The 56,634-nt window shown below is 24.3% G+C and overlaps 1 protein-coding gene across 4 annotated transcripts; it reads right to left on the bottom strand.

The window, feature by feature from the left end:
• Positions 1 to 22,351: 22,351 nt before the first annotated feature.
• On the bottom strand, positions 22,352 to 53,375 carry LOC132917480 (uncharacterized). Of its 4 annotated transcripts, none has more exons than XM_060978238.1 (9): positions 53,186 to 53,375; positions 40,581 to 40,683; positions 35,523 to 35,655; positions 35,272 to 35,402; positions 32,901 to 33,010; positions 31,946 to 32,091; positions 27,235 to 27,451; positions 22,639 to 22,755; positions 22,352 to 22,555 (listed from the first exon to the last, which is right to left on the bottom strand). In XM_060978238.1, exons 2-9 carry the CDS (start codon positions 40,644 to 40,646, stop codon positions 22,438 to 22,440), a joined length of 1,038 nt encoding a protein of 345 aa, XP_060834221.1. In that variant the 5' UTR covers positions 40,647 to 40,683; positions 53,186 to 53,375; the 3' UTR covers positions 22,352 to 22,437. The 4 variants fall into 4 exon arrangements, with proteins under 4 accessions (XP_060834221.1, XP_060834220.1, XP_060834219.1 ...); XM_060978237.1 differs by lacking the exon at positions 53,186 to 53,375 and adding an exon at positions 41,184 to 41,218; XM_060978236.1 differs by lacking the exon at positions 53,186 to 53,375 and adding an exon at positions 40,819 to 40,964.
• Between the last annotated feature and the right edge of the window lie 3,259 nt (positions 53,376 to 56,634).

Raw genomic sequence — 56,634 nt, forward strand, 5'->3', positions numbered from 1 at the left:
AGCCATGTAAAAAGCACTAATAAAATCCCAGAGGTAAATGCATTACGTTTGTGTACAAAACATTTTCCATCAAACAATGTAAATGATCAACGCTATTCACGAATGCTCATTTATTATTAATAATGCACGTATAAGAATTATATTGTAAATATTTTTCCATAATTCAAATTGACTACATAATGTTTTTTTTTTTATTGTTATTATATTGTATATATGAAATACAATTGTAAATTTATAAAGTTATTTACTCAAATACTTAAGTAAAATACGAAACGTTTACGAAAATATACGTTTTCTTGTTAGTTTAGTTAATCAGTTTATGCTTCTGTTGACTCATATTATAGTAATAAATAGCCAAATGTAGGTATGGTGTACAAATATAATTTTAATTGTGTAAACAATTAATCTACCAATGCAAAACATTCGTAATTAATACGCTTTTGGTCCAATCAACTTTTGAATTATACATGATTAATAAAGTTTATATTATATATCAATTTAATATTCAAGAGTCAATGTTTGTGTAATATATATTATTCTTTTTAGTACCCTAAAAAAGTTCTTTTATATTTTATAATTCCTACACATAAAAAAAAATTCTTCGCAGTAAAATAAAACTATAAAACTGCAAATGTAACAATTTAAGAAAAAAACAAATATTATATAATAAAAACTTTTTATTTTTAATAAAAGCTGTGTCTGTGTTGTAAAAAAAATTAAAAGTGTTATAAGATTTTACATTTTATTTATATTCAGATAAAATATGTATCATTTTATTAGTTATTATCTAAATAAATTGTATCGGAATAAACTTACACAAAATACCAAGGAAAATAAAATATTTTTCTTGTTCCCTGTTCGCGAAATACTCGCCTTTTATTATCTCACGTGATTACATCACTTGATATAATAATTATGATTATGGTCTAGACTCTAGGACTTTAAACCACGATTATTACTATTTGTATTGTTGTCGTTATGATTATTATTCTGTATTATCAATATTATAAATATTATTCTTACTCGTAGACTCATTATCTGGACATTTTTTTAATTTGCAAAAGTCTAATGATGACAAATAAATATTTTTCGGCCATAATTCCTTTCCCCGTATACCACTACGACTGTTGTGTCCGGTTAAATAATATAGTTTAAATATATAATAATATCTTAGAGTCTATCAACTGTTATATCGTCAAATCGCATCGTGGTATATATTTTGTTACCTTTATCATAAAGTTTATTTTATAATATACCTAAAAATGTCTTCTTCGTTATATTTGTTGTTATCATACACAATAATACTCATATTGATTATTCATACTAATTAATTGTTGTAATTATTCGTTTTTTTGTCATCGACATTTTATTAATCTAACTATACACCTTACCCACATATTGTTATTATTGTGTAATTTAAAGTCCCTCCTTCCCTAAAATCGATCTTTGATGTTCTTACCATCAACGAGCTCACTGAAATAAGTGTAACCTTTAAACTTAATTTTCTGTTTTCATTTTAGTAAACCTGAAATTTTGAACTTCTACTTTCTACTGAAAGACTTGTTTACTGTATTTAACTTTCGTTGTATGATTTTAATTTTGGTTTATATATTCTAACGGATCTTTACATGTAAACTTATATCATTGCACATCTGATCGAGTTGCATACCTAAGTATAAATAATATAAATTTATAAATTATCTATTTACTTAAATAGACTATCGCCGAAATCATATAATCCAGTTTTATTATTATTATTATTTTCAATTTATTTACTGTCACAACAGTTTCAAATTGTAATATTATTTTAATTTATGTATAATAATAGGATCACAATGATTTTCGTAAATGATCAATGGGTATACCTAATTTTTTGAATTAAATATACCAAAAACAATTAAATATGCATATAATTATATACCTATAGTGTGAAAGATTCACAGATGATGACAAAATATACACCAAAAATATTCTTTTATAGTTGATTTACTTAATTAGTAATCAAGTATATTATTTATATACCGCATAATATTAAATTTTCATTTTCAGTAATAAAACATTTGGATTAGTGTATAGAGCTTTGACAAGTTGAACTTTGAGAGGGTATAAGTCAAAATGGAAACACGGGGTACATAGTTTTAAGATTTCATTATTCTGATACCGGTGCTGTAAACATTATTCACTGGCCTGTTATTGTTCACAAAAAATAATATCCAAATGCTGAAACACGCATTTTACTGAAAACAAATTATTGAAAAACACTGATTGATTATTTACTTTAAAAAGTTTCTTCGACAGACGGTTTTACTTTATACTATTAGCGTTACTAATTCTTGTTAGATATTATTACATTTCTGCTGAGAGGTTCAATACCATACATACATATAGAAATGGCGCCGAATCCTATTACAGGATATTCATCCATGGTGGTTGTCATAGTATATTTTGTAAACTCCAATGTCACTTAGGATAAAGTAGTTAAGAATTGCAATTAATATGGACACATTTCAAGTATATCTCACTAAAGATATATTTTTATTTTTATCGAATAAACTATATAAGAAAATATATTACAAAAGTAATAATAAACGATTGCCCGGTCAATTTCATTATAAAATGTAAATTTTTTTTCAAATCAAATTTCCTGTTTCTATGAATATTATTGTTCTCTTCCATCATTCGGACTAAATAATATAGTATAGTATTATAAATTTACATTTCCCATTATATTATTATATTATATTTGAAAAACGAATATTAAATATTTTGATTTCAACTTTTATAACTCAGAAGATTACATTTTGTTTTTATTACTACGTGCGAATGAGATTATTATTATTATTTTTTTAATACTTTGGAGATTTAAAATATAATTTCAGTCATATTGAAAGTTAGATCTAAATTTTAAATATTACAATTGAAAATTATTAAGTTGTTCATAATTATTAATGTATTCATTTTATTTAAAAATAATCCAGAAAGCTGCATTGGAATTATTTATCGTCTATACTCTATAGGTACGAAATGCATCTGTAATATCTACAAAATATTAATTTTTAAATTACAAAAAAAAAAAAAATGAGAAAGATGTTATTATTTTATATCATGATATTTTTGAATTTTATTTAAGTATAGTTATATATTTTTTAAGTACCTACGTTTTATATTTCCTGTTTAACTACGAAAAACTACGTTATTTACATGAATAATGTATGTAATTATCACACATGGCGTTTGAACTAATTTATGACAATTTAATATAAATGGAAAGCCAGTAATATAATTGTATATTAAATATTTAACAGAACAATAATTACAATTAATTTAAAGTATGTATGTAAATTTTTGATAAATGTAAGATATCTCATTTTTATGTAGATATAAAAAATGTAAAAAAATATACTCATACCTACTCTTATTCATAATTATTAAGGTGCAGGTGACTGAATAAGTTAATATATTATGTAGTAAATAATGACACAACGGTTAAGAAGATTAAACTTTTCCGATATTAGACGAAGAAAGCCAATAATAAATGATGTTTTAATTCAACCTGTTTTGAATTTTAAAATTGATTTCATTTTATCATGATAATTATATTGTTATATAACATATTATAATTTATATATTTGCATGGTATTGTATATCGATCAATTAATAATTAACAGAAAAATTAAACAATATCCTAATTGAATTACAACATGAAGTAATAAATAAAAAAGAACAATAGATTCTATGGTAATGACACAAATACATAGTTGATTAATTATTTCGCTATCGCAATACCACGTCGATTAAAATAACCATAATATTATGATTATGAATAATAATTTAAAATTAAAATCACATTATTTTTCCTATAAAAGTTAAAATATAGTCAAGTATGTAAAGTAAAATTTTATTTTTCTTACATAATTTGAAGTTTTTAGAGGATGTTATATCATATTATTATATGACTATTCCATATTAAATGTATAGTATTGTATACATAAACAGACTCAAAGGATATAGCGGTGTCTACTATGGGCCACCTTAAAGCCTGAATACACAACACAATATTTTATTATTTTATATTACTATTATTAGTGGCCAATTGGCTATTATAATCGCACGCAGCGCATACAAAACACTCAGGAATATGTAGTCTATACCATACTATAACTATTGATTATTATAGCATAAACAATACAGCAGTCGGCAGTCACATAATATTGTAAAAAAATTACAATTTTATAAAAAAAAAAACCCAAGGAATTTACTATCCTTTATAATGGATTTTAAGTGTACTTTATCATTGAGTAGGTCACTGTAATAGTAGCATACACAATGATGAGCATTACGGACGTATTCGTTTTGAACTTAATGATAATTAATTGAATATGAAAAAAACAATTCTGAGTGGATTCACATCGCCAGGCTCTATTTCTAAGGATATTTTAATTAAAATATGATATATTAAATTGATATAACTTACTGTAATTTATTTTTCTAGAAGTAACCCTGTAGAATAATCTTGAATAAATTATTGCATATTCTATAATAATTATTATATAACATTAAATTTATGATATAATTTGAAAGCTTTCAAATCTCTGTTTAATATTATTTAAATTATAATACAAAAGAAAAAGATAAAATTGGTAAATATCCAATTCCTTCGAATTTTGAACATCAAACGCTTTTAAAAAAATTATGATTATGCATTTTCAATATTTTTAAATTTATAAAAAAAAGAGCTCACAAAGAACCTTTACATTTTCAATATGTTTTATGAAACCCTAAAATTGATAGATAAATACTTGTATTATTTTTAATTATTGTTTCAAGTTGAATACTTGAATCAAATTATATTTATTGAATATGACGTTGGATGATTATCTAAATCATTTTTTTTTTATGTGATAAGTTTTTATAAATTTAACTTAATAAATATATCAAACAGCCGATAGCTCAAATTTATCACACGTTATCAACAGTAGTTATATATATTACGTAGGTCTAGTAAATATTAAGAGTAAAAAACTACTATTAATATAGGTAATTGTATAAGATGGTACACGAAAAACGGTGCACTAGTATGGTACACTGCATGCAGAGTCAATACTGGAGTTAATACTTCCAGCTCATAAAGAGGGGTTGATCTTATGTGTGCAGTGAGCAATATAGTTTTTCGAGAAACGTAGGCCTAATAAAGTCCACCTACGATAAACCACCTATGTGTCCAAGCGTACATGACGTCAAAAATAAGAGTCATAATCGTTGTGGAAAGGATGAGGGAACGCTGAATTAGTTAGACACATGTCGTGTGTATTATATAAACGAATAAAAACTTCTGCTTGACGCGCTCAATCATAACGGACGTATAATACACTGCTTTATCGACTGTTGTGGAAATCAAGATCTCACTAGAACTGAAAGACGTGGCGAATCTACTAATACGTTCCTAAGTTTTAAAAAAATCTCGTCAAAGAAGCTCAATACCGTCAAACTCGGTTTGGTTACTTAAAATAAAAATAAAAAATGCATTATTTCGTGGACCACGCAAAGTTGATAATAATAGTCGTTAAACATTATAGACATTTTGAACATAATACGCGTATTTTATTTAAAAAAAAAAAATACTAAAGCAACTAGGCTTTTACCAAAAATATTTACTGGTACAATGCAACACCCTTGCGCGTATTACTCGTGATTATAATAAATAATAATGTTGGCTTTCCGCGAAGATCCAATCAATGTTTTCCCGAAATTTCTTTCTCGCGATGAAACGCTACAGACATTCGATCTGTGTACACACACGCACGTACTTAAATATTTAAACCTACACTGATTACTATATTATATTATGCACGCGCAGACTTCTCAAGGGAAGTGTCACTTTTTTTTCTACATTTTTCGAAATCGAATCGAAACGCGTATTTGCTTACCTAACGTGCGATACACACACATACACGAGTATACCGCGACCTGTATGACCGTATTATGACGTTTCCTTTTTCCGCCATCGCGGAGTTTCGCCAGCGCACCGTCGGACCGCTGGAAATTAAAAGATTAACATATAGTTTCGCCGTCTCATTTCATATGCTAAGATGGCGCATTGTTTAAAAACACACCGTTGACAATTGATTTGCACGCAAACCCCCGTGACACTTTACGGATCACCGTGATATCCAATTCAAACCGACCGATCGTTGCGACTACTGTTACCAATTGTTGTCAAACACACCAGCATGTGCGGCGTGTGTGACTTGCGAAACGGCTTCGTTACTACAGAGTCAATATTACTATGTTTATATAGATCAATAGATGTAATAGACAAACACTATATAGTAAGTAGGTACCCGCTGCTATATATATATATATATGTTGAAAATGTACGTCTTAAAAATTATAAAATTGCAGTTTTCCCCGTATAGGCATGAAAGGCATTTCTTCTTTACAGTGATTTCGTGTGATTGGTAATTCGACAACAAATGTTTTTACAAGCAAGCCGTCCAAAATGAACAAACAATTTTGTAATAAGAGTGTCACATAATAATAGTCATATTTAATACTGTGTGTGTGTGTGTGTGTGTGTGTGTATAATTACTCGAGTTATATTACACTATAATATGTGAAGTAATATTATAAAATGTTTACTAAAATGAATAATAAAATTGTTAACATAAAATATATTGTGTTAAATATTTGTACTTATTACTTTCGTATAATTTAAAATAATTATGTTCTGAATATTTTGTCAGTTGTTGTTTATTCAATAAGTGGTGTTTCTTTTTTATGTATAATGCTATTATACCAACGGAATTATGTTTGAATGAAATCATTCAGATTTTACGGAAGGAATTTCTTTGTTTGAAAAAATAACCATTGTTGTCGTAATATGTCGTATGCACGTGATGTATTCGCTAAATAAAAAAAAAAAATATATGATTATAAATATTGCAACGAAACGTTATTTTGCGTGCGTTAATTTAAAATTTAATACTAGACACTTGTAATAGACCGACTTTTTCCCCCATTTTTTATTCTCGTAATTCGTGATGGCTGAATTCATAAGAACACATCAAGTCTTCCCAGTACGCACATGGTTCGCATCATTAACAAGGTGTCTCCCCGAGCCTCGAGATGTGTGTTGACTGCCAATATTGTCGAGACGACGTTTGTCTGTTTGCTGTCTCACCGGAAGGCACTTAAAATAAAAATAAAACTATTTCAAAATTATTGATCTTCTGAGGTTGTACAGGTTAGATAAAAAAAAAAATAAATAAATTTATTAGACGCCATCAGACACTTAATTTATATAAAATCCAATGAGCGCCAAGCCGATGACAAATAAATCATTGATTAGGGTGTGTGTATGCATAATTTAACTTGCACTACAATAAAATATACATTCGAATCAGTAATATTATACAATAATATAAAATACATAAAATTATGTTTATTTACCGAAAGTATACTATCCGACTAGAAAATTGTTGGTGTTCTTACACAATGTATTGTTTTATATCTCCACTTAAAATTCTAAATCGTACATGGGCAATAATAGTATATTATGGTTTTAAAACTGACTACCATTGTACATTTTAAAATTAATAACCTTTGTCGTTGATGTTTTTTAAAGATAAATAAAAAATAATATTAATAATATAATAATATTTAGATTTGTAAGTACGTTATATTTTGTTGAATAGGCAATATTAAATAAGCACAACCGTTACAATATTGTTTTCCTTTTTTGTTTTATGTAACTTGAACTACATTATCAAAGTTGTATTTATTTTTTCCATTGAAAATAGTCGTAACTTGAATAACAGCTTTATGTATACACAAACGTAACTCAAAGAAAATCCATAGAAACCCTCTATAATAATATACTCTACATCGTTGTTTATTTTTAAGTTCAAGTAAATAATCTATTGCGAAATGTTTATTAACAATAATTAGAATTTGATGTCTTTTTTAATTGTTTTTCCTTAAAATTTGGGAAAAATTAGTTATTGACATTTTCGTTGCACATATTGATTTCTAATAATAATATAATAGATAGGTACTAGCTATCTCCGTGTATTTGGTTGCCTAATGCTAACATTTAGTGTAATGCGTGTGAATAAATAATACTTTTGGTTTTTTGATTTGATGTACAGATGATATTTCCGACATATCAACTTTACACAGCCAGCTGTCCCGCCCAGCGTTGCTTTTTTTTACCATTTAACAGAAATATTTTTTTTTTAAATCATTGTTATTTTATTTTTTATTTAATGATCCAAATTTGATTTCCTTTTCATTCTGAACCGAAAAAATAACATCTCAAGTTTCAATAATGTGAACCAAAAACATCAACTATTCACTAAAATACTAATTTCTAATATAATAAGTCTAATTATTGGTGACACAGATGAAAAATAATATATCTTTTAATGTACGTATTTTTCAATTATTTAAAAAATTATAACTTGATTTTTCATCAGCTTATAGAAACAGAAATATGATCTTATAAGTTGCTCCACGATATACTCTTTCATTTAATAAAAAACAAGATAATCAGATGAGTAATTTCAGAGAGCATGCGTGACTAATATTTACATTTTCACATCTATATATATATATATATATATAAATGGATATTTCCGTATAAAATCATATATAGGTTAAAGGTACAATTTCAATTCCGGAATAACTAATTAAAATAAATATTTTTTTAGCTAATTATTTTTATTTAATTAAATAAGTAAAATTTATATGGTGAATAACATAGTATCTAGGACTCTAGGTTATATATTTTATTATTCTTACTAATTTATTATATGTCTTTAAGGCACAATTAATTTCCAACTACGAATTACAGAATCACGAACAAATCACTAATGAAACACAAAATAAACATCTTGGAGAGAGATTTAAGTAATGTTTGAACAAAGTTGTAGTTTGTTTGAGTATGAACTGAAAACATACATTCTAAATCTCACGAACGATATACAAGTATTATTTGAAATGTATTTTTAGAGACAGTATTGTATATTTGCGTATGATATCTATAGTTTTTTCCTTAATGTTTTTTCTTATTATTGTATGTATTTATTTTAGTGCATAATAATATTCATACGAACAAAATAATTTAATAATTTAATAGGGAAAAATACTGGAAATAGAATTTTCGTATAATTATCCGTGATAAATATTATTTATACAATGTTCAAACAAAACTATTACAATTTTAGCTGTTGTAATTACTATAGAACTCACGGTAAATATTTTAGAACTTTTATAATGATTAAATATGGTTGAGTCTAATTTTCCTAGAAACAACATTATAATTTATTATTATTATTATTATTTTATAAAAATAAATTATTCAAGTATTAGAACTATTGAAGTGAAACATTTTATTCATACCAAGTTTTTAAATTGCTTTTCTTTGTTTACTTTAATTAAAATTAAACTGTACACATAATAATTGTCAATAACATTTTACTTTAAGTTTAGACGCAACTTTAAAACAACTTTTAAATTACTTAAAAAAACCTATTATTCTTTTATACGGAAATATTTCAAAGATTGTAAAACTTGAAATTATAATAAAAATATGTTTTGTAAAGTACCTACGGTGAGTTGTTTTCTTTTCTAAGCTCTGGTCAAAATAATAATATAATAATTTATTCTACTTGAGGCATTAATGAAATAAGTTGACAACTAGAAAAGATAAGTATATGCAATATTGCATGTACCTACAACGTACGGTTGAGGATTTATAGTTATTTCTGAAATTATAATTAGTCCGCAGGATGAAGGGATTAAAAATAAACGTAAAACGGTTGAATTGGCCCTCTGGTGTACGTATATTGGCGGTTTATCAAAACGAATGTGGGTAGGTACCTACGTATTTTTTCATAAAAGACATAACTGATTTATATTAAGATATAATGTGCAATTACCGTACAATATTTATAACTCCAAACGTATTTCTCATTCAAGGCTTTAATCGGATCGAAATAAGAACATTAATTTACAAACTGCAGCCTGTTACAGTTTGATCCATTGGTGGCCTTAATTACTATTGATGATATCCTTGAATTTAAATCTTCAGCACGATCAAATTCACCAAATCAAAAATAAATAGAAAATATTAATTTGAGTTTTATTTATATATGGATACAATTTATATTTATTTTAATTAGAATTATAATAATATAATAACTAATTGACGAGAAATGAGAACCAACAAAAAGTGTGTTGTTTTTAGCTCATATTATATAGAATTTGTAGACTTCGAGATATGCATAGAATGTATTAGATTTATAGAGGTAATATTATTATTTTTTTCTTTAAGCATTTTTCATGTAATAAAAAAACCCCAAAAGTTTGAAGTAATTCAATTTATAGATTGGAAATTGCATTTTGTTACTGTGTTCATTTTTCGAATTTCTCAGTAGTTTCCCGTATACCAAAAAATATTACAGCAAAGTAAGTATATTTTATACTCAATATATATATAATACTATTAATCTTAGTTTTGTTCAAAATCGTTTTTGACTGCAATGAGTTAACTTTGATTTCGAACTCAATACAACGATACAAATAAAAATAATAACCCACCTGACTCCTTTGTTACACATTTTTTCTGTTGTATATGATATCAAGTGATAAGCACATCGTTATATTATCATTATAATATATAATATTATATTATATAGTATGCATGAATTATACACTTATTTATTTAGTCAAATTTTTTAATTATTTATAATTAACTACAAAACAAAATCACAATTTTGCTCTAAATAATTTTTAAATTCACAAAATAATATTACGTTAATTATTATAAATTAAAATAAAATAAATGAAACACAATAAAAAATATATCAGATTTTTTTAGGATATCAAACTTTAGTGATTATTAATATTATGTAAAATCTAAAACGTCGGATTATGGCATTATGTTAATGTCATATGTATATAAACTTATTAATTTCACGCTGTTATACTAATATTAAATTGTACCCTGCGACGAAAAAATCCTTTCAGTATGATTATTATAAGTTTATTTAATGTACATATAATATTATATATTTATCAATACCAATTTATTTTTGATTATCCTTCTCATTATCCTGCTCAAACATTATTTATTTTATGGTTACCGAATACGTATATTTGCTTTGTACATGATTATTTAAATTCATCTTACATGAGTCAAACAAATACACTTCTTATGTTCTTGTATTTAATGAAGAATAATATGATAATGTTTATGTCAAAAACATAATTATTGTAATAACATTTAAGTTAAAAAACACATTTTGTAATCTTAAACTTTATATGGAAAAGGATAAAAATCAACTCTTATCTTTAGAATCATTTCAATAACATAATATAATTGTTAATTAAGGATTTCATTTTTATTTAAGTAAAAGCAATGATAACATATTATTTTTAAAATATTTTTCTCTTTGAATAATTGTATGTTCGTCAAGTGATTTATTTAACAATGTCAAGATAGACTATCCATGATAACACTACTTGTGATTAGTGTTTAATATGAAAATATGATTTATAGTACATAAGTATAACGAAATATACTTATTATTATCTTCTAAAACGTAGTTGACCTTTTTAGGTAGTTATCCCAACACCAAGACATAAATTTAAATAAATATATAGAAGCAAATTAACTAAATGTATGACATTTTAATAATATTTCATTGTCGGCGTTAGTGTACGTATATTACAATCATACGTCACAATTATACAAAATTATTTATAATTGCATAGAACATGAATATAATATATGTGTTATATTTTTTATTCTAACCAAAAAATAAAAATGTTTGTTTAGTTTTATCATACTTATATATTAATAATTTGTAAATCGTGTGATTTTTAATTTTCTTTTATGCGTAAATAGTTTCATTTTCATGTTTACACCTATACAGTATTAATTTAATTTAAGAAATTAAGAGATCACTTTGTTGCGTATTTTATATTTCTATAATTAAATAAAAATAAATATTTTCACCATTATTGAAAGCTTTTGTATGAATTGAACATGAATTGAATTTTTTAAAAATCATTAAAGAAAGCCAAAACAACATTTAAAATGTTATGAATGAATCTGTGATAGTGACAGTTTTCTACTTGAAATTTTTAACTATGGCAATTAATTATAAATAACTAATCATTTTTAACTCCAGTAATTATGAATAATGATAATTATTGTCAACTATAATAATATACAATTTAATTTAGTTAAAATATACTATATTACTATAACTGTGTATTTTTTAATATAGCGAAAGTTCAGATTTTAAGAGCCTTGATTTGCGCATATATCCGTATATCGTACATTTTTTTAGTTGTTTATATTTAAATAATCCTTATGTATAATTACATAATAATATCATTACTTCGGAAAGGAATTGACAATAATTAATATCTTGGTAAACATTTTGATAATACACTAAAATCTGTTGAACATAATATCATGTCATTAATATTGTAAATTATGTTACTGGTATATCTATGTGGAACTATACCTACATAATGTATGCAAATGTTTTATTTAAAACTATTAATATTTTAATTAAAATTATTCTCAATAAACCAAAATTGTATTCAATTTATTCAATTTATTCTAATTTAAATCAATATCAACTTTATTATAGTACAAGAATAAAAGATAATTGTATTTTAATTGTACCATTAAATCATACTAATTTTTAATTCAACGTCCAATAATTAGAGATATTTTTTTCATTACATAAATATAATATTAATTTAGTTAATTTAGATAATTTTAATAACTACAATATATAATACATTAAAAATATTTTCTCCTGTTTTTAATTTTTTATTATTTCTATAATATTTTATTCTAATGTTATAAAACATTTTCTTTATGATTTATGTTTTACTATGAACTCAGGTAATTCAAATGCAAGCACATCAGTTTATTTTATATGTTATTTCTTTATTGTGCTTACATTTTTTTGTCACAAAAATATTATTATTATAAATATGTTTAATTTGAAATTACATGAACATATTAAGTACATTTGTAAAGAGATATAAAATCCCACACAAAGGAGATAAAGAACATTAATCTCTTTACCTTGATTATTTACGAGAAATTATTTAATTATTTTTAATTCCATTTCACGTATTATTTTATTTCATCCCTATATTAGGTTTTTATTTAATAATCAAATTGCTGAGATGTAATAAAGGGTTTTTATTCTCTCGATTATTTAATATTACTTGCTAAACTTGATAAATACGTATTAGAAGCATTGCAAATTATCTAATACGTAATTTCATAGAAAATCCTAATCAACACGTATGAGTAAAAAGTACTTTGAGCAATAATCTTATTTCAAATCATAAAATATCGTATTGGGTCACCTTCTATGTATTATGTATATTAATGACTCATTTAAAATAAAGTATAGTAGATAAATAAATAAAATTTTCTGATGACACAACAAATTATTGTTGATGATATAAATAAATATAACATATAATATATCTACTTATGTATAAATTATTATCAAAATCTCGTTTAATGATTATCTTTTCAAAATTTTCATTATTAACTTTGTAATAAATGTGAAAATAAATTAATAAATAATGAAAATAACATTCTTAAAGTCTATCATATTGGTCTTAGATTGTAATAAGTACAATATAAGTATACTCAGTGATAATAAAATTAGTAACCTCAAGTGTACCTAATTATACTTAATTTTTTTAGTTGACAAGGTAAAATATCTAGGTGCACAATATAATATTAACCACGAATCGCAACAATATATAAAATATGAAAATATAAATATCGGATTATTATTTTATAAATTCAAAACGAAATATTATACTTTCACCTTAAAGTATGATATTGACTTTTATAGCTCAGTCTATATACTCATAAGGTTCGGTACTTACAATATAATCTTAATTTACTTGAAATCTCAATAATATTATTACGTTAAAATATAACTTAAAACACAAAATATACAATTAACAGTATTTTGTTGTATAGATATTGTAATAGGTATATTAAAACGACTTAATGCATAATGTATGTTTTTAGATATATGTACATACATTTAAATTTCAATATAACTACTATAACTACTCTTATGGTGAAACAAACTAATATATATTTAATTCCTAAATGTAAAACATAATTCGAAAAATTTAAACATCACAATGCTGGCACTAAGTTAGCAATGGTATTAAATATTGATGTTAATTCGTTCACAAACTTTGGATTTTATAAAATAAAAAATGTTCTTATTATTTTAAACAATTAAAATGTTGTGCTTTATTTATGAATGTTCCATTCATAATGCGTCACTAAAATATTTTATTATAATAATTGTGTAATTATCATAAAATCAATCATGTCAAATTAATTAATAATATGAGTACATATTGAGAAATCATGACAATCATTTTATATTAGTGATACATTTTTAAATTATATAATTAATATTAATTGTAATATTTGCAGATATCTGTATATGTATAATTTATGAAAATTCAATTTAATTTAATACATTTTTTAATAATTTCAGAGGATTTTTTTTTAGAAAAAGTATTAAATTAATGTTTGAAATGACATAGTTTTCTTATTTAATAAATTTATATTTATCTTAATAGGTAACGTAAATAGCCTTAGATATTTTATTTTTATTTTTACATAAAATTAACTTTTTGTATAAAAGCAATTAGTGTTAATTAACAAAATGTAAATTTAATTAAGTGTAACATTTCTGAAACAATTATCTATATAAGTATTATATAGTTTAATAGTTTTAAATATTTGTTAGATTCAATTGAATATTTTTTTTCAATTGTCATAGGAAGTTATGATATTTTAGTATCATCATTTTCCTCCCTTAATTATGATCAATACGTCTCATTCAACAAATCATAGTAAAATATCAAAAATTAATTACACTATTATTACTAATAATATTATTATTAAATATCTTCTAAATACATTGATTTTATACCATTTTTTAAAATATCTAATAATAAAATAATATCTTAAATCATATTGTATACAAATAAGTATATACTCGTGTGTATATTTATATTATTATACATGATCTACATATTCGTAATTCAATAATATATAACATACATTTTCCCTTCATATTATAAAAATGTTTAAAATTTTTCATTAATCGTTCTAACCTAACCTAATCATATAATTTAACAAAATACACCTCCGTAATTCAGAAAATATCGATTAAAAGTAATATATTGAACTATTATATAAAATAATGGAAGTTATTAGATTATTATTTCAAACTTATTAATACAAATATATTGGTATGATACATATTAATTATGTTAATATGGTATTTTTAGATTAGTATAATATACTGTAAGTATATAAATGTTTCAAGTTATTAATGTTAATCTTAAGTAACAGCTTCAAAATATATATATTTATTTACTAAAGATAAACTAAATAATAAACCATTATAAAATACCTAATCAATAAATTCTTTGATCCAAACACAATCTAAATTGTATTATTTATTTATTTCTAATTACATTTTGCATTTTTTATAACTTACTTCATCCATTAATTAGTAATCTATTCGTTTGACTTTGATTAAAATCTTTTCAGTTAATATTTAAAGATTCGTCAATTAATCACCATTTTCTTATCGTATACTAACCATAAACTATTAAAAAAGTAATATTAGAGCATTGTATTTTTCCATTGAACTAGAAAAAATCAGAACAAGTTTACGTGAACGAAAACCATCGCCTTCAACTATAAGAGGACAACATGGCTGGCCGACACATTACAGCCCATTTACAAATTAGAACAGTCTAATAAATTAATTAATTTCGCTAACGGCACTATAGGTGGATTCAAAAGTGGTGACTAAACCAGCCCGGCCATTAAAAAAGATTTATATTTTTAACATATTTTACAATGTTTGAGATAGAATTTTATTTTTTTATATTTCACGGAAATATAAAATCCAGATGGTGCAACAAATGTTTTGAATAATCGATTTACCAGGAGAATTTTGGTAAAATCCTTCTGCTTTTTGTCATCTATAGTTGTTTATAATAATAAATAATTATAACCTATATTATTATAGACATAATATTGTGTTCACGACATTTTTATATATTATTATTATATACATCTTTGACATAATTTGCGCCGTAAATATTTTTAATCAATGGTATGTATGAGGTTCGTTGTGTAAACAAATAAAGTAAAATTTAATTATTTTTAATGATTAGTAATTATAATTATTTCTGTATATAAAATTATAATAAAATTATAAATGAACAAACAAAATGTATTATTATTTATTAGTATAGTATAGTATGGAATATAATTTTATAAAAATAATAGCTTAATTCTGTTGTGTTTAAATCAATAAAACCCATTAGATTTTTTTATAAGCTAACAATTAACTGTACCTATGTATTATAATGACTATGTAAAAAATATTTTCATAATGAAGAATAATTTAATTTTCAAAGAATTAGTATTCGTAGTTTATCGTTGTTAAACAATAAAAACTAATGAAATAAACATTGTATTTTCTGTTAGAAATAAGAAGTTGCACATCAGTTAAAAAATAACATATATTTTACCATGTTCGACATAAAATAATTTAAATTTATTTTATAAGACCCGAGTTTATAAAGTTTAAAAGTATATTGTTCTCAAAATAGGTTATTTAATTGAACGTTACATTGTACTCTTTAAATTATTTTATTTGTTTTCTAAATTACATTTTACCCGTGTTATTTTATTCGCTTATATTACTTAATTAAAAATGTATTCAATTTTAAGAAATTTATGAGAATAAACAATGTATGTATATTTTTAACTATTTTATGTTGTGCAATTACTTTTAACATTTTTATTAAATAGTTTTCTCTTATAAAGTTGTACTAAATATTTTCCAAAAATCATTTTATTTATAAAAATAGTTTTATAATTTAATATCATCAAATAATATAAATCGTATTAATTGAATCAACATAAATAAAGAACATAATATTAATGTTATATTTGTGTCCTGTAAGCAATACTTGTATTAAAGACTGATAGTTATAAAAAATTAACAAATCTTTAAAATAAATTATTACATAAAAAATAACATATCTATATTATAAGAATATGTTAATTTATTAAAATAATAGTAATAATTTTATAGGAATAAATTATACACAGTGAGGAATAGAATATTTATATAATACACCAGTTATATTTAATAAATAGAAAAAAACAAAAGAAAGAAGGAAAACGAAAAATATAAAGGTTCAAAGTTAAAAAGCATAGATAAAAGTTATAAATTTATAATAATTTTACATAATTTTAAATTTTAAATTGTCTTCCTTTTATGTAATTGAAAATCAAATAATTTTATATTTTGATATTATATGCCGAGTCTTTCTTTTAGATTCCTTTAAAGTTATTTAAATTTTAATTCCCTGATCTTTATTTCAGAAATGAAACAAATATAAATATTTATATACATTATTATTTAAATAGGTATTAATATTATATCATTTATTTTCATCTCATTGATTTATTATATATTTAAACAGTTATGAGAATTAAACGACTTTATAGTTATGTTATAAAAATGTAAATATTTTTTTCCTCTAAAAATTTAAATAGTTCAACGTAAATGTGTACAGTGTACTTACATTTTATACCACCGTATTTCACAGATTAAAAAGGCTATTATACTTTTTATATTGTTGTACAACTAAAAATTATAAAATTAATAATACATTTAGCAATTGAAAGAAAAGTTAGTTAATATTTGCAGTTGACGTTTCATTGATTGATGATAACACCTAACGTATAATGGTAAACTTAATTAATGAAGTTGCCAGTTGGTATCCGAAAATAATGGTTTAAAGTTTAGCGAAGAAAATAAAGTACTTACATATAATAATTTAAATTTTGGTAGAAGAATTGAGAATTTTAAAAATTAATAAAATGTTGTATTATAAGTATAAATATAATTAACATTAAATAGTAACTAAAAATTATTGGATAAGTCTAATGTTATAATAATTTTTATTTCTCATAAACTTGTTTTAAATAATTTAAATAATCAGAAAATATAAAATGTTTAGTTATTTGCTATATTAGAATATTAGAATGTACAATTGTCTAAAAGTTTTGGAATATTAATTATCATATGTATTAAATAAACTAGTTAAATGTTTATATTTCATTAAAAAAAAAATATCAACAATATTTAATGAAAATAAATAATTTAATATTTGCAAGTATCAAAAGAGACTGAAAATTAATCCAAGAATAATAATTATAAAAAAAAAATATTAAAAAAAAAAAAAACCAGAGTAATAATATTAGTGACATTGATGGATGTGCATTAGGTAAACAAACATTAATTTCATTTATTATTTTTAAAAATATTATTAAAATAAATGTATGACACTTTGTCGGGACAACTCAACGAATTCAATGTTATTTATTAAGAAGTTGTATTATACAATTTATTATGCTCCTTAGGACGTCACTCATACCATAAATAATATAGACAGAAACTATTTTCAGTTTTAATTTTGCTAAAAGCTGTTTGCGATTTTCTCGTTAAAGTTATTGACATAACTAAAAGCATATAATAAACGAGTGCTAAATTGTGTACAACTCTAATCCAATTATACGTTATATCTATTCAAATTAACAATAAAGAACTTAAAAAAAGTAATAAAATAGTTTTATTATTAATACGATGTTAACAATATTTTATATTGAATCTTTTATTATTATAACAAATACAAAGTAATACTTCAATCAATACCCCTATGTAAACTATTTACATTTCATATTTTTCATTTTTATAAAATCTATTTTATAGTTATTGGGTTGGATAGTAAAATTTATTGCATGTATTTGTCAGATTATTTTTATTGAAGAAATATGATTAGATTCATACTGTGTTAGCAAACTAGTAAATCATTTGATTAATGAAATAAATTCTTATCCCATTATAATCTTGATTTATATCAACTTAATATAATCATTTTTAAAATATTTCTTAACCTGTTCTTTTAATTAAACTATTTATACCGATATAATAATATTAAAGTTAACCGTAACAAAATGTTAACCACAAATTAAAATATAAAAATTTAAATATTATCTGACCTTAAAATAGTTATCAAAAACAAATTTTTATTTCACATAATTATTTTTACAACTTTTACTGCTGTGTACAATAAGTAATAACGATAAGAGAAATAATGTACCCATTATACACGTGAATGTAGAAAAATAAAAATAATAACTCTATGGTATCATTTCATATTTTATATGATTATTTAAATGAATACTCCTCTTAAAGCTTTTTAATAGTTTGTATATGTATTAAAAGAAAATGGCAACAACTATAGTCTAAAATTATGAGCTTTATTCTGGGGATTTAAATCCATTTAAAAAAATTCTTAAAAGATACAGTCATCATGGTTAATAAACTGTGCAGAAAAAAAAAAACCATTTTCGCTAGACGGTTGTAAATCTACAAATTATAAAACTTAATTTGCTATATAATCTAAAAATTTTAAACACCAGTGTGGTCTTGTCAGAGCTATAACTTCACTATCGTGATTAAGTCACAATATATTATTATTTAAGTTGTAACTAACTATGAGTTATGGCTAATTATATGTTTAAATACAAATATCTTAAAAAATGTTCACAACAACTCATAAACGAAACAATTACTGTTTGTACACACTGAATTCATCTACATACTGTATTGATGTAATTTTATTCTACAAACGGGTTTTATTATAACAGCTTATAGCATAATAAATGAATGCATAATATTATAACAATATACACACAAAAATATATGAAATGAAAACTATTTTGTTTCATACAATTTCATTATAGTATACAAACAGTAAATATATAGCTACGCTGCACTGTAAAGTTTTATATTCATTATAATAAAAAAAAAAGTAATATCATAAAATGCGTAAATAACAGAACAACATAATAGATCAATAAAAAAAAAACAAAACATCAACTTGGGTTTTAGTTTTTAGATTCACTTATTTTTTACTATTAAAATGGATCAAGTAAGTAATACTTTTTGAGAAATTGTTTTTAAATAAAAAAATTATCAAGAATTAATTAACTAAACAATAAATAATAATTGATAAGTATTTTATACCGTTTTGATCACGTTTACATCCATTCTATTATTCTTGCAACCCATATCAAATCAATATTATTAACAATAATGTTAAAACAATTCTAAGAAATGAAAATTAATTAAATCCGAAAATGGTAAGCTTGTAAAATTAAAATTAAAATTATAATTAATTTTAAAAATATCTTCATGGGGGTAATTAATTTAATGTGCTACATTAATTTTTTCATAAAATGTCTGTTATTTAAGAATAAATGTTTTTATTGTAAAAGTATACAGTGTATAACTGCTTTGAAGTACTTATCACACAACAGAATATAAAAAATAAAATAAGTAATACAAATTTGATTTTTTTCGTGACAAATTAACCTGCTAGATACTAAATACATATAATACCATGTTTACTCAATCATAAACATTACATGAAAACATACGTTTAGCCAATAATGGTTACCAACTAAAATCATATATTATACAATACTTTTGATAAATTAAAATTTTAAATTCATTTTTATAGATATAAAATATAAATACTTATATACACATTAGAAACTGCTATTTTCGTAGTATTGTTAAGCTCGTGGTTGGTATAATCGTTTTAATTAATGTTTTGTGAATATTATCATAAACAATTCTGTTTTCTAGATACAATAATAAAAATATATTATTTTAATATTATGTTTCTGCAACAATGGTCCATTTATTGAAGTTTTCTCTAGACTTTTTATTATTTTTGTACAGGTATTATGTTTTAATAAACATGGCATGCTTTACCCCATTCTTAATAAAATAAAGTATAGTGAGTATAGCATTTATGATTTTGGAACGTGTTTAAACTAAATTTTAATGTTTTTAACTCTATTCACGAAATAAAAATATAAAAATAAATTATACAGATACAATTTATAAAACCACCAACATTTAGAACCATATTTTTTTTTTTATTTAAAAGAATCAGTACAGTTTTGGTTATAATAATTTTTAAAGTTTCACTGCGTAATGGTTTCCGTTCAACTGTTAAAAATAATTAATAATTATAGAAATGTGTTATTTGAAATGAATTGACAAATTGTTCAAAAAATAAACTTTTAAAGATTTATTGAATTTAAAACTGTCAGATTAAAAGGGGTTTTAAAGTGGAAACTTCGTCCACTAACTTTAATTTCTTCGATAAATCACAGAATAATTAATCGCAACTCTGTAAATTCTAAATTAGTAGTAGTAAGAATCTCCGATTTAATATATGAGAGTAAAAATATATGTTACAAAGCTAGAGTACATAATACATCATTAACTAATTTTGACAGTTGTTACTGACAAGTAAATAAATGATTTTCCGTTACACATAATGTACTCTATAAACATTGTACTGATAAATGAAACAACAAGCATACTAGGTAGGTAAAAGCGGAAAATAATTAAAAATAATACAAAAACTTTGTGATGTAATTTTTTGTTATGTGAAACTTTGCCGAAATATTGACTTGAAAAACATAACTACTAAAATCAGTTTACAAGTACGACATGGTTATCTTTTATTTGGAATACCGAGAGAAAAATTAATCGTACACATTAAAATATTATAATAAAAATGTACAAAAATATGGGATTCGTTAAATTTTATAGTTATACAATAGTGATTTTTGTTCTGTAATAATAATCGTAATCACGACTTGACTCGACTCTATTAAAATTTATTTATTTTAGATTCTCAATGACGCTTTAATATTTAAGCTTTGGAAGTACTTAAATATGTATAACTGGGTTACATTCACCTTTGTGTGTGACGCTGTAGGTACTGATGGTTCTTTACATATACATTTTTGAGGTATGCGTACAATATGTACATACTATTACGTACGCCGTACAGCAGTTTAGTCATATTATTATCATTATTTTACAAGTTGACATTAATACACATTTCAAGGTAGGTACGACACAATGGTCGAGAATTCCTGATGATGTATAATTCGGTTTTTAATTTACGAACAATATAAAAGTAAAAAGGTATTGTTAGAGATCTTAAAAACATCTGAACAGCATAAACGCTTTAGTTTCGCCGTACAACACAATAAATTATTGTTATTTTGAAGAATCTTGACTAGACATAGATCACTTGGATAACGGAAATAAATACAAAAATAAAAAATAAAACACGTGTGATTGGCAAATAGAACAAAAAAGCTATTTATGTATATATATATTTTTTTGTTCAAGAACTGTACAAATCAAAAGACTAATCAGGTTATTAATAGCAGACACATCGCTTTTTCGGACACTTCGCTCCATAGACAATACATTGGTCTTGGCAATATTCGTCGGCACCAGGTAATCCTTTTATTTCGCCGATTCCGGTACATTGTTCTCTAAAAAATATAACAAATCGATATTTAATTGGCTCAATATTATTTGAAAAACAGATGACACATAGTGCCATAATGAAACTCACGGACAAGTGCAGAATTCTTCGGGGCAGTTTGACGGAAAGTTTACACAATTGTTTTCACACCATTTGTCCATGCCGGGAACAATACGATACTTCTGCGTTGCAACACACACTTGGGCTCTAAATTAAAAGTAAACATTTATATTATATACAGTGAATAAACATATCTACCCTGTTTATTTATAAGATGAAATTTGTTTGAATAAAATTAAAATAATTTTTCTTTATCTTACAAGTTAATTGTAATAAATAAATAAGTAAATGTGGACTATATCTTAATGTACAACGAATTTGCTTGAAAATAATTTAGTCTATACAAAATTAAAAACATAAAATATTATATAAAAAGATTTTTAATATTTAACAAAATATTAAATTTGAAATAACTTGTTTAAAATTGAATGAATACAAAAGAAAAAATAGTATGGACATAGCATACTATCTAATAACCTCTATATACTATTACTTTATTTAATTAAAAAACAAACACAATAAAAAATAATTCATAGGATATGTATATGTTTCCAATCTGTTTTTCCACTGTAAATTATAAACGACACCTATATAATATTATGAAGCAGTTAATAGTGTTGTACATTCGTTTATTTATTTATGAGTTTATAAAATGAAATTAATATTATATCTCTAAGTCATTTCATGTAAAATGGGTCAAGTGATATTATTGAAAATAATTTCATTTTGTGTATAGGGACAGTTTACTACAGCATTATGTTTCAAGATCCAAAAAGATAATAATATGTCGTCTTTACTCTGCAACCACTTAAAATGGTGCGTAATAACTAATAAGTTGGGTCAAATTAACTTTATATTTTCAAATTACATAGGATTTAACTGCTTAAGTTCACATATTGCACTTATTGTGAATTGTAACAAATCCAGACAAATGTCGAAACGTATAGTTCCTTTCGGAGATAAGAAAATTATGATACTATACATATTTTTATAACTATTATAATACTTTTTAAAGCTAAAATATAAAAATATTCAAATATATATATTAATTTATTTTCTTACTGTTTGGTTTAATTCAAATTTATATAATATTACGTATAATATGAAAAACTACATAACTGTTTAGTTCTGACAAAATATATGAAAGTATGCAAAACATTTTTCAGCAATAATATTCAAACAATTTTAATATTACATAAATATAAAATCAAAAAGTTTATTATTATTTCATAGAAATAAAAAAAAAGCCGAAGGATTGAAATTGGAATATAAATTAAAATTCTTTAATGTTTAACCAAATTCTGAAATGTATTAAATAATTTTTATTAATCTTGTTTTTATCAGAGATATTTTCGAAGAAAATAATAATGTAATATTATACAGGAACTGTATAATATTGACATTTTAGCAGGTGTATTAATATTGGTAATGCTTCACCACGAAAACAAAATTGACTGAACATGAATAATGTGATTACGTATATGTATTTTGTAATGTAATTGTTCTCTATTATATATTTTATTTTATTATGATAAAAGAAATCATAAAAAATTCAAGGAATTTTTACGCTTTATTATACTCGATTAAAACCAATTGATATCCATTAATAATTAAAAAATGTTATTGTTTTTATCATGACATGGAATAGAATTTTTCAAAAACTTGTTCTAGAAATAAAACCAATAAATCACCAGAAGGCCATATTAGTTAATACTGACTTTATTATAAGTTTAAAAAACTTTTGAATAGCATTCATTTCCATAGTATTAAAAAAGTTTCCGGCATTAACAATTTACCTGAGTCTCGAGTCACTAACAAAAATGAATTATTATTCGTTAAAATATGATTTTATTTATTTATGCATATTTTTATGTATTGTAAACTTTATTAAGACCAACAAAAGTGGAGAAACTCTGAATATATTAAAATACAGTCATGTATTCTTAGCATTTGTAAGTTGACATTTTGAATTATCTTTGCGTACTTTTAAAACATTTTACTCTGAATTATTACTTTAACATTTTACCTACTAAATAAATATTTCTAAGTTGATTATTTAGAAATGGTGTATATAACATTGTTAGTTTTTCATTTTAACTGATTCATAATTAATTCATATCGTCAAAATAAAATATACCGAACTTACAACGATTTATATTACTTACTAGTATATTACTTTAATAATAATGAAACATATAATATTGTAAATTGACGAAGATTTACAAAGTATATGATCGTAAAAAACAACTACACAAAAAAAAAATTATTTTGAAAATACGTGAATTTTAAAAACAATTGTTAATTAGTAAAGACCTTAGTTAATAATTCTAAAATGAAATTAAAAATCATTATTCATCATAAACGACTAAAAAAAATATAATTCGTTCTTTTTTTCAGAGAATTAAACATTGATTATCTATGACCATGACAAGTAACAGTTTAAAACTGTCAAAGGTGAATTTTTTATTATTATTAGGTGCCTTTGTCACATTATGCGTGATAAATATTTTGTATAGCTGAGTAAGTAGGTAAGTAGAACATTTTTAAAATTAAAATAAAGTCAAACTGTTTGACTCAAACTGTTTGACTCAAACATAATAAATATTTTATCTTAGTATACAATATTCAATTGAAAATATGTTTGAATAATAAATCACACAATTAATTTAAAATTAATATTTTATGAAGAATGATTTACATTTTTAATAATTGCATAAAAAGAAAACTCAACTCTATTTTGTAAAATGGTTTATTAATATTTAATTATTCCATTAAAATAAATATTTTCGAATTGCTACTTAGTGAAAATGTATGGCTGTTACTGAAAGCTGGAAAGTGACAAATATATTAATATATATAACCACAAAAAGCTTTTGCAGAGTGGAAACTTATAACTTGAGCCACTATTTTCACTTGTACATGAAATTAATTAAATATAAAGTAATTTCCTACTTAAATTTTGAAACTTTCCTTTGAAAATGTTTGTAAATGAAGAATTTAAATGAGTTTTATTAAATTTTAATAATTTATAAGACATGTTTAAGTATTTTATAATTAATATTGATGAAATTAAAAGCGATATTTATAAATTATAATGGAAAGAAAATGCTTATACAATTTTTCAGTCGAATAATATAATAGATTAGGTTATATGGTTATACTTATAGACTATGAATCTCATTTAATATTTAATTTGAATATTAATAGTATAAAAAAATAAACAAAAACATTTTAATGTTTGTGTAACTATTCTACGAAAATAGTATGTTCTGTATCGATTGTCGAAAGAAAAAAATCTTTAAACAGCGCTTGTTTATTTACACTTAACAGTACAGAACAAAAAGCTATAAAATGAAATTTTTTGTTATATTTAACAAAATTAAATACCATAAAAATGTCAACGCTCGCGTATAATGATAAAATTATGAACGTCGTCGTCGTCCGTAAATAATCACGACCGTACTATTACACGGGACAAATGGGACGCGTGAAAAAATTAACGATTTCAAAAAAAAAAATACATATTATTATTTCGTGCCTTATACGTTGCATTGGCGTAACGGAGAAAAACTCAAATTATTATCACATTTATTATGGTATAAGACATAAGGGGAAAAGATTCACAAATCAAGACACAACCGTTTTGACCGAAATACTCCATTATTTTCTGGTCGTGTTTTGAGAGTCAGACACTCGAATAAGTGAAATGTTTAACGCTCAAAACCGGAACAATACTAACGAATCGGAAACACTGTGTCCTGTTAAAGAAAATAAGCAGTCATTGCAGTCGGTAAATTCTTGGCCAATTTCGTTTTACCAAACAAAAAATAAAAATTATATTGTTAATATTATAATGAGACAATTCTAGATTATAAATCTACAAAAGTATTCTGTGTTAAGTAGTATTAAAAAATTACAATTTGACTTGTTTTTATGGAAGAAATATTTAAAATTGAAATCTACTGATTTTTCCATTATACTAGGTAAAAATATTTTGAGTTCACTGAGATAATTTTAATGATCTAACTTTGTTCATCTACACATTTAACTTCTAAACAAATTATTTTAACAACCTATTAACATGACTGAATTTTATATGTATAATAAATTAAAAAGGTTTTATTTTTATGTATACACATGTAAAGAGGTTATTTAGTTATAGCCGTTATAGGTACTTACCTAAAACCTATATAACAAGTAAATTGAAATATACTAACCTATCTAGAAAATGTATATATATTTATATATATATAGGTATTTATAAATTTAGTTGGGTAGACAATAACGTAATGAAAAGAGAAAATGTATGCTAAATACTTATTCTAACTTTCAGTACGCCACCGACTTCGCGTAAACTGTATTTTTGGCAAACTTATATAAACGCTTTTTTAAAAATTGTTTTAGTAAATTCCAATAAATTTGGTATTTGTATTGTTAATTCAAATTCCCCCCCCCCCCCCAATAAATTGTACATAACACCGAACCCCCAAATGTGGGACGGGTCACAATAATATTATTATTGCCCGTGTTTTCAACATATTTTAATAAACCTTTGTATGTGTATTAGAGTGTAAAAGAGGATAAGCACGATCGACAAATCGACGGCGGCACGCGCGCGTGACATACTTGACCACAAGTGGGTAATAAATTTGCGGCGCTATCCTCAAGTCATCGCCCCGGAGAGCCGAACTATAGTAGAGTTGCTGAGGCCTGTTGTGTATGAACTGCGGTGGTAGACCCGACGTGCTGGTCACAATTCGGATGTCCGCACAGTTCCGGAACGTTTCCGGTCGCCCACAACCCAGTCCTTCCGTACCGTTGTCGCATTTGCCCCACATGTTACCTGTGAACAAACACATAACGATTACGACGACTGCCGAGACATATTATGCGTTACGTACTTTGTACGTTTTAAAAACAATAACACCCAGTGAATTTTTAACGACGCTAAAACAACGTTAAATAATAATTATATTATAATTTTATAGTGGCGCACTTCTCAGGTTGAGAAATAGTCGGGATATACATTTTTGGAACGTTTAATGATAGAAATTATTATGTAGGAGGTTCGTTTAAAATTTTCGTTTTTGAGAAGAGAGGGAACATAGTATTTAACCATGACCATTAAATAAATAAATAAATGACACTTTTGATGAAAATATTGCGTACGCCACTGCCCACTCATCTTATAACAATGTATTTTATATTCTATTCTATATACGCCAAGTACACGAGTTTAGAGTAGTACGAGTTCGATGAAAGTTAGTATCAAAGAAAATATAATATTTTCACATGAAATCAATTACCTAAGTAGATTCTGGTGTGAAATAAAAAATATGTGTCGTGTCGAACTCAAATATTAACGTTCCATTTTATCTAAGTAAATAAACAAATATTCCAATTTATTTGGTGCATTATTATCACGCACCAAAGTTAATTGCACTTTTTGTAATAATAACAATTCTTTGAATACAGCAACATTTACACACTCTCATCAGTTTTCAAAATTATAAATAAAACGTTTTTGGCCCATAGAATATTATTTTACAAATGTATAATAATTTAATTTCTTTAAGATTTTTTAAGTAGATTTTTATTAATATTAACATAGTATATTAGTATGTATACGCTTTAATTTAACTTAAAAACCTAAAAAAAAGTTGGCTACGTTGTAATATAAAAAATATTACAAAGATAAATAATTAATATAATTTTGGAATATATTTGATTTAAATATATACATTAATGTGGTATTATTTACCATATATTATGGGTACTAAAGATTTTGACAGTTCAATTATTTTACAATCATAATATTAACTAACCTACACATTTCATTTAGTTTATGCAATTTAAATTATCGAAATTCTAATTGATTAAGTATGACTTCGATATACGTAATATGTAGAATATTTTAAAAAAATAAAATAATTTTACAAATTTTTAAAGAAATACACAGTATTACTTACGCCCAAAATGTAGTATAATTTACTTAACAGTTAAATATAGTTTTTCTAAAACTGTTTGAAATCAATAAAGTACAATACAAACTCGAGAATTACTATTTAACAGTATATTCGGTATAAAATCATATAGACGTGTACTCTGTTTGCTTGAGCGGTATGACCACAGTTGTATTAAAATAAGTTTATAAAGCACTTCGCTGCTAATGACATAATAATATGACAAAATAACAAAACACAAAATAATAACATAGAAACATAACAATAGTGACTAATATCTATTGTTAATTTATTCTATCGCACAACGTACAGTACTCGAGCAAATCCCTCTCGGAACCACATCGTCTCTTCCGTTTAACATAAAACGATAGTAGCCGCAGATGGTAGCCATGCAGTTCCGACACAACTTTCAAAATCACATAAATTCGTGTTTCATTAATATTATTAAATAGCTATATATTTTATAAGATTCGTGAAAATGGAAATTTATATATAAATGGTATAATAAATAATATAGTAATAATAATATGCTATTTAACATTCATAATTTTATACTGCAAATGAAACGAATGTAGTTTATTCAAATAAATGTACATAATATTATGTTGTCTATTTTTGTTTTAATGTACAAGTCAAGTGTTTGGTTTTGGATATCGATGTGTCGTCCAATTGGTATAATATTGAGAAGATACGCCAATATATACAAACACAAGCAATAACCTATTATTCAGTACACAGCTTATTACTTATTAGTATAGTTTATTGACGATAAAAAAATATTTTTAATACTATAAATACTGCGTATAATATGTACTTATGTGTATAAATACAGTCTATATTGATTATAATATAATAAAGGGTTGAATAATGAGGAAACCAATATGTTACACAAACTACATACCTAAGGTAACAAGATACTGCGTGATATGCATTATTATACAGTTATTTTTAAAGAAAAATCAAATTTCGTCTTCTGAATAATTATTCGGAAATTATTTTATAATTATAATAATCACTAAAAGATATAACCAATCTTGTTAATATTTACATTTTAAATTAAATAAAAAAAAATTTAAATTATTACTGATTATTTGGTCGTAAAACACCCACGGCAATGGTATGGTTAAAATTGTCTACCCAATATACCGTGTTATCATAATTATGTCATTAATTTTTAATAATTATTAGTATAATATTATTAATATTATAAATATTGTTTTTATTTTTATAAATAACTTTTTGACAAAATATTATCAAAATTAACTTATAGTGTTTTAATAATACGTAAAATTACTTGGAAAATATATGAAAATACACATTCACACAACAACCTAGATTTCCCTTCATCAATGCCGTAATATTTATTTTGTTGAAGTACTTACATCAAAGTTCGAATTTGAATAAATTATAATATAGACATGTTACATTAACGTTGTATCAATCTTTTTTTTACTAGATCAATCATTTTCATGCATACGTTATTCACGTTTTCATAAAACAGAATAATTTCTATTGGATAAAATATTCTTATTACCTAAATTGTTTCAAATCGTATTTGTATTAAAAAAATAAAAACCAATTGCACTTCAATTCATAAATAATTAATTTACAATCCAACAAAAAAACATTATTTTAATATAGTCGAGTATTTTTCGCGAGTAAATTCAATTTTCCAGGAATAAATTATCATGAAATAATTTTATGTCAGCTAAATATTTATTGTTTTAATATTTAAAAACTATTTTTATTTTATTTCTAGTAATTGATTTATTACAATAATTTTAATTTCAAGTTTTCTCTATAAAAAAATAAAAGATATATTTTAAGTTAATTTGAAAATAATAATATATTTGCATGAACTGGATCTTAAGTATTAGGCAAGAAATTTAATATTTTATGTTCATTAGCTAAGCTAGTTTTTTTTTTTTTAAGAGATAAATATTTTTATTTAAAAAATCTAATGAATAATATACTTGATTAATAGATAAGCTAATAAATGTGAATACAAAATGTATTGATTTAAAAAATGAGTTTATAAACGTGCTAAAAATATTTTTAGAGGAAATAAGATAGTAAATTTGTAAGTATATACCAAAGTTGTGACCCAAAATTTTGTATACAGTTGTAATAATCAAGAAAAAATATATTTCTTTATAAACTTAAAATACTAACTCAAAAACGGTTTACTTTTATTTTTAAATAAGTAAAAAGAAAGTTTTAGAATAATTTAAGTTTGTCCAGCTATCAAGATTATTTACTTAAAACCGCATGTGCAACACATACTAATATTATATTTATACTTATTGCTTTATTTATAAAAGTTATCAAACGTGAATTTATTTTTAGTATGCTATAGAAAAGAAAATTAGAATCTTTTGAATTGAATTAACTATACATTCAACTTTATGTCGTGCAATAAAAGCAATTCGTTTCACAAATTTGTATCTAGACAATAAACTAAAATTATAAAAATTATTTCAATAATAATTGCAGTTGTTATATTCTATACAATTCAGATAATATACACTTGTAAATTTGACAGTAATATTACTTTGTACTGAAAACTATACATCATATTATTATTAGTTTAATAATTATAAATAATTAGAACAGCATTATTAATAAATTTTAGTTTCATGAAGTTTATTATTCTTAGTTTTTAAGCAAGTATCGACTGGGATAAACTTTTAATCATAAAAACTGATAACTCGTTATGATTTTCTACAAAATTGTTCAAATCCTCCAAATTTACGTTCGATTACAATTTAATTTAGAAATACAAGTTTAGCAATAGTGACGTTTTAGTAGATATTTAAAAGTATTATCAATTTTTAAAATAAATATTTAACTATAATATACGATAAATAATTAAATATTAAAAATAGCGTTTATAATGTACCAAATGTTATCAACATTTAAACTCTTTAAATATTTATAAAAAATATTAATTGTGCTTTGTATTTTAAATTTTAAAATTGCTGTCAGAACATTTTAAATGGAACTTTGTATTAAATTCCAAAAAAAAATCTCAATAAAATCGTTACGTTGGATTAGCCAATTTCGTCAAACAGTAATCAAAATGCTCGTTAAAAATTAATATGACTTTACCCTGAAGTTTTTTTTTTTAATTTTAGTTAGAACAACTTATTAGAAAGTTGATAAATAAATAGTTTCCTTTTATACATTATATTAATATAGAATAAAATTTAAATATTCCCTACAAAATATACCTAAGTAGGAAAAGTTATAAGTATAAAATTGATATACCGAACCTACTACTCGAATAAATTATAGAAACACAAACTAGTAATTACAAAGACACAATAAATTATTGACAAACGCTTAAAAAATAACTTAATTATAATCCTACTCACCCGTATAATAAGTCCATTGAAGAACACACTGGGAGCACGTGAGATAAGGCGGTAATCTCACTTTATACCTGAAAATATCTTTCTTCTTTGAATTTTCCGGGATAAGATATCGAACCTGTCGTGTACCAGATATGTACAACGGATACCTCAAAAAAAAAAAATCAAAATATATCTATAATAAGAATAATTATAAAGTTTAAGTCATTTTTTTTTTTTATTTATTGATATTTTTATTTATTTATTTGAAATACATGCACAAATACATTCAGTACAAGAAATGTAAAATATTTATACTAATTAGACAATAAAAATGCCTAAACAGCAAAAATAAACAGTAAGTAAATCTGTTAACGTAATAATTGTATAGGTTAGTATACAATATATTAAATAAAAAAACTTACAGTTAAAAAGATAATATACTAATTTATATCGCTCTTTAAAAGGAATGAAAGATATCAACAGTTTTTTGTAGGTTATTACAGGAAACTAATTCTCTGCTGTTAATAGGGAGAAAAAAGCCGTAGTGTTTTGTGCTTAGAAATATGAAATGTCGGAAGATCTCTACAGTTAAATACAGGAACTGACATATTAATTAGACTAAAAAGAAAACTGTCTTTAATTTAGCCATGTAAGATTTAGTAAATAAATATGACGTCAAAATATAAACGCCTTGAACTTAAGCAATTATTAGGAATTTCCATATTAATACATCTTAGAAATTTATTCTGAACTGTTTCAATTTTGTTTATTCAGACAAATTGATATAGCTTCCTTAAAGTCATTAAATAATAATTCAAAATTAATAAAATAAAACATAAACCGTCTTGTGCTGTTAATAAATAAAAATATTAAACCATTCTGAATGAAATTAATATTAACGTGCCCGACTGATATACGCCTTGTATAATCATGTTTAGATGATTCGTATAACTCTAACGCACACTTATTTGCTTACCTTTCTATACAAGACTGTGTCGCTTCGTATTTAGGATTATTATTTGGACAGAGATACATTTCAAATCTTCCTTTGTGGTTAGCAGTTAATTCAATTTCAACATCAATCGTCTGAAACCCAATGAACCATTTATTATTTTTACTATAATATGATAATGAAAAATAATTTAATTTTATATTAGTTTTTTTTTGTGACGTAACATCAAACATTTATTTATTATTTTAAAGCAAAGTTTCACATAACTTTTCTACATTACCACTAGTAAAAATAATTTTTTATAGTGTTTTTTATAGAATTTTATATTATATAATAATAAAAATAATATAAAGACAATTTTATAACTTAAGTCATCTGAACATATATGAACATGATTCATAACATGATTACCGAACAAAAACTCAAAACGAATACAATTTAAATTAATTGAATTTAAAAACAAAATAATGATAAGAATGATAAAAATAATAACTGATTAATGTCTTAAAGATTTATTTTAAAATGTATAATATGATTAAATAATCGAATACCATGGCTTTTTATTCAACTAAAATTTCAAATGTATTGAATATATTTTATTCATGACTAAATTACATGTAATTTTGTGAAAGTTATTCTTTATAGTTTATGATTAATTATTTAATATATATATATTTTAATTAGAGAGAAAGATAAAAGATACATAAAAAATAATACTAAAATAAAATATAAATTACAAGTATATCTAATATCTATTACTTACTTCAATATTTATAAATGAAAATTACTGAGAAATTCAATTTTAAAAACACGAGTACTGAGCAGTTGTTATAAATTCTTATAACTCCATTACGGTAATCCATCACATTTTAATTTAGATCACTAATATAAACTAATATTAGTTTATTTTTTTCTATTTACGTGTACATTTTATTTGTAATAAATTAGAAAAATGGTTGTTTGTTATGAAAATAAAATCAAATATTAAATTATATAAAAATAATTTTCTCATAAAAAATAAAAATAAGTTACGTAGAAATACCCATCCTAATAGCTACAAAAGAACTTTTGAATAACAATTTTTTCTTCTGGTAAATGATATTTATATTTATTTAAATGCTAATATTACGTGGTTTAAATATTAATTTAATATTATTTTCTTAAAAAAACACAATTGTAAAAATTATAATCATTGCAATGTTAAGGTAGGACAACGTGAAAATTCTTTAAAAATTGTCAATTTAGTCAAAACCAAATAGGTATGATTCATTTGGTGATAAAAATGTTTTCTTTACTAAGTATTCTAAATCTAATGTCAAATTTAAAACATTTAAAATCAATTAATATTTTTTACTTATAATAAATAGATAATGCTAAGTCAGAATAGTTGGTTTTTTTTTTTTTAAATAACATTTATCTATGTGAATATATTGTTATAAATATTTATTTTTAGATATAAATTAAAATATGATAATATTAATTTTTATACATAAGTAACCGATAAAATATAAGGTTTTTAAAAATTCTATGGAATTAAACAACAAAAGTTTATTCTACTTATAGAAATGTCAAAACTTTGCGACCTACTTTATATAATATGGTACGTTTATTATCAGTTTAAAAATTGTAATATTTTAAGTTTATTAGTAAACCAATGTAATTAAAAATAAACGTATTATTTATTTAAGCTACATAAAGAGCTAAATTTATGAACAGCTAAAACAAACTTAAATTACTTTTTAGATGCAAATCCAATTTTCGTTTTAATTAAAGTATACTGTGTGCATAAACATTAGTACATTTCAGCGTTTTATGATCGTCGAATTTCTTTAAAAATCAAAATTAACTGTATATTCTCTGATATCATTATCGTAAATTTAAAAAATATTATATTATGTAAATTATTATTGTAAACATACAATTTCGATGATCCTAATTCGTATCAGTTTACTTAAAATGTTGACGATTTTCAAAAAGCTTTAGCTCATTAAAGGATTTCAATACTGAATGATATACCGAGTAAAACTTTCATTAAAACTTTTTCCCACATTGTGTATTATTAATATTTCACGAGGCCATAAAAGTTCTTAAGAAAAGTTAAAGTGTAAATGGTAATTACTTCCACATAGATTTTGTATTAGAAGGGTTTTTTTTCTTTTTACTTTGTAGCCAAACTTTATTCAACAATCAAATAAGAAGGCAATTCATCGAACGAAATCATCGCAATGATATTTAGGTAGAAATTACGGGTAATAATAATTAATTTATGATTGAAGAATAATAATCACGGTAAACGTGCTCGAGACTATCACAATAATGGCACGGTGTTATATTATGCGCATCATTTATTCGAGTATAATGACAAAACGTTCATAATTGTTTCAATTGACCTTACCTGACCTGCAAAATAATGCCTGCTGATTATCCCTCTGCCGTATTCACCCCCCGCTTCATGTCGCCTGGGTTGAGCTTGATCGTACGCGTCCCCGCACACTCCGCATTTCCCGTCGTTAACGCTCCATTGAACTAAAAACATACATTATTACTGTCTTACTTGTTTTTTTCTTGACTCAACGTTTTAATATTAGCAATTCAAGCTCGTAAAGAAAAAAATAATCAACGGATTTTCCTCGATCTGGATCGTACCGGAATAACCTCCGCAGAACAGTTCGTTATCGTTGTAATCGACCGGATTAGGATATCCGAACCGCCACATACTGTTTCTTGACGGTGGCTCCATAAGTCTCCCGTGCCCGACCACAGAATCGAATAGATAAACCTATTGAAAACAAAAAAAATCACTAAATTTAATATTAGTGCACATATAAGTAGAAAAAATATGTTGATAAATTTCCACCGATAATATAATATTATTATAATATTATACCTTACCTATACGACAGTATAACAATAGAGTTGACCTACTATACATATTCGATGATTCAATACGATATTCAAAGAAAACTATAAGAAATATTGAGGTACCACTAAGGAAAAATACTTAACACCTTACAGATGTATTTAAATGGCCAAAAAGTACTTATGTGTAGTAGCTATTATCAAGTATTTACTAGTGTGTTAGTCATGAACACCTATTTATTGAAGTTGTAGCAGTCATAAAAAAATAAGGAAATACCATAGTATTTAGAAATCTAAATGCTGAAACGCTGATGGTGACTGCTTTCATTATTTATAGAAATTATACATAAAATAAATAAAACTATTGGTATTAATGTTTAAATTTAATTTATGTTTCATAAAATAATATTTAATAAATGAAACTTTAATAAAGAGTAGGTACTTATGATGAATATTATAAATCAAGAACTAGGCAGAAAAAAACATTTAAAAACTATAGTATATAATAATATTATGTAGTATTGTATACTATGTACATATGATGTATTTTACAATTTAAATTCATAATTTCTTAAGAACACTTCAAAAATTATTAGCTACCTAACTATACTATTTGTTAGTTATTTTTATATTATTACGTACCTTTTTCATATAAATTTATCGAAATTATACATTGATATAGGGAAAATTCCGAAATAAAAAAATATATTATTAGCCAACAATAAAATATCATAAATTAAAAATAAATGTAAGAATGTAATATTACATTACTTATACAACGATAATTTTTTTATTGTCTAACTTTTATTATTGTAATTTGTAAGTAAATTTGATTTCAGTATTTTCGGTTATTTTATGGAATTGTGTAAACTTTAAATGAATACAATTTTCGAATTACTTACTATTTTTCATGATTATAGGTTTTTAATTTATTTTAAAATAAAAACAGATTATACGCTTTATTTAATATTTTTAAGTAGAACATTTTTTATAACATTGAATTATTTTTAATCGATCGGATTTTAATTTACGAGTAATATGGTGCAGCAAGAGAACAGTATCCCCTATACTCTGTTGACTGTTTCACTGATCTTAAAATGAAATTATTATAAAAAGGGCTGATATTTGAATGTAAATACATATTTTTACCGGAACATGAAAAATTCCTTGAGAAACGAATTTGTGATAAAATTTATATATTAAAAGTCATATTTTATTTTACATATTTCATCATAAATACATATTTTTACATTAATTATAATATTTCCGTATTTTTGTTTTTGTGTATTAAACATTTCGTTTATAATACTCAAAGCTAAAATAATTTGTCAATTTCTATCATCAAAATTAGAACAAACGTGTTTTATGGTCATAAATGATAGTAGATAGTCATAATATTTTTAAATGTTTACTGTATTTAATTTAGCGATAATTTAAAATACTATCTAACATGTAACTGTTTTACTTAGAATGAAAAAAATATTAAAAAAACAGTTGTATTTCATTAAACAATTTAAAAAAATCGATTTAGTTAAATATTAAGTTAAAAAATAACAGTATATCCTTCAACTCCTTGAATAAAAATTGATTCAATATTGTAAACTGTATTTAATTATTCAAATTGGATATTTTTTTATAATTCTCTATACCATATTTTGATTATTTCATCAATATAATATAATTTTGCATTTTTTAACTTAAATATTAAATCCAAATTACAGCTCTATTATAGTTATAAGTAGAATAAGTAAACATTTGTTCAATTATAGGTAGGTATATTTATAGTATACGCACTTGTTATTAATACATAACATTTTTAAAACAATATTTTGCTTCAGAATATTATACAGTAAGTATTGATCTACATAAAAAATTCAAAAATCTAAAACCTTATTACGGTAATAAATAATTGTATAAAAATCTTTATTTCCTCAAGCTTTTGCTTTGAAAAATGGTTTGTGAACACTAAACTGCCGTCTAACAATAAAATTGTCAATCTAAAGTTAATGAAAATTTAAATATAGTTCCTTAAACTTGCATAATACACTGATTTTACCCAATTATTATATAGAAAACTTTTGAGTTAAAAAAAACTTTATAGGTAAGAACACAATAAGTACGTATGTTGAAAATTACATTTTTAAAACAATATAGTTGTCAGGTTCTATTTAAAATTCTAAACAGAATATACATTTTAGTTGTTTTTAAAACATTAATGAACATTAAATTTTACGGTTATTAGAATTATTAAGTACATTTAAGTATTAATATAAATTAGTTTTTAAGTTAAAACAATTCACACTATAAATATCAAATTATAGTAATATTAATACTAATTATTATTAATAATCCATGTCAGTTACGTAAAAATAATAAATTTATGATAATTTAATAAATGTAAAATGTTTTATAATATGGATATTACATAGATAGACATTATAGACTATAATGTTATATTTTTTTTTTTACAAAAAATTTTATTAAATATTATATTTATGAAATTAATTATTTTTCCCTGTATTTTTAGAGTATAAATACAATATAATTTAATTACACAAAATCATCTACAATACGGCACGATATATTAACTGTTAAATAAGTACTTTCAGGCTGCATTCATGTTGGACTACGATAATTTTATTAAATTATATTATGAATTTCAAATTCATTATTAATATTTACATAATAATTACTTCATTATTATTACTTTAATTAATCTTGATAAAACATAAATTCGGAAAATACAATGAAAATGGAAATAAATGCAAAAAAGTAAGTATTTTATAAAACTGGTAAATATATTTCCTGTCTTGCTTAATATTTTAAATTAAATAAAAATGGGGTTTTTTTTAATCTAGTATGAGATCATCAAATTTTAGTAAATACGTTCCAATACAATTGTTTTAAATGTTTATACCTACATTTGTTATTTGCATAGATATTTTAGTAATAATAGTTGTAAGTCATAGTCAACAGACATAATATATATATATTCTTTCAATAGACATAAAAACGATTTATTTTTAGATGAGAATATAGTTTATCGTACAGTTTAATAAATTCTTTAAATCTTGAATCATAATTTTTATTTGAACACATGACCGAATACTTTTGTTGTCGTTGTAAGTTATTCAATTTGTATATTTATTAGTACAAAAAGGGCGTTGCGATGGAAACGGATTTTAAATGTATGAGTTTACTGAAGGCGAAGTTCCACGATCTGATAATGTTATTTATGTCGTTTTAACAATGGTCTGCGTAGGTGCCAAAAATGATATTATAAAAGTTCGTTAGTGTTGCATAAATTCCATTATATATTTTAGATGTGATGAAACTAAATATTCCAAAACGGTGACAATATTCGACCAACTTAATTTTTATCTGAACCGGTTTTGTACAACACATTAAAATCATATTTTTTAAACAATTTTTTTATTCATAGTAGTTACAAACAACTAATATTAGCTAAACTAATACAATAATACACTTAGTATATAGCTACTGATTGCTAGTATACCTACATACTTTAATTTAAACAACTTATTTTTGTATAAATCGATCCGAAATTAATTTAAATGGGTTGTGATGTCATATACCAAACTGAAGTAGCAGTATTTTTTAGTTTTTACATTTATTTAATTGAGAAATAAAATCACTTGTAATAAAATATGCATTTATGTACAAATATAATAAGTTCATTATTTTTTCTGAAGGTATTTTTTTACCATTATTATACATAGTTAATAGTGCAATTTGTCTTCAAAAATTATAAACAATAATTAATGTTATTAAACTAATAATATGTTTTAAACAGATTGATTTATTATTTGGTCACATTTTATCGTGTTTTTTGCTACTATATAATTACTATCCATCTATTAATTTATGTGTTATAGTTTTATAAATCATTTAATTATAAATGTAAAATTCATAAATTATGTTCACTAATAATAACCTGTTTCGTAACATTTAAGTATTTACTATACAATTTTCGATAAAATATTTAATATAGTATTATCCTTCAGTAATTTTATATTTTAAAAAATGTACATTAGTATGTAACATTAAAACATTGAAAATTTGTTATTATTTTTAAAAGCCATGTTACCTATATATAGTCTCTACTCTTTATAGATAATAAAATATAATTTTTCTTGTAAAATAAACAATTTATTAACACCCTGCAATTAGTAAGAAATAAATTGTAATTAAATAATTTTTTTTAACTTTAAACATTTCTTTATAATACAATAATTTACATCCTGATGTTCTATTGTTACACATATTTTTTTTTAATAAAATGTAAAACTCGGATGAAGGAACATACACCGTGTATATGTGTATATTTTAAATTATATGAAATGTTAAAATAAATACTTGAAACATAGTATTCAAAAACTACACTTGACTTCTTTGAATGAGTTTTTGTTTCTAATAATTATTATTCTAAAAGAATTCATGTAAAATAATAATACTTTATCATTATAAATGGAAACAAATATTCTTACAGAGCAGAAACTGTATTTATTTCATAATTATTTGTTGTTTTAATTACATATTTTATTTCAGCATAATTAAAATGTGCTTTGCGCTCTTCCTAAATGAATAAAGCATGATTTAATAATTTATTACGCCTAAATGCTTATAATTAATGTTATATAATATGTAAGTATAATATGCATACATTCTGTTTATAAAGCGATTGAACATTCTTATCTATTCTGTGCTATAGTCTATAAGTATAGCTGACCAACACTATTTTACGTATACCTATTGTTGCTAGAGTTTATACATAATAATGAAATCCTAAATAATACGCTTTTATTGATTATTTTACGTACTCACCCATAGTAAACAGACAGGAATGAAGATTTTCATAGTCCATTGAGTAGATGTCAAACATTTTTTCATTTTTGCGTTATTACACTTCAAAACGACTGCATTCAAACTGAAAAAAAAATAAACTATAAGCTAATACCGACTACTGTATTATAGCGAGTGATCTTTAAAAACAATTTGAATCGTTTCACGGGCCCCCCAAACACATAATGAGCACTGGACAATTAGATATCATGTTTCGCACCTCTTAACCTTCGATCGCGACAGATTCATTCGGAAATTAAATTATATTTTTTTGTTTATTACGTTTTGATCAAAGCGATACGAAATCTTTAACACATTTAGATCAGGAACAGTAGTATTAAACGTTCGTATTACTTTGCAAAGTGGAGTAAACCAGTCGTTAATTGACCCTCGAGGGGCTGCGCGCTACGTTTTTATGAGTATGAAAAAACATGGAAATTGGTTGTTCGACAAGGCCAAACCCTCGGGAAAAATGAAGAGAGGGAAACGACTAAAATACAATAGTCCAAAACAAAAACAAAACAAAAATATTGCGATGATAAAAAATATAAAATAAAATACTATAAAAAAAAAAAAAACGCGTACAGATCAAACACAATGTGCATATGATCGGAATTTGCGCGCTTCAATTGTACAATATCGACGACGACTACAAGAACGGCGACGACCACGTCGAAAAGGTCATGTACCACGTTTGTTTATGGTTAGATAGGTATTAGGTACTTGTTCTCAAAACTTTGTCGACCACGGCCAGGGTAAAATAAAATGTATGGAGTCGTTCGGTTATTTTATATTATATTATTTGCAGTGTTTTATTATGTGTTCTTCCTCTTCGTCTTCTCTCCCGGTCACAATCGCCAGCCCCACCACCAGCCCCTATCCCAACCACTCATACGATCGCGACATATCCAGACAGTCGGCACTATAGATAGGACATACATTGTACATAGGTACTTGCAGGTCGTAATACTCGGGGAACGACGACCTTCGATTGTGGTTAATGGCGGCAGTTCACGGAGCGATCGCGACACGCGAAATGTGTGTAATATTATAATGTTTATCGTTTGAATATATTATTATTCGATTGTACATGCCCTTTAGTCGAATAATATGTACGCGTACACCTATATGCGACGTGCAGTCCGTTAATTCAATGTATAGGTACACTATACAGTCCGTCGTAGATCTCGGCCGTGAAATATAATAGGTACATTATATAATTTCGAAATCCGTAGGCACTTCGACGACGTCTCAATAATAAGACAAGTCATAGTGTAGCGTCAGTAATGTCTCTCGTCGCGATTTCAAATAAGTTCGGTCAAATCTAGTTTGGGTAAATATAGGTAAACGAAAGCGTGATAAATAAGTTGAATATTATAATATAGAATAGGTGTACTTTGTTACGATTAAATATCTCAATGCAATACCTAGTTATTATAGGTATTTGCTCGTTATTTTTTATGCTATGTTTTTTTTTAAGTGTGAGTTCTAAAATCATAAAAACCATTTTATTTGTTCGTATTACAGCTTACATGAGCAAAATTAATTTGTTTTGAGCACATAACGATGTGTAAACATATTATTTGTACAGCGAATAAGATTTTAAGTATAATAGCAGTACTAAAAAATACAGTCTACAAAATAAAATACATTTCTCGATTTACACAATTTGAATAAGAATAAGATTTCTAGAGAAGTCATAGACTCTAATGGGATCTGTTATACGTTGGTTTATGTATAAAATGTATAAGTACCAAGAACTCAAAGAACCATGATTATTCTTTTGATTCATTCCTTAAGTTTCGAGCCATTGAGATTTTCCAGCATTTATTTTCAAATTGTTAGATACGAATATCGCCATCAGTCTATATTTACAGACGCGCTTAGATCACCAACAATAATTGAAAGTCATAGAGAAGATACTGATGATAAATTTTTAAACGGTTTAATAGAAAACAGACGTCATTATCTAGAGTTGAATTCCAAATATCGCTAGCGGGTACGAGAGTTCGAAAGCAATACCAAACAGCGATAGTGATTACAAAATTAGGTATCTATAAAAATAGTAGATACCAATAATTTGAGAAAAGCCATGTTTTAAGCTAATTGTGAAATTAATTTTTTGTAAAATCAAATTTATTATAATATGTCAAACGTGAATTTATATAGGTGTGTACATTCTTTTGTACTATTTACTGTAAATAAATATTGAATGACGTTTATCTTTAAATCAATAATTAAACATTAATTAATTATTTATGAGTGTGTTAGGTATACATTTTATATACGTCATACTATAGCTTTACTATTAATCTAGAATCAGTATTTTATAATACACTAATACATATCAATATTATTAGCAAATATTAAAACGATAACAGTTAAATTATTTACTTAACAATATCAAGTACATCTACCTCTTGAGTCTAAACTGTGGTCATAATTAGAGCTATAACGTATTAAATACTTACAAAATCATATATTTTGGTGAAGCTAATTATTGTAAATATTGGATTGATCATCATTCATCAGTGTTTAGTAAACATTACAGAATGTTACTTCTGTCATTTAATTAAAAATATATTATGTTTAAAATCATTTAAAAATTATAAATTGTTTTAAAATACCTAGCACCCCGCCACACGCCTTTTAATTCAAATCATTTCAGATAAGCAATAATTAATATTCACCTTCGTTGTATGTACTTTTCTTATACAAAAATGATTCATTTGAATTAAATCTTAATTAAAAGAATAGGAATTATTGCATATTTATTATTGATAAATAATCATTTTTGTGTTACTGATATTAAAGTTATAATCCTTTTATTTTATTTAGATATATACGTACCTACAATAGCCAATTTTTCTCATCCCATAATGTATTAAGTTTATAAAATAGGGACTGTAAATAAAAATCTCATTTAGGTTCTAAGAACTATACCATGAATCATGTTGTATTTAATGACCAAAGACCAATTACCTATATTGATGGGAATCATATTTTGTCGCATTATCATACCTGCTGATTCACGATACTTATTGGTTCTATTTCATTCTTCTAATTCAACAAGGTATATAGAACTTTATGAAGTAATTGTATATATAATGCAAAAAATACTAATACGCAATAATATTATTTAATAACAAGACATAAATATTCTCAGTTTTCGTAACGATTTATAATAGTCATACAAGTATACAACTATACTTGTCTTAAATACTAACATTTAGTTTAAATATACATCATTAAGTTTGTTTCAAACAATAAATACTAAGAATATTTACGTAATATGACTTTAAAATTATAACTTTAATATTGAAAAGCTGCGTATATTATGATTTTAAATATTTCAATATTTAATATTCTAATAAAATGAGCCAGTGAATCATAATATCATATAAGTATACTGTTATGACATTAAAGATAACGTAATTTTAACATACTGCCAATATTATATAATTAAAATATTAAATAGAACCGTTCTCTTATTATCAGTCGCTGTTTGAAATACAATAAATCCATTGATATTTAATGAATTTAATTTAACACGTAGAAATAAAACTGTACTTAGGTACCATTATTATTTTTATAATCATAAAAATAATTAAATGTATTATAATATGAGTAATTGAAAAATTGAAAAATAGTTATTAATCGTTAATATTATCATTGTTGAATTTATAAAATCAATAGTAATATCAAGATTATTTAGTACTATGAACTATGATAATTATTAACACTGTATAATATTTAAACTTTCAAATATATAAGCAATTTAAAGTGCAAATTGAAATTAATAATTACAGCGATATGTTTGCTTATTCGCGATATCTATTCTAGAAATAGGTGTAAACAACATAAAGGAGATAACGAGTTTTGAATCTTCATTTTAAATAATATTCAAAGGATAATAATACAAACAGCGATATACAAAGGAAAATAAGAGAAATAAATTCGGAGAAAATAAAACTAGATATAAACATTTTTCACCTATAATATTGAGAACATCATTCAGTTGTTAATACATATTTTCAGTAGCTGTACAATAGCCGTCTCCTACAGAAAAACGAACGAAAAATATGTTAAGATAATATTGTGTAATGCGATTATATTTTGCTTTTGATTATACCGCGTCATATTCATACAGGTGCTATGTTGTTTAATACAATATTGTATTTTAGTTCACCTACAACCGTTAGGTATAGAAAATAAACGGCCAAATTGTTGTACTATTGTTATTAGGATAAATAAAAAATATTTTAAAAACTGTTGGAAAACGACTGTTGAGATATCGACAACAATTATAAACATTTATACATTTCAAAAGTGCATAATATCGTGTTTATGTTATCGATTCCTGTAAGATGAAAGGTAAAGACTTACAACGGCAATAGAAATAATACATTGAAATGAAATAAAACGTTTACATGATAAATTGAACTTCAAATGTAAAATATCGCGTACGCATACCTATTAGAAACGTGTACTGTACTATATTATATTTGACGTTTTCGTTTACAATGTGCGTTCGCGTTCACCGAACTTGTTTTACCATGGCTCCGCGAGCATTAATATTTTAACGAAATGAATGACACGCTAATATTTTATGCGGCAGATAAACCTATTTCATATTATATACAAATACAATATTATAATATATTATTAATAATACGTATGTATGTTGTACGGTGTTCTTGCAAGGCGTTCGCTTCGTAATAATAATAATAAATAATATTTTATAATACGCAAAATATATATCATGTGCATTTTTATTTTTTTATTTTTGCCCAGACGTGGTAAACCAGTAGATTGAAGTGTGTGTGTGTTGTTTTTTTTTTCTTGCTACACAATAACCAGACTAGTATTTTCAATTAGGGTAACCCAAGAAGGTTTTTCAAAAGTCGGTAAACAGCACGGTTGCCCGTTATGCGTTGTGTTTACACTTCTCTCAGGATATTCGTTTTTATCTCTCTGTCCGCACAACATGTATGCGCGCACACACGCGCATTCTATCCTTTCCCGTGAGCGTACGTGTGTGAGTGTATGTGTGTGTGTGTGTAAGTGCGCATGTATTTGCGCCTACTTCGAAATCACGCCAGAGGTCAGTAACCATTTTCAATAAGTGGATTAGTCACCGGCCAATTCGGCTGACGGGGCACATTATTATATAGCGGTTGCGCGTACACACAAGACAAACTTGACCTATCCGGAGAACATGGATAACGTACCTATAGCTGCGACGGACCGCACGTAAGCGTCGTCGTGGACAGCAATGCGTGCGAGCGATATTATGAATCATTATTGGGTCGGAATACAATATTCTGTTGGCGGGCCGATGCGAGAGACGAGGAACGATCGTTATTAAAATCCAAATGGCCGCGGATCCGTATCGCGTGACTCTTAATACTCTTGTGACGCGCGCGCGGTCGTCCTCCAGGCCAAACGGGTCCTGACGCTGCGCTGACGTTTCGCAATAATTTTCCACGCGGTTAATGTTTTATTTATAATTTTTTATTTTTTTTTCGCTTCATGTTTTTATGTCTTATAAATGTCAACAAACATAAGCCGTTCAAATTCTGCGTACGTGCGTTTACACTTCAAGCGACACTCACACTTTGTCTTCAAAGGTTTTAACTTAAATATGCATATATATGTATACCGCGATCAGACAGCCGTCTATAAAGAGATTGTAATACGTGGTCGAAACTCTTAGAGTGTACGTATACATTATAAAATGTATGTAAATAGATTCATTATGAGTGTATTATGTATGTCGTATGACTCTATACAGGAAAGACTAAGTGATAAAAATTGTGTAAATACATATTCTGTTAACTCATAACTGCTATTTAATACTTATAGATGTGTGTATTAAATACATTCGTATTTTCTACCAGATATTTCTTAGTTATAACAATAGTTTGTTTTAAATAATATAAACAACGACTTTCATTAAGAAGTGGTGCTGTTATTTTAATTGTTATATTTTATTTTTACAAAAAATTAAAATTGTTATTTATGTTTTCAACTTTCCCAGTATATAAAAAAAGGAACATAATTAACTTAAAACAAACAATAACATGTTACTGTAGTAGATTGCCTGACGCCTGTCCATAAAAATAAACTAAAATTCTAGAGGGAAGGACATACTGCGTTATAAAGTAATAAATTAATTTCTTTGTACGTTATTTTTATGAATAGTGTCTTAAACTGTCTTTGTACTTTTGAATACCCTATTAAATACTTGTAATAAAAAAATAAAATACATTTTAAAAATTTTATCTTTTATAAACATACGCATATAATAGCTGTGTAATATTATAGTTGAAAACAAATAATTATTAATTATATCCTAATTTGAAATAAATACTGAACAAAATATTCAAATATATAACTATTTCATGCAAAAACAATTTATAAATATACGAATAAAATATATTACACGATACCAATATTATTTTTTATTAGATATTCTTGTAGTATACGTATAACTTTAAATTTAAAAATTGTATTTTATTTTAAATTCACCTACAGTTAAATAATGTGATGTTTAATTGTGGAATTAAGGAAGTATAGAATAGATGACTTTTTTGAAAATATCCTGGAAGCACTTACTGTTGATAAAAACTAAAAAGCTCAAAATGTTTCCTGTAGCCCTATCTATTGACTGAAAATAGCAGCTACTTGATTCTCTGAAAGCGTCGTATTTAACTTTCTTAGTAAATTTCTTTGCACACAATTTACAAACATTAATCGCCAACAAGTATCTAAAATTATTGAAGAAGTAAACATAACATTTCAAGTTTAAGTATTATAAATTATAATAATGTCACTATCCTTTACAAAGATCATTGAACCTATGCTAGTATGGTGATTGAGTAAAAACATTTGGTCACAATTTATTTTATCATAACAAAACATGATATACTTTGTTCTAATAAAAAAAAGTATAATTTATTGGTGTGTATAAATGGCGTATTATATGAAATAAATAATACTCCTACGTTTGCTTTATAAATTATTTTTATGTAATAATGAAAATAATATACGTCCAGTAGTTAAAATACTATTTACATAATTCATAAATTAATCAAATGCAAATGATGTATAACTATTTTTATGTTTATGGTATAATAATTATAAAAATTACTTGTTAAGTTTAAAAAATAAAATAAAATATGTATAATATTATTATTGTACTTATAAAACTGTATTTTTAAAAATTTCATTATACTTAAAAAAAAAAGAAGCAATAAATTTAATTATGTTTTGAGCTTTTAATAAAATGTGTTCCTTCCATACATTTTACATTAAACTAAGATTAATATACAAAACATTAATATTTAAGACTTCAATTAAGTTCATTGAACATCATACTGGCATTATATCATAATTTTATATAGGTATAATAAAATAGAACTGCCCGCAAGGTGAAATATCCTTCGTAGCGCAGCGATTTAAGCACAAAAAAAAGTTTAATACTTATAATAGATACTAAGATGGTTATATATTATGTTATAATATTGTATGTATATCGTTTAATGTGAACAAATGATAATAATATTTTGTTTTAACAATGTTTAACAATTTCTCAAAATGCTATATTCATTATACACATTGCTTATTAGAGTATTGTCTAATTATAAACATATCATATTATTTGGTAAATAAACACTTTTAAACGATTTTTTTTAAATCAAATTATGTTTACGACTCATTATACCTATATGCTATATATTACCTTCTTATTATAAATTTAATTAATTTATGTTAGTCTTATAAATCTTACAATACCAACAAAACATCTTTTAAATAATATATGAGTTCAACATTTTATGAGTTATAAACGTACATCACACTGCATCTCTTAAAAAGGACTTTTTCTAATTTATAAAAAATAAATAACGTGAATACTTCATAATATATTGTTAATCACGTTTAAATAATCAAGTGTAAATATTATTAGTTTTTCAAATAATTCAAGTTGTGTGATTTTAAACTAAGTACACGATTTACATATTGAAAAAAATAACATGAAGTTTTTTAGGAAATTGTAATCGTGTAGTTTATAAGATATTTGCACCTACATTCCTTTATCCAATTGGCGAACGTGCCGATGCATTGTTTATGATTGATATATTTACACAATAATTATTATTATTTTATAGAAAATGTTCTTGTCCTGTTGAAGAATGCTTTAAATTGTAAATACGACGAGGTTAAGTTTACACGGGAAACGAAAACCTGTGGTTCGGAACCCGTAGGAACCAAGCCGAATTATGTATGGCCACATGGCAAATGGTTCATTGATTTCGTCTCCAATGATCCCCCCGAGACAAATCGGTTTGATTAATAGATGTACACTTTGACCTCACTTGTACAGTTCGTTGTGATGACAAAATTTTATCACGTGCCTTGTCTATTATAAAAAAATCACCCTACTATTTACTAGTATACAAAATTACGGTAACCGTTAAAACGCTATGGTCTATCAATACGATCATGTTCTCAAGGTCAAGATCAAGATCTCTAAATTTATATCATATTATACAATATACATAATAACTATAATTATGTACATATTATATTAGATAATATAATCCTAATAGACTCGATGGGTAATAAAATATAATAACATTTAAAGCTTTAAAGTGTCTACAAATATAATATGCAGCAAGAACAGTGAAAAAAATTGAACTTGATTTATTAATTAAAACTGTTTTTTTTTTTTTTTACTTAAATATATTTAAAAAAAAACACATTATCAGTGTACCATATAATCAAAAGTAATCACACCTATTAATACCTATTTAAACGTATAAAAAATTATTTGCAGTTGTATATAATTTTAAAAACCACAATACACATATATTATTTCGGTGTTCACGAAATTCAAATTTCGTATTATTAAAGGAATGAACGAGCATATAATACGTCTGTATTACGTATATGATATTCCTAGGACTTTTTAATGACGTTCTTATATTATTATTTTAATCAAAAGTGTGTATTATAAGTTATAGTTTATAACTTATAATAGTATATTTCCGGGCGGAAACCACCTTTGCTCGTAAAGGAAAACACCCTGTGTTGTAATTTTGTGCGGATTCTACATTTTAGACAGTATACAACCCAATTGTCGTTTAGCCAACTTGTCCTAATCCACAAAGCTCAGAAATAACTTATAGGGATTATTTAGCTCGCAAAGCGTTTTGAGTCGAATAAACTGATACACTAGCTGAACGTATACAATGAGTGTTTCGAGATTATCAAAAGGATTGCGTTTTATGTACCTAACTACCAATGCGTTATTGTTTGGAAGTTATTTTTTTCAGCAAACAATACCTATTATTATTATCATTATTATTATTGGCTACATAGGTACACTTTAATATTATACTATATCATACTGATTTATAAATGTTGTGTAATTCGTGGTTGGCATATTGACAAACTCGGGTAATGGAACTGTCGAATATTGTATACAGCATAATATTATGCACTACACACAGGCACACTGCGAAATTGAGTTACAAAAATAACATTAAATACATTAAATATTATATATTTTTATTCGTGGGAGGTATATATATATTGTCCAAACTCAAACAAATGTCGGGTTATTAATGTTAATGGAAAATAATAACAGCAAAAAATTAACGTTTGACATTAAAACGGAAATTCAGTAACACGTAAAACTAACTTTGACAGTACCTTCACAATAATTACATGAATAATTTTAAAAGGTTGTAAACGATGAATATGTTTTGTATAATTTATTATATATTATAATATATTATATCGAGACAAATGATAAGCTGTACGTTTTATAATTTAATCGATTTAAATATTATGGGTTAATTTATATTACACTTCAGAGCTGATCGAATAATGTGAACGTGATATCAATTACAATCTATACTTAGTCCAGAATTTGAAATGCCAACAAAGCTGACCTTCAATTTGTATTTTGAAGCATAGTCAAATCTAAAGTAGAAGCCTTCGTGGACAAGATACGTGCAAAACAACCTTTATGATCTAATATAAAAATAATAAGTTTTATTTTAATTATTACAACAACCAGTCTCGCTCGAACAAAAAGATGTTTAAAATATTTATACCACAAGATTAAATTATTCATGTTATATTATATTATAAATCGAATTAAAAACAAAATATGATGTTTCATACTACGCGTATTAATAATTTGACAAAACAATGCAAGTTAGTGGTAAACATGTAATATTTTACATAATATACGTTTCCTATATATATATATTAAAGTGTATGTATATGTATTATATATTTACTTATGATACTACAATTAATTAAATTTAATGAGTAATGTCTGTCCTTGAGTGTAGTTAAAACATAAAGTTTCGTTTCATTAATTTAATCATACCGTACACAAAATTAAAAATATTAATAAAACACTATTAGTTATTTTAATAAATAAAAATCAATACTTGTTATTAGGTGCATTATTAACGAAGAGATATAAATAAAATTATCCATGCATAACAGTATTTTTTTTTTATGTATATTTATGGTAGCAATTTAGTTTAAAAACTAATTGAGATTGATTAAATTTTTTTGTGAGAGTAACTGGAAATTCTATTAAAGTTTTAATTATATTTCGGAATCGCCATACATTTACTTAATTTGTTAAATTAATTCAAATTTTGTTTCGAAATTAAAATATGTCTGTATAAATATTATGGAAATACCGCGTTCATTTAAATATTAATATCAATCATTGTATTGTAATGATATCCGCATTAAAAGTTATGAAATAAAACCAAAAATCCAATTGTATAATGATCGTAATAAGATTTCAAATGTCGGTCAAAATGAACTCATCAACTTATGGGTGACGCGTTATAATGAAATATATCTGATGACATAGAAAGTTATAAGACATTGAGAATATCAATTGTCATTTATTCTATCTCATTCGAACAGTGAAATTAAAACAAAATCACAAAAACTATTTAATATTCTAGTTCACACACCGACCTTGACCAAAAAATACTCGCAACTTAGAATTCATAAAACCATTAAATATATCATTCGTAAATAAACGTACGCCACGACCGTGTGCGTGTACAACAATATATCTTGTACACAATACCCCATCGTCCTGTCATCCCTTTGATATTTATACGAAATTTTGAATAACAATCGTAAACAATACAACATTGTTATAATGCAATACGATCGGTTTTACTGAACTTAATGGCAATATATTTCGATAAAACAACGTTACGAGTGCAACACGGAGTCGGGAAGACGCGATGTGACGTATTATACCAATAAGCGATAAACACCTACCGATTGAACCTCAATTGTTGTGAAATCGTTCGACGACTTTTAATATTTCAATGAGCTCAATGTTTATTTTCAAATTTATCATTACTCGATACTTAAGATTTTCATTATATTTATAAATGCCCTTAATGATGTCATTGCTTGCGATTTGAATTTCGTCTCACGCGTTCAATAGACGTGTCAGTAGCACTCACGATTATCAAACTGGCAGTTAATGAACCGGCAACTGCTACAATAAAATGAAAAATACCGCTCGAGGTCGTGCGCCTCGCGCAAGTTTATGTGACAGGAATATCGGAGCTTCTAAAATCTGCTGGCATATTATCTATTATTATTATTTTTTTTTTTTTTGCTTTAGGTCATAATTCGTACCGTTTGGTCAGGTTGGAAAAACGATTTATTACAGGGTCATTTTGTTTGTGTTGTAATGACAATATGGCATAAATATTACCCGAAAAACACTCGACACGGAAATGCACAACACTGCACTATACTTATTTGTGTAATCTAATTTGATCTGGTGGTAAACGGTTATCGGCACGTAACTCGGATATCGGTTTAACTTTAAAATATGTGTTAACAGTCAAATTTAATTGTACCTATATAGACTAAAAAAAACTGATGGAAAAAATATATCGAATGTTTTATTCAGAAATAAAAAATACTATAAGATATTGATACCTATAGGTTTATTTATATGCACACTCTAAATTAACAACGTTATATTTTTATAAGCAGTGGTTATTATAATGGAATTGCTTGTTTTATACTTAAAACGAATATTTCAATAATCTTCACTAACTTATCGCGATAAAAATAAGGTTTTGAATGGCTTATATTCTTTATAAAGAGGTAAGGAAACATTATTTTTTATTTAATTTTTAATCTTATGAAAGAAAATTAACAGTTCATTCAACAATCATTCAAGTCACATAAATAAAATTTACTCCTATTGAAAAATTAAAAATAAATGTACAGCTTTCCTTAAATTACAAAAAACTTATCAAATTCTGGTGAAATACATCTATTTATAATAATACTTATGACAAATTTGAAATAATCAAGCAAATTCAATATGAAATTAAAACAATATTAATATACCTACTCATAAAATTGATTAATGAAGTACTTGGTAAAAAAAATTTATAAAAATAATAATGTATTAAGGAATATACTTAAATAAACCAATATTAAATATATTTTCTAAAACTATTTTACGCTAAATAAATATATTAATATTCCAACATTCCTCTTACCTTTTCAACAAGTGATGAAAATCAAAAACAGTAATGTTATATTACAACGATATTCACGAAAAAAATGATAAACAAAATAAAATTATAATATAAATTTTGCCGGTGTTGAACTATAGGATACAACAATGCGTAATGAATACCGAAGGTGACAATAACATCATAAAGTTAACGTGCCCACTATACTGATCCAGCTCGTTGAGGTCTCCAACGTATTTATATTGTGGTTCACTAGTCACATTCATCTCTTCTACTATAGGTAGAAATATCCGATATCCCCCGTGCGTCTCAGAAATTTTCTACTCGTAAATGTATGAATATTTAGCAAATACATTTTTTTTTGATGCATGTATAATTTATGTTGTTTATTATATTTTACACTTGAATAAATATAAATTAGTTGATTTTTAATTTAAAAAGCGGTAACAAATATTACGAATTAAATTCATAAAATTATTATAATCTTGATAGAACTATTAATACAAACATTATTTACTACCCACCAAACATTTACTATTCAAACAACATGAAAATAAAATTTCACATACAAATAATTTCTTATTAAATAACAAATCAAATATATATCACGTTATTATTACAAAATCAGGAATATAAATAGAGTAAAATATTTTTGTGTTATAATTTGTTTTAAATTATTTAACTAACAGTAAATTAAACATAAAAATATAACGATTTATAAATACGTGCAATCAAATTATTATACAAATTATTAATTCATTAACATAATATTAAAAAAAAAACATAGAAATTAAAACATATATTAATCATAAAAATTAGAAAATACTCTTGTACATATTTTATATTTTATAATTGTATTATTTGTTAATATTATTAATTACATTAGTTACATATAAAATGATACATATTCTTTTGTATGTCAATTTATAATTTATAAAAAAAAAAACGAAAATTAATAATATAATATTAGAGTGTATTATAAGATGAACCATGATGTTTATGTGAACTTTACATGTATAAACTTGTTTATGTATTGTAACAAATATTTATAAAAATAATAAATAATTATATTTTTAAAGATATTTTAAACAATTTATGGTAATTAAATAAACCCTTTAGTCTCATGTCATATAATGTTATAAATTTAAAAATATATATTGTATATGATTTTATTTGAAACTAAATTACAAAGTTTTAAAAGTCTTTTTTGCTGAATAATATATATATATTTTTATCTTTAATTAAAATTTATTAAACGTAAGTAACTACCGTAGTTTTAACTTTAAAATCTCTTGAGATTAAATTTGACGTCTGAATTAATATATATTTGAAGCAATAAATTAAAAGTTAATCGGTGTAATTTTAATATGAATTATTATTAAATTAATGATTATAATCAAACAAATATTAATGATGAAAACTTCTTCAGACTCACGTTTGGATCATTCACCGTCCTCGTAATCAACATCAAAGTTGATATGGTGTACACTACTAAAAGACGAATTTTAAGATGGACCATAAAGAAAGACCATTGACCTCATACCTATTTACGAATAAGGATAATTTTCATACCTAAAGGCTAAAATCATCCATACGAAATTATGCAAACAATAGTAGTCTTTCAAGTCATCGGCACATAACAAACACGGTCACGTTAAAAGATTAATAAAAATATCAATAACAAATATTAAGAAAGGACAAGGTATATTTATGGGAATCTTAATACAACTATAAAAGTGCGTTTAAGATTAAAATATAATATCAAATAAAATAAAATTTTCTAATTTATTATTTAAAAATTGTTATTGCATATTAATTATTACATGTGTAATAGTTTCTGGCTCTAAAATTACCTGATTTGTATAATACTGGATTATCAAAAGTAAATAATTTTCAGTGCCTATTTTTCTAAATAATTGGAAAAACTCAAAAAATAAATTATTGAAACAAACATTTTTCTCAAAAGTTTTTGACAAAATCGATTTTGTTTATTATTGTAATTCGATAATACATTGCTGTATAGAGACATGAATTATTCACCAAATATTTAAAATGCTATTTTCTAGATATTCCATAATTTTAAATATATTTTGGTTCTCTTTTGTAGTAATTGTAGACATTTTACATTTTTGACTGTTTTTATTTAATCCTTATAAATTTTTTCTTACTGCAAACAAAATATTTCAAAAATACATAGTTATAATTTTTATTTTATAACTATTTAAACTTTAAATGTTGAAAATCAATATTTTTCTAAACCACAAAGTATGTAAATGATTTTTTTTTTTTATTGCTCAATCTGTTTATAAATATATTGAACAATAGATGAATCTGGCGATAAATAAAATAAATAAAACATGATTTACAAAATAAAGTATCCTCTAATTCAAGGAACTGATACAAATTAATTAGTAGAATTCTAAAGACTTAAAAAAAATGCTTTATTTTATACTTAATACTATAAAATATATTACAATATTTACTAAAATATTATATATATTTTTAAAAAGTGGTTTCATACCACTTATATTTTATATAATTAATATAAAATTATTTAAATCATAATATTTAAAAGTTCAAATTTTGATGATAATGGATTTCCCATAAAATGATTTTAGTTATTTTGTTGTTGCGAGTACCTATAATACTTTTTTTCGTTATATATGTATATTATTTATTGTAGGTTATCAATTGAACTTTAATAACGTTTAGTTTTAAATTATTTTGCCTATTTATACTATGAATCTTTTCATACTTTTTAATTATTCATCGGTATCGACTTATAACTTGCCAGCCTGTAATTTTATACGAAATCATATTATAAAAATTATCATCTAATATATTTGATTAGTCTTTGGCAAAAATGTATTCGACCTACTTACCGATACAAATACAAAAATAAAATACTAATATCAATTTAAATATATAATAAAATAATCTTAGAAATATAGAAAGAAAAAATACATTGGATTCGATCGTTATTCTAAATAAAATTTGGTTAAAATCACATTTAATCAAATTTATTAATTACTTAAACGCTCAATTTTACTTTCATTAAATTAAATTTTTAACAAAAAATAATAACTAGGTTTAGGTACAAGGAAAATAAAAAAATTACCTTCAATCAAAAAACCTAACCAACAATTTTATAAGGAGCATTATAACTATTTTGAATGTTTATTGTAACACTATTTCTGCATTTGTTCCCAAAAAAAAGTATCATTGAAAAGAATAAAAATATATGATCCGTCAATCAATACATTTTTTTTCGCTCATGTTTCACAAGTTTTGTATTTTTGTATGTATATTAATTATAATGAAAAGTTTAATCGGTTATTCTGACTAGGAATTAATACTTTATATCGATAATATAATATATTAATATTATGAGTATAAGTAATGTATATTTAACAGTACTAATAATTTTTGCTGTAACTTTGTTATATATTTTTTCTTTTAATGCCAAATTATTA

This window comes from Rhopalosiphum padi, chromosome 1 (genome assembly GCF_020882245.1).
Source record: "Rhopalosiphum padi isolate XX-2018 chromosome 1, ASM2088224v1, whole genome shotgun sequence".
In the NCBI taxonomy this organism is placed as follows: domain Eukaryota; kingdom Metazoa; phylum Arthropoda; class Insecta; order Hemiptera; family Aphididae; genus Rhopalosiphum; species Rhopalosiphum padi.

Coding starts and splice junctions, on each gene's coding strand:
- LOC132917480 (XM_060978236.1), bottom strand. CDS start 40,847: ATGAATCTGTCGCGATCGAAGGTTAAGAG. Junction 35,656..40,580: donor TTCCTGTCTGTTTACTATGG/GTGAGTACGTAA, acceptor TGTTTTCAATAG/GTTTATCTATTCGATTCTGT. Junction 22,756..27,234: donor TATTACCCACTTGTGGTCAA/GTATGTCACGCG, acceptor CTTTTAATTTAG/AGCCCAAGTGTGTGTTGCAA.